At 41.4% G+C, this 61498-nt stretch overlaps 5 protein-coding genes across 13 annotated transcripts in view; 1 reads left to right on the top strand and 4 right to left on the bottom strand.

Moving 5' to 3' along the window:
• Nucleotides 1-839: 839 nt before the first annotated feature.
• Nucleotides 840-41184, bottom strand: LOC122533501 (rab-3-interacting molecule unc-10-like). Of its 5 annotated transcripts, none has more exons than XM_043663302.1 (8): nucleotides 41024-41184; nucleotides 35276-35480; nucleotides 18822-18947; nucleotides 17605-17829; nucleotides 16634-16868; nucleotides 2273-2486; nucleotides 1348-1537; nucleotides 840-1097 (listed from the first exon to the last, which is right to left on the bottom strand). In XM_043663302.1, exons 1-8 carry the CDS (start codon nucleotides 41131-41133, stop codon nucleotides 1026-1028), a joined length of 1377 nt encoding a protein of 458 aa, XP_043519237.1. In that variant the 5' UTR covers nucleotides 41134-41184; the 3' UTR covers nucleotides 840-1025. The 5 variants fall into 5 exon arrangements, 4 of the variants coding, with proteins under 4 accessions (XP_043519237.1, XP_043519235.1, XP_043519238.1 ...); XM_043663300.1 differs by having other exon boundaries at nucleotides 844-1097; nucleotides 18675-18947; XR_006307726.1 differs by lacking the exon at nucleotides 840-1097 and adding an exon at nucleotides 4345-4427 and having other exon boundaries at nucleotides 1401-1537; nucleotides 18675-18947.
• Nucleotides 41185-45372: 4188 nt separating this feature from the next.
• LOC122533497 (exostosin-3) lies at nucleotides 45373-50699 on the bottom strand. 2 transcript variants are annotated; one of them, XM_043663295.1, is made up of 12 exons: nucleotides 50491-50699; nucleotides 50154-50202; nucleotides 49808-50045; nucleotides 49185-49725; nucleotides 48276-49117; nucleotides 47996-48211; nucleotides 47711-47921; nucleotides 47390-47646; nucleotides 46912-47316; nucleotides 46738-46842; nucleotides 46491-46615; nucleotides 45373-46406 (listed from the first exon to the last, which is right to left on the bottom strand). In XM_043663295.1, the coding sequence occupies exons 3-11, from the start codon at nucleotides 49985-49987 to the stop codon at nucleotides 46511-46513; spliced, it is 2862 nt and encodes a 953-aa protein (XP_043519230.1). In that variant the 5' UTR covers nucleotides 49988-50045; nucleotides 50154-50202; nucleotides 50491-50699; the 3' UTR covers nucleotides 45373-46406; nucleotides 46491-46510. The 2 variants fall into 2 exon arrangements, with proteins under 2 accessions (XP_043519230.1, XP_043519229.1); XM_043663294.1 differs by having other exon boundaries at nucleotides 50154-50699.
• An 84-nt stretch (nucleotides 50700-50783) lies between these two features.
• LOC122533498 (DCN1-like protein 1) lies at nucleotides 50784-54491 on the top strand. Its single transcript, XM_043663296.1, has 5 exons — nucleotides 50784-50928; nucleotides 51470-51683; nucleotides 51770-51938; nucleotides 52025-52238; nucleotides 52357-54491. The coding sequence occupies exons 1-5, from the start codon at nucleotides 50926-50928 to the stop codon at nucleotides 52519-52521; spliced, it is 765 nt and encodes a 254-aa protein (XP_043519231.1). The 5' UTR covers nucleotides 50784-50925; the 3' UTR covers nucleotides 52522-54491.
• Nucleotides 54239-55797, bottom strand: LOC122533499. 2 transcript variants are annotated; one of them, XM_043663298.1, is made up of 5 exons: nucleotides 55282-55797; nucleotides 54985-55223; nucleotides 54733-54894; nucleotides 54609-54677; nucleotides 54239-54496 (listed from the first exon to the last, which is right to left on the bottom strand). In XM_043663298.1, the coding sequence occupies exons 1-5, from the start codon at nucleotides 55406-55408 to the stop codon at nucleotides 54311-54313; spliced, it is 783 nt and encodes a 260-aa protein (XP_043519233.1). In that variant the 5' UTR covers nucleotides 55409-55797; the 3' UTR covers nucleotides 54239-54310. The 2 variants fall into 2 exon arrangements, 1 of the variants encoding a protein (XP_043519233.1); XR_006307724.1 differs by lacking the exon at nucleotides 55282-55797 and having other exon boundaries at nucleotides 54239-54512; nucleotides 54609-55204.
• Nucleotides 55798-56121: 324 nt separating this feature from the next.
• The window catches only part of LOC122533507 (tripeptidyl-peptidase 2), a 7694-nt gene continuing 2317 nt past the window's right edge, over nucleotides 56122-61498 (bottom strand). The window contains exons 6-20 of one of the 3 annotated variants that reach the window (XM_043663312.1): nucleotides 61474-61498; nucleotides 61131-61400; nucleotides 60747-61058; nucleotides 60511-60667; nucleotides 60247-60434; nucleotides 60012-60166; nucleotides 59720-59937; nucleotides 59410-59644; nucleotides 59099-59349; nucleotides 58719-58730; nucleotides 58001-58251; nucleotides 57875-57886; nucleotides 57055-57512; nucleotides 56739-56954; nucleotides 56122-56663 (exon numbers count right to left, since the gene is read on the bottom strand). The exon at nucleotides 61474-61498 is cut by the window's right edge and continues 308 nt beyond it. In XM_043663312.1, the coding sequence (XP_043519247.1) occupies nucleotides 56745-56954; nucleotides 57055-57512; nucleotides 57875-57886; nucleotides 58001-58251; nucleotides 58719-58730; nucleotides 59099-59349; nucleotides 59410-59644; nucleotides 59720-59937; nucleotides 60012-60166; nucleotides 60247-60434; nucleotides 60511-60667; nucleotides 60747-61058; nucleotides 61131-61400; nucleotides 61474-61498 (2754 nt within the window). In that variant the 3' untranslated portion in view covers nucleotides 56122-56663; nucleotides 56739-56744. The remainder of the gene's footprint in view (nucleotides 56664-56738; nucleotides 56955-57054; nucleotides 57513-57874; nucleotides 57887-58000; nucleotides 58252-58718; nucleotides 58731-59098; nucleotides 59350-59409; nucleotides 59645-59719; nucleotides 59938-60011; nucleotides 60167-60246; nucleotides 60435-60510; nucleotides 60668-60746; nucleotides 61059-61130; nucleotides 61401-61473) is intronic. The other 2 variants (XM_043663315.1, XM_043663313.1) reach the window with 2 other exon arrangements.

The raw sequence follows: 61498 nt of genomic DNA, 5'->3' as shown, positions 1-61498 counted from the left end.
CATGAAATGACGAAGAAAGAAAGTGAGAAACAAAAAAAAAAAAAAAAAAGAAAGAAAGTAAGTAAATAAGTGGACAAAAGAAGCATCTGGAGACTTGGAAGAAAAAAAAGAAAAAACAAAATCGCATACAAATACAAAGAAACGTTTGTTGTACAAATTTTATGTATCTACGTACAAAAATTTGCACGTGATTGTGATGTACGTTTGAAGTAAGACGCGTGAAAACACGGATGGAGACGGGATCTCTCCCTCCCTGAAACTTCGGTTTCGCCCCGGCCCAAGTGATTTAACCCCTTCGTTAACGCACTCGACTTCACGTCGTGGTTCTATTTCACGTTCCACCTTGCGAACGCGAGATCAACGAACGAAAGCTGCAACTAAGGCAAGTTACGTCTACGGTGCTAGATCGTACGCTACTTGATTACTGTCGACGAGAACGAAACGTAAATAAAGAGGTGGTATTCGACCCGTCGAGTTGTTGGACGTGTTGGTTGTAACGACCGCGCGACCGTAAACGAAAGGGTTAAGTCGTTAAACGTTGCCAACAGAAAAAAAGAAAAAGGAGAGAAAAAAAAAAGTAGAAGAAACAGAAGCACTACGACGCTAGTGTTGTTACATGAACCAATCAAATGTAATCAGGCACTAAACAGACCACGGAGATGTAGTATATATAAATTCATCGTTCTCTATGTGTTCTCTCATCACTAAAGCTATATATGAAGAAGCAAGGAACGAGGTAGAGTCAAAAAAAAAAAAAAAAGAACCGTATTCCACTTTGGACGACAGAGACCCGCGACGGTTTCTTTCATTTTTGGCGCGCGATTTGCGCGTCGCGACCGGGGGAACAAAAGCGAAGAAAAAAAAGAAAAAAAAAAGAAGAAGAAGAAACACAGCCTGTGAAATCTGTGATCGTGTGAACCGCGTTTGCTTTCTTTACGCTCTTTTCGCTCTTTCGCGCGTTTGAGGCACGCGCGCGACAGAGACCCCTTTTACTCGATCATCCACCGGCTACTTTCGTTCTCCTATTATATGTGTATCGTAACTTCTAATCGAAAGCGGCTGCCTGGCCATGGTTTTCTTTGCGCTCGAGGAAAGACCTCGAACAAAAGAGAAATCGATGGAACTCTAGCCTGTATATATACATATAAATATATATATATATATATATATATATATATATATATATACATACATACATAAATATAAGTGTATATATATATATATTTATATATATTTATATAACATGTGTGTTGTTCGATCGACAAAAAGCAAAAAGTTTATTTATATATCCCGTGAATGTGAACACACGCGATCGACGCGATCGATTTGGAGTAGACGGGCCCGTACCTTGGGCAGGTCGCCCCTGTTGCTGTCCTCACTGCTCGTGAACGTGCTAGAGGTGTCTATCCCGGAGTCTTTGGTCGCGCTGTCTTGGCTACCCTGCCGATCGGCCTCCCAAGACCAATCCTCCTGAGGGCCGCCGACATTGGTCCCACCGTCAAATCGCACTGTCTTTTTCCCCCTCCTCTCCGTGAACCTAATGGACACGCCACATACACAGGAGATACGAGAACGTGTGTCTGTGTGTGTGTGTATCTCTCTGTGTGTATATGTGAGTATTTGCCTGTCTGTCTGTCTGTCTGTCTGTCTGTCTGTCTGCCTGTCTGTCTATGTTTGTCTGTGGTAACTGTAGTAACTGTGCTGTCTTTAACGTGGATGTTACGTGTACTCTGTGTACTCTGTGTACTCTGACGTCACAGTCTCGCACTCTACCGTGTTTCTACATCTTTCGAACTCAGAGACAGATCTCCTACGCTACGTGACGACCATCGATCCCGAGTTTGCCAGAGACGGTGAGTTCTCACACAGTGACTCGAAATCGCGTTCGTTGCGATCGTCAATCACGATCCATTTTTCGTTCGATCCGCGGTTCGTTTCTCTTTTTTTTTTTTTTTTTTTTTTTTTTTTTTTTTTGTTTCTTTTCTTCAAGCGTTTCGACGCGCGAGAACGAAAAGCAACAGAATTTAGCATCCAGGTATCGCCAGAGACTGGCAATCCCGGGACGACCGACGCGAACAGCGCGAAAAGGAAATGAAAAAAAGAAGAAACGAAAAAATCAGATCAGTAAACACGAAGAAAATACTCGTCGCGAAATACTCGAGGGGAAGAAAAAGAAAGTTTCTGTCAGAGAGGAAAGAAAAAGAAAAGAAAAAAAATGAACGAAAGGAAAAGAAAAGAAAACGAACGCACGATCGCCAATTTTCACACACACCTCCTACTGTCGGAGCGCCACTCGTCGCCACTCCTTCGGAAGCTCCGTCTCACAAGAGTGCTCTCCTCTTTTCGCGGCTCTCGCGGTGGATGATGACCGTTATATTCGATGGTCATCGCAGTCATGTTGTGGTGGCCGTTGTGGGGTCCGTTGTGCCTACGTCCACCGCCGGACATTGATATCGGACCTCCCGTATGGTGGTAGTACCCCTTCCCTACAGTAGATCCAAAAACGTTTTTTCCTCTGCTCTCTTTCTCCGCTATCCGATTAACCGTCACACCTTCGACTCTAGTTTCTCCGTATATCTCTCGTTAAAACTTCTCGCGAAATTCCCATTTGTCTTTCCCTAACTGTCAACCCTTCCGCCTGTTTGATCCTTCAGAGATCAGAGTTTGCCAGACTCACGAGACGAGAATTCCTCATTCCTAATCCCGCACTCCTACCTACAACACCGTCTTACGTCTCACGTCTCACGTCTCACGTTCTCACTCGATCGAGGACCTAACCACGTGTCCATTTCTTTTTCTTTTTTTCTTTTTTCCTATTTCTCCCCTGCTTCTAACATCCTCCTGCTACCGAGATACATTACGTGTGCGTTTCAGCGTACACGCTGAGTCGAATAGAACGAGCCAAGAGATCGGTGCAGGCTTGCCCTTCTATCGGGGGTGGGGGAAGGGATCAAAGTGTGTGCGAGGAACGGTGCTCGTTCGGACCGGAAGTCATCCGGAGCCACGGAAGAACGCCGCTGTACACGCTTCGCTGTGTGTGCAGGGGTGTGTCTGTGTGTTGTATGTGTGTGTACGTATATGTGCGTGCACGATATAGCATAATATATATATATCGACATGGTTTCTCCAAAAAGGCGACCACAGAGATATATTTCCCTGTACGTACGCGGGGAACGAACGTTGTTCGCGTACATACGTTCGTAACGGGAGGAAAGAACATCGAGAAAGAGAAGAGGGAATTCCGCACGCATCGGGCGAATCGGCGATCGTTCGAAAGGTTGAATCGCGCCCGAGTGGGCGAGAAAAGTCGCGAGCGTGCGAGAATTCGCTTTTAGCACAGGGGACTTTGGAACATCTTCGGAACAACAAAGGGCCGAGACGAGATAATAAAAATAAAAAAAAAAAAAAATAGTCTTGGTCGTCGGTGTACACGGTATATCGCTTTTGCGGGTAGAAACGTGTGGATTCTTCGAGACGAACATCGAAGCGGAACACAATGTGAGAATGTCGGGAGTGTGTATCGCTTCTGGTAGGCGACTTCTCGTGTGTATATTCGTGGCGTGAGTGAGGTGTAAACGATAGATACTTTGTATACCTGTGCACGATTCGTAGCCGTCCAAAGTAGAACAAATAAAATCTGTTACAGCTCTGCCGACCGATCGCATAATCCTCCTCTGCCGAGGCGCGAATCATCTTCTCGCTCGCGGCTGCGAATTTCTCTCCGTCGCGAGATCCCGATCTCGATTTCTGTTCTTTCTGTCGGAAGACAGAGAGAGAGAGAGAGAGAGAGAGAGAGAGAACGAACAATCGTTTCGGTTCCGTGAAAAAGAAAAAAAAAAAAAAAGAAGAAAAAATCGACGTCGAGCTGAAACTCAAACCGGCGCACGTGGTGCCCCCTTTGGCCAATCGTTCGCTCGTTTTCACGCGTCGTTAGGCCAGTCGAAAAAGCCCAACGACGAATTGAACTGCAAAGAAATGACCTAATACCCCGTTTGAGGGTAAAAAAAGCAAGAGACAATATCGAGGTCGATCGGTGTAGATTTCCTGAAAATTCCGACCGCAACACGTACGCGACCGGTCGGCAGATGACGTACACACACATGCACACGCATACGCAAAGATATACATATAATATATATATATATTATTTATAAAATATATATATATGTATATAGGTAAATATATATATATGTATGCGTTCGATTCATATATATTATATTATATATATATATATATATATTATATATCCATATATAATATATATATATATATATATACTTATATATATCTATATAGTGGAAAACGAACTGCCTTAGTTTGCATTTGAGAAAATATAGTAGGTACCGCGAGGAACTGACGATTCATTCTGTCCCCGGGCTTCTCCCTCGAGCTCCTGGAAGTCACCACCATGGACGGCGGTTTATCCCCTAAAAGGCGATCTCTCTTTAAGTCACACATGTTGCGTCACGGTGGTTCGCTTATCGCTAAACTTTAAAAGAAACAGAACACGAATAAGAGCGGTCGCGATTTTGTCTTTTTTTCCCCCGAGAAACTCGCGACGACGATTCTAAGAATCTTTCTTTCTTTTTTTTTTCTGCTTTTCTTTTTTCGGTTTCTTCCCCCCCCCCCCCCCTTCCGGAGAATTCGAGTGTGTGTAGATGCATGTTCAAAAAGGAGAGAGCGGGTGACACAATACAAGTAGTCTTTCGTTTTTCTTTTTTCGTTTTTCTCTCTCGAAGAGTATCAACTACGCTTTGGTGGTTCGCAGGGGTGGAATGGTAGTAAATCTCTGAACACAATAATTCTGGGTGTATCTATACGCTAGATATATAATATATATATAGAGAGACTCGGTCTCGATGCAAACACAGAGGGAAAAGAAAAGAAACAAAGATTGGTCACTGGCTATGAGAAACTGCTCTATATGTTTAAACAATCGAAACACTGTATATAAACTAATGGTAATCGTAATACATTGCAGGCAGAGTCTGGTGTTCTCTCGCTACACGCAAGAAGTAAGTCGTCGTTTTCGTTACGATACGGCCCGGCCTAGAGAATTCAATCTGGAATCGTTTCTGAGAAAGGAGGAGGATCCAGCCGGGTGAGGATGAGTATAGGGACATGGTGGGTGTCTCGTTCGTCGTGCACGCTGCGAATAAGGCTAAACTATCACGCTTCATGAAACTGGCAAATTGGCCATAGGATCGCCTCGCGTCCCGTGCTTATCTAATAAAACCAAACTGTCTGTCTGTTAACCCATATATCGCGCGTTCCGCGTCCTGGATTTACGCTGCTCGAAAGTTTCGACCGTGCTGAGAATTTCGGGAGAGAAATGGTAATTCACTCGGGTAAATATAAATATGTTATCATAGTATTTCTCAGATACCGAAACTGTAGTAAATGACCAATTCTTGATATTTCGTTTGGAATTTTGTAAACTTGCAACTTGAGACGTTTGAATGATTCTTAATTGATCAAAATAAAAGCTTTTTCTTTTCTTTTTTTTTTCTTGGTAGTAGATTGAAGAATAGATATTTACCGTTACGATATTTATATTTGCGAGAAGATTCATTTCGTTTGGAAAGACCGATCCAAACTTCTGAGCAACAGTGTGTGTACGCGCTTCAACTTCACGATACAATCGGTTATAAAAATACGAATTTTACGCGATTAGTTACGAGCTGGCAAGCGTACTTGAACTAATTCGACGTCTCGCGGCAACGAAAACGCGTCCCATTTTCCAGCGCCGCGACGTGGGTTGGGGCGGTTCGGGGTTGAAAGAGTGGCGATAATCGGTATTCCGCGCGAAAGACCAGCATCCTTTGCATAATCAGCCTCGGCAGTCGCTACAAAGTATCGCGCGGGAAAAAGGGAACGTTTCACAGGGTGAAACGGGCGAGCACAGCACCAGGGTGTCAAAGGGTGTTTAAAGCGTACTCGAGGTAAGCTGGATCATCGTGCGTCTACAGCTATTGCGTAAAATAGCGATAGTTTCTCGATAGTTGTACACGACGAGTAGAAAACGGCGATAGTGACGACTAGCGTAAGTAGATACGGACAGTCGTTGGTAGTCGGAGTCTACGGATGACGCAAAGTCTTAATTTAAAAGTTAGATGACACCGACTTTGTCCCTACGGATCCACCGGTCCCCGATGGAGTCGCGTTCGTATCTGGTTCGCGATACTCCCACGTTGAAAAATCGCTAAACTTAGTAACGCAGTGTTGTATATACTCCGTTCCAACGACGAGCGAGACCAACGAGGGAGAAAAGTAGCGGCGGTGGTGGATTCCTCGACACAGAAAGCTCAAGATTGACTAATCGCAAACCGAGACGACGATCGCAACCCCGTAGTCGCGAACGTCTTTTCATTTGGCAGACGTCCGCGACGTAACGTCGCCACGTCGTCGTCGCGATCTCCGCGTTTACACATCGTGACCCATAATTTCGCCGAACACAGTGAAAGCTTGTAAAAGACTTTTGCAAAGAAGTTTGTTTAAATCTTTGTCTGTACGAGGATTCTAAATATTCCCCGAAAGAGTACTTGATCATTGATTACATAGCAAAAAAAAGAAAAAAAGAAAAAAGAAATTCAAAATTTATCCTCGTCAAAATTTCCAATTTTCCTATGTACGTAGCTTTAAAATTTTTTACTTCAGGTAATGATTTCACGCGTGGGATTTCATACAATGGGAGAGCGTATGACGTCTACAAGAAATCGCGTCTTTATGCAATATTTCGTAAGTATCCGCGACAATGCATTCCGTTGGAAAGTCTTTTCTCTTTTCACTCTACTAGCACCCTTTTTCAAATTGCTTCGCCGCGTGAACACTGCATTCGCGAAAAAAAAAAAAAAATATATATATATATATATATATATACAGTGAGCAACGAAAGTATTCGAACGGAATGATAGAAAATAATTGATTATACAAAAATTGCATAATAAATTGCAATTTATTCAAACGAATTGTTTTTATACATACATTTGCTAAATGTATTCAAAGTTAGAGAAAAATTAAACCATAAGTAAACAAATTACATAACATTTTTTACGAGCAAAAATTAAATGTGTCAAGAAATTTTTGCTTCCAGCAGGACCGAGACCCTAAACACACGGCTAAAATAGTACAAGAATGGATCTTGGATAATGTGCCCCATACATTACCCAGCCCACCACAGAGCCCTGACTTAAATCCCATCGAACATTTATGGGAAGAACTCGATAGGAGACTTAAAAGAAATAATATAACGAGTAAAGATTCTTTAAAACAAAATATCCTAGCAACGTGGTACTCTGTGGATTCAAGTATTACCAAAAAGTTAGTCAATACTATAGAAAATTGTCTTCGAGAGGTTATTAAAGCCAAAGGTGGCCCAACTAGATATTAAAATGCAATATAATCACATATATTGCATTCTATCATGACTATTAAAATTGCGTTCGAATAGTTTTGTTATATCTTATACGTACTTATCCGTGAAAAATGTTATGTAATTTGTTTACCTGTGGTTTAATTGTTCTCTAACTTTGCATATATTTAGCCAACCGTATATTAGTATAAAAACAATTTGTTTCAATAAATTACAATTTATTACACAATTTTTGTATAATTATTTTCTATTATGCCGTTCGAATAGTTTTGTTATGTCGTATACGTACTTATCCGTGAAAAATGTTACGTAATTTGTTTACCTGTGGTTTAATTTTTCTCTAAATTTGCATATATTTAGCAAACCGTATATACAATAGTATAAAGACAATTTGTTTCAATAAATTGCACTTTATTATACAATTTCTGTATAATCAATTATTTCCTATCAAGCCATATTCGAATACTTTCGTTGCTCACTGTATATATCCCGCGAATTCTTTGTCCACACGGTATATTACAAGCATCGTGTCTCCCTTTCTTCGCGAGAGCCATCTGTGTCGGTGGATGCGTCGATGACGTCAGGATGGAGCACGCGTAGGACGAAGGACAAACGGGCGAATGGGTGGCGAGGTGAGGGATGGAGGAGGAGGAGGAGGAGGTTTTAATCTATGGGAGTTCTCTCCGGGGAAACGCAGGTTCCTCCTGAAAACGAATTAAAATCTGTTTAATAGAATTTTAGCCGTGAACCGAGGGGAAAAACGTGGATGGGTGTCGGGCCGGACGGAAAACTGTCAAAGGAGAGAGGTAATCAAAGGCGGAGCAGGCTCGATGAGAGGCCAAAGCATGGCCGTGACAATTTATCCTTCGCCTCTCCCTTCTCCTCGTCCGCCTGGGATCCGATGGACGTGCAGCAGCTCTCTGCGACCCTCTGCAAATCCTTCGTTAAAGGGAGAACTTGCGAGATGCGAGATGCGCGCGCGCGTAAACGGACTTACCTCTCGTAAACTTTCTACAAACTAATATTCACTAGTCACTAATTGTAATTGTGTGCATCTACGAATGGGAGCAACAACGCCGTCCGACTGACCGCCGATCGGTCACATCGTGTTCTTTTTTTTTTTTTTTCGTTGTTTTTCTTTTTTTTCTCTTTTTCCTTTGTTTTTTTCTCTCTCGCGTGCGTGGCAACCACCATCGCACACACGCGACACGAGCCTACGCGCTCGTCGCTAATTACTCAGCCGATCCCCTTGACACGTCGTAATTCACCCCGACGTTGCGATTCGCCTTCGGCGTTCTCTCGACGATCGCGTTAATTCGCGTCAGCCATCGGCTCGCCATTTGGATCGTGTAATCGACCGTGTAGTCGATGCTCTCTTTCGATTCCGATTCGTTGGGAAACACTGCCCGATCCTTCATTCATCCCCTCGAAAGTTCATCTTTATTACTTTCGCTGGAACGTTACTTTACGAACGCGCGAACGTGTTTTTTTTTTTTTTTTTTTATTGTATAAAACACTGGACTCTTTCATTTCTATTCGCTAGGCGTGATAAAAGTAAACTTTCGATATTTATTCTAGAAACGAATTTTTCTTGACAACATGGAGAATCGCGGTAATTACAAATAACGATCGATTATTAGTATAAAATCGAGGATTTTAAATGGTGTCTCAAGGATTGAGAAACGATTCAGTGAAACAGGTCACCGTGTAGGTCTACACGGTAGTTCTCGCAATCAATGAATCAGATCGTCGCATAAATTTTCGCAGCAACTGGCCAGCGTTTTCACGAGAATTGCAAACACAGTGACAGCGTCTTTAATAAGCACGATCCTCCGCATAGCAGTTAGCTCGGTCATCCGCATCAGCGCGTACGCACCAAGCGCATAGCTGCACTACTGTCGACGTGTCCTGCTCGTGCATACAATCTCGGACTGTTCCGCGCGCCATTCCAAACGACCTCTCCAGACAGGTGTACTACAAGCCTTGTAGCAACCCATGGTTCCTAATTTCTAACTCGACCAATGTGTTCTTTAATCTGGCTTCGTTGAGACCGGGCCACGAATAGAGAAATTATTCGAATCGGTGTGTTAATCGGCGACATCGGCCGAATTTTTAAGTGCAACATCGGTCGTTTACTAGATTAAATTCAATTCCGCGAATTAAAATTCCTCTGTCTTATTTACTTACTTTGTTTAATTACTGAGGGTAATTTGTTGTAGAAAATTCCGCTGAAACGAGGAGCAGCGAATGAACGTAGGTGATTTTTAAGGTGAAAGTGGAATTCTAATGGAACTGAAGTTGCAAAAATTTTCAAAATACGTGAAAATATATAATGCTAGAGGCTTTTGAGATTCACTTAGTTGCATTCATAAAAATGCACAAATCGCAATCTACGAATGAGGAGGATACGTTCAACATTGAGAATTAAAATTTCTCTGTCTTGTTTATCGAGGGTAATATTAATTTAGACTTGCAATTGTTGTAGTTGTTTTAGAGAATTGCGCTGAAAGAAGTTATCTCGAACGAATCTCGAATCTTTAAATTTCAACTGAATTAATTTTTAAGCTGAGAATGGAAGTTTCTGAAGTTCCGAAATTTCTGCAAAACATAAAAAAAAAAAAAAGACGCGACGCAATCTACTAGTGAATCGTCAAAATAGAAAAGAAACATGAACTTTAGAAATGAACTTCAGACTAATGATTCACGAGCCGCTAACATTTATTGCATTCACTGTGTCAATAATATTTACTAAATTGCTAATATCTACTGTCTGCGCTGTTTGAACTCCAATTGACAAGACGTTCGATTTCAAAACGACCAATTGACACCGTGGTGAAACATACCAATTACGCAACGCAGTAATAAGTATAACAGCGCGAAATCCCGAAAGAGGATTAAGAATCGCCAAGCTTCCTTGGCTCGTTCGGTAAACAAAGTAATTTCAATTCCGGATAGTCGTTGCCGGAGGAGGATAATGCCGGGTCAGGAACCCGCGGCCTGTAAAGGGAGCTCGAATCCGAGCTTGCGGGCCAGTCGACCGTCAAATTGCAATGTCTTCGGATTAAATTTCGATGAAACTGCCAGAGGGGGTCGTCTGCGTCCCGGCAGCGCCGTTCCTGTGTCCCGAAGGTCGATGCACAAAGAGTCGTTCGACGTGCTATCGGAAAAGCAATACCGGTAACCTGAACGATCGACTCGTACACCTATAGTTCGCTGCGAATGGACTTGTTTAAAAATTGAAGTTACGAATGGAGCAGTAAAAAGGGGGACGTTAAAAGTTGTAAAGCACGGTCTATTGAAAGAGAAGAAGGGTATTTTCGAGTTATGCGAGCGGCTACTTCGGGCGTAAGGCGAGAGTCACAAGTCGTGAAAGCTCTCGAAGAGCACTGTGCGCGATCGTTCGTATTAATAAACGCGTGTAAAGCTTCACGGCGTGAAGCACGGTGAGTAAAAGCTGGGGTAACTTTGGTACTGTTCGATAAAGTGAGTAGCTCGTTTGTTTAAAATGAACACAGGTATAAATATTCAAACGTTTTCGTTTCGTTTTTTAGTACAAGCTCAACAGAATAAATTCACATTTGCGAAAGAATGCGAGAAGTGCAATGATAATGTGTGATATTTCTAGATTTCTAAAATTTACAATATTTCCAAATGTAATAATTTGTATTTGTAAATTGTTTCTAAATTGAAAGTGTAATATTTCTAAAATTGTCAATTACATTTAGTTTTGAAGATAATATACGTATTTATTCAAAATTTTTCAAATGTTGCTCATTATAACGGATATTACACCTTATGTATAATATCGTTGCAAGATATTATACCTTGCAATAATTATATTTATATATATTATATAATATATAATTGTAATTATATAACTCATATTTTTTTGCTAAATAATTATATTCAGCTAAATAATTACATCTTTAGCTTCCATGAAATGTCATCAGCTTTAAAAAAAAAAAAACTATATTTCTCAAAGATTAAAATCTGTCCAACTGACAAGTTGTGACAACGAGAATTCTTTCCTCTTAATCGTAAAGTTATATCAAAATTCAGAAAGTATATTTATCCTCTTTCGTACAGTTTTAGCCCACTTTTACTCTTATTCTACATATTTCATACGCAGTGACGAGATATTATTCACAAATTGAGGAACATTCGCTTTCGCCAGCAGTGAGTAATGTTCCTTTGATATTAATTGCAGAGCCACGTAATTTCGTGCCAATAAAACCGGTCGTCCAAGATTTCGAAGCGGCCCGCCGTACGATCTTTGAACTCCCGACAGGTTCATCACAATTTCATCGGATCTCCGCGAAATGTCAGGAGAAGAGGGACGCCGCCGGTTTAATACCAGATCTCGCCGGATCTCGCGCCGTTGCGCACGATTCTTTCATGATACCTCCGGCCGAATTAAATATCAAGAGTGATATCCCGGCTGCCAGAAGCGAATCCATCGGAAGGTTAACAAACCCGCGACAAGCACGAGGTGGAAGCAAAAGAAACCGAGAAACGAGAGAAACGAATTGAAAGGACGCAATTATCGTTGGATGCGAGAAGGGCGCTCTCAGCCGTTCTTCTAGGGAAACGTACACGTAACTAGAGGGTCGACTTTCTGTTTCGTGGAGTTAATCGATTGAAGGAGCTCCAGCGAAAACGTTCGCCGGAGGCCCTTTTTCTACCCCAACGATACAGTCTTTTAACGTCTTTGCGTTTAACGTTTCACGTTGAAAATACAAGCTCCATCGTCACAAAGTCGGGGGCAAGTGCTTCTAACGAATTTCGCTGGATTTTTCAAGAGACTACCGGAGGCACACCGGGCTCATATTCATCCACTGGAGAACCCAGTTGCTCGCTGCTCGAATTTTCCACCCCTAGCCTCGGGGATAAATTATCGATCGAGGCGAATAGCTGGCGACGAGAAGCGTAAACACGAGCCTGGCGAAGGATCTATCGAAGCAAGCATTCGACCGTGTGTGTGTACACGACGTAGGTAGCATTGACGGGGATTGTGGAGCGTCCTGTCGAAACTGCTCGTCGTGAAACGATTCGCGCGTGCGATCAGCTGAAAAGGAGCCACGGCAAAGCCTGAATGGAGGCTGCAAAGAGGTACGTACGCCGCGTACTCGGCTAGCACTTCCTGCCTCCACCTTACTGCCAAGACTGGTCCAGAAATAGCGGAAGGGGGCAGAATTGTTTGAATTCGCCCACGTGTTGGCCGCGTGACGTCACTACGCCAGGCACGTAGGCGTAGCGAGCGAGAGGAACGACGAGAGAGGGCGGCGGCGAACCGAAGGTGAGGGTGAATGCGGAAAAAAGGGAAGCGGGAGGATGCGCGCGCGAGAGTCGGAAAAGTGGATGGGAAAGAATGGTCGAGGCGTGCTGGAAAAGATACTGCGAGAAAGACGCCTCGAACGTCGTGTAATTAAGTATTTTATGTTCGAGAGTGGTCGAGTTGATAGTCCGGGGATTGTGGCACGAACTTTGAACTTAATCTTCTTTCGCTGAAGTATCGATTCGGGATGGGGTGACAGGTTCGGATAGGAGTACCTTGGAGTCGGACACGGAAGGAACACTGTATTTTGCTGGTTGATAACTGAAAATACAGAGAGAAGTTGTTGAACGAAAAGTAGCGGTATGTGAATTCGAAAGAAACGAGAACTTTCGAACGTGTGAGTGATGCAAGTGAAGAGAAAAAGTGACGGGAGAAGAGGGACAAACAGTGAGAAAATAAAAAAGAGAAAATGAAAGCACGAAATACGGTGTAAAAGACTGTGAAAATGGGTGAGTGTAAGGGGAGAGACAGGCGAGAGGTGGAAAGGTACAACGAAAGGGAAGAGAGAGAGAGAGGGGAAAGCTGGGAGGGGTGTAAGATAGCCAAGAATCAATGCAACGACGAGACCGAGAGGGCAGAACCCGAGAATTCCCGCAGGATACCGTACGATATGCCGCGATACACGATCGTGGAGATCCGATCAAGGATTTAACGACTAGGAGGATAGCTGGGATGCCGATCGCGCGTCCACACGTATCCCACGGTCAACTCGATACTCGGCTAGAGAATTGGAAAAACTGGAGGAAAATTCGCCGGCAAGGATTTTTTCGCTTGATACGCTCGCCGATGGCAGGAAAAAGAAACGAGCTTAACCCTGGCATTTCCTCCTTCTTCCTACAGGAGCACAGACGTTGACCATCGCAACGACGGAGAATTGAGTGTATCAGGACTATCCGATCAAATTTCCAAACGAACTAGAAAATTCCTTTGCTAGAACAGCGATATGTTATTTAAATTGCAATGGAAATGATGTAGATTATGTTAAAAGAAAAGAATCATTCGTCGAAATAAACTGGGTTTGCGACAGACCTTTTTCTCGTTTAGTATCAAGTAGCGTGATATCGAGGAACAATGTCACGACAAGAGAGAACGAAAGAAAGGACACAAAAAAAAAAGAAAAAAAAAGAATAGAAAAGATTCGAGTCATAATGATCGAGAACATTTCATTGGCGCTGTCGTGATCGTGTGTGTTGGAAGCATACTCTGACGAGTTCTATCTTTCGAATTTTCAAAAGGGCTGGAAAATTCATTTCCATCGGCTGGTCGCGCTGTGAAGAATAAATATCAGGCAGCGTAGCGTTGAAGAACAGTATCGAAAGGAGAGAACGAGAGAGAGAGAGAGAGAGAGAGAGAGAAGGAAAGAAAGACAGACGGATACCCGGGAAGCTCGAGTGCACGTGTGTGTATGCTCGAGTGTGTGTGTGTGTGTGTGTGTGTGTGTGTGTGTGTGTGTGTGTGTGTTACTAGCCCACGCGAGGCTTTTCCCTCCTCCGACCGATGCGCACCTCGATGAATCGGTTCACAGTTCACCGATCCCCGTCACTAATCAACTGTGAGCCACATATACGCGTATTCTCTTTCCCTCTGGCTGGGCGCTTGTCCGCTCTTGGAAACCAGCTCGAATGCGTCGCATAAAAGCGAGCGCGCCGGTGTCGAGTGTTCTCTCCGTGAACACGACGAGGGAACGCGTGCACTAGAACGCGGGCCGAGCCCAGGGGGGGGGGAGATCTCCACAGAGCATCGGTAACCTAAATTTACTCATTAGCCAAGGAGGAACCCGGTTACGCTCCCCGCTGCGCGCGGGCGCGCGCACCTACCGGCTTCACAATAATGCGGTATCGCTTTTCATCTGCCACTCCATTCGTGCCGATTCGCCTGCCACCGGAGCAGACCTACTTTCCTATTTCAAATATTTCATTTGCCCCGATATTCTTCTTCTCCCCCCCCCCCTCCTCCTCTCTCCCCCTGTTCATCACGCTCACCAACGGGATGGACCAACGGAGAACCACTGCCGCTCTGTGCACATCGTGTTCCCTCTGCTATCGATTCTCTTTTTTTTTCTTTTTTCCTTTTTCTTTTTTTTTTCTTCTTTCTTTTTTTTTTTCTTCTACCCTCGCGTCTGAGAGACTTTACACACAGAGGAATTACATCAAGGATTTTCGGCGGAACGTTTCTCGTGTTCTTTTCTAGATTTCTAGCTTCCCCTAGCTCGTTCCAGTTTTCCAGTTTTCGACTGACCCGCGAGAAGAACCGCTGCTCTATATTCGTTCACACCCTCGATCCATCTCTCGCTTTGCTTTTGACCGTTTCAACCCTCGAGTGGTACGGCAGTTCCCCGTCGTAACTAACTACAGCGATTCGCACTAGGTTAATAAAACTTGGCGTATCCGCGAAGTTTCAAAATTAAATAATCGAACCCTCGAGGACGGAGTTATCACTCGTCCCTTCCCCCGTGTTCCTCCAAATGAATCGACGGAGAACCCCTGCCTGACGCCATCATTCTCACTCCTATCAATAATTCTTTTCTTTCTCCTCTTTCGATTCGCGTTCAAGAGGCAGAATTATCTCAAGGATTTCGTAAATCCTCCTTTCGCGAATCGGTGAACGCGCGCGTGTATAGAAAACTGATTGATTCCGGCCTCGTACGACCGAGCGGGCGGAACGTGCCGCTTCTTTCTCAAGCTGAGGCTGCGGCTCTGGAGCGTTTTAATCGCTTTGTAAACAGACGCGTACGCGTACGTTACGGGGAGGGGCTTTTTAGACTGCATGAGCATCGTGGATCGGTCGATTACACTTTCCTTCGGTCGGCTCGCCTGTAAATATCGCGCCGATGATACAGGTGCACACATCCTCCGTAAACCAATTATCCACTGACACGGAAAGAGAGCCTGTGGCTCTCTCTCCTCCGTGCGCCGTGTTTCAAGGGCAAAGCTGACCCTCCCGACCAGCTCTCACCCTTCTCGAAATCGTCTCTCCCCGTCGCACAGCCGCGGACGGGTCATCAATTTCGATGGTGGATTCGACGTTTAGCAACGTGTCGCTGTTGAATTGTACGATCCGGCATCACCCGCGGGGGACGTGACATCTCCGAAAGAGTAACGCGAAAACGAACATTCGATTGAAAACTCGAAGAAGCAACAGAGAATGACGATGAATAATCTCAGGATAAACAAAGAGCTGAGATCTAAAATCTACAGTTCAGAATTCTCGATCAATTCTGGCAATCGTATTAGTCGAGCGATTCGAATGAGGTAAACGTTTGTTCAGTAACACGTGGTCGCGAAAGGAAGTTCAAAAGGAATCCCTTCGTAGCATTTTACTTGGTTACGGTTCATGAAAAACTCGAGCAACTGATAAACTGTTACCTTTCCTGAACCAGGAAGTGTCCCGCCGCTCATCCCACCAGTCGGATTTAACGTAAGCTCTGTCAACCTTTATGCACGCTCGTTTGAATCATCGAAGCTTGATCCGTTTCCGTTTTAACCGGATCATTACCGTTATTTATACAGAGGAGACGAGCGGGATCCATTGATTTTATTGGAAATTCGTTAGGAAAATGTCACCTCCTCCGCGCGCGCCGTCGTGCTCGATCTTTGTCCAAAGCTGTTTTCCTTGAAATCCGCGACGCGATTTCGCGTCGATTTCTTTTTTTTTTTTTCTTAAAAAGGAAAACTGTGCCCGATGCGAATTAATTAAACTCGAACTCGAACTCGCTGAAGTCGATTTCTTCTTTTTTTTTTTGCGAGATTCGCTCGATACGAAAAATCATAGTAACGTGTCGGAGAAGAAGGTAGTAATCGATATAGTAATCGATCGGTCGTTACGACCGCTCGTGAACCGTACGCGAAATGAAAGCACGAAAATCTCGTTCTCGATTGTCGGCGGAAAGAAGAAACAAGAGCGAAAGATATCGAGGATCGACTCACCCTTCTCGGACTCGTCAGGCTCGTCGCTAGCACACTCGGGTGTGCTCCGTTCTTCCTCGCTGCTGCTGAAGCTCCTCTGTGGCTGAAGACCACCCTGACCACCTACCGGTTGCTGTGGGTGCGCGCTCTGCGTTTGATGCACCGAGTGTTGCTGCGGGGGATGCACCGCGCTTCGTGGTGGGCCGGCTTCTACCGTTGGTTGACCATATGTCATCGCGAGGTCCGTGTTTTGATCCTGGAAAACGCGACGAGAGAGACTCGCTCAGACACGGGGGGAACTCGAACGCAGGGGGAAAGTCCATCGAACACCAAGTATGTCGCAAGGCCAAGTTGTACAAGTAACAATTATACGTAGTAACAGAACGACAGTAAAGTGATAGTAAAAGTAAGGGTAAAGACAGCGCAGAAGCAATAGAATGACAGTATGAGATGAAGTATGAAGCGAAGAGAGGAAGGTGAAAGTGAAAATAGAACAGTCGGTCCTGAACGGGGGTGGGGGGGGAGGGCAGGGAGAGAAATAGACGCGCGTTTCTCAATCGGCTGATAGTAAAACACGGGGTGACGAAGCACGAGGAGGAAGTAGCATAGATAGACGAGGATAAAAGCACAGACATCGAAACTTTTTTTTTCTCCCGGTTCCCCTTCGATAACTCTGTTCCACTGGATCTGTTCGTGTGGCTGGGTTCACGTTTTCGAGAGCTACGTAAGAATATCGTTAGCGGTCCTCTCCTACGCGCTCGCAGCTCGTACACGGTGTGCATAACTTGTTGAATGTTTAATTTCCCAAGTCCCTCTTTCTCTCTCTCTCTCTCTCTCTCTCTCTCTCTGTCTCTCTCTATCTCTTTTTCTTTCTCTATCACGCTCGTTCTCTTTCCGTCTCATTCGAGCACATCGAGAGAGAAACCCGTTCGTCATCGTCACGTTCGATCCAGGCTGAACCAATCGAGAGAACACGATCCTCACTGACTCACCGGGTAGATCGGTCGTTGTCTCTGGTAGTTCTGTTGTTTCATGAGACCGTCGATCTCGCCTGTGTACAGATTCGGGTCATCCTCCGCGTACGCGTCCGGATGCCTGGGCGGTTGCTGCTGCGTCTGATGCGACGGTGCTACGTGGGGCGTCGGCAGGCTTCTCGAGTGAGGCGAAACGGACATGTCCACTCCGCTATCGCTCGTCGGCAGTCGACGCCCTGGGCCCTGCAATCGCCAGCAGAAAATCCGCCATTTTTTCGTGCCGCAATCGGCGCACCCGCGATTTCGATTCGTCAAACGTATAGGTGGTTGCAGTGGTGGATGCAAACAGTGCGGTTTTTTGTTGCGTTCTTGTTTGATCATGTCAGCATGTGGTGGCGGTTATGCAGCCCTCGGCTGTGTCTTTGGACAATTTATCGTTAATAGTGTCTTTAAAGATTCAGGCTCGGGTCAGTTATTTCCGGACAATTTGCCGATTACTATCACGCCACGATATCCATCACGTCCGATACATCAATTTTATCAATATCAACTGTTAACTGGTATTGGATAACGTGACAATTTAGCCTGTCACCGAATCATTTAAATTCGTTTAATCCAATTCTTACCGCCGAAATGAATCGCCCAACGTTAATTTTTCATCGTTTCAATTTTTAATTTCGATCCTTCCCTCCCCTAATGTTTAGCTCTAGTTAATTTCTACAATCGTCTGAGATTTCGAATAAACTGTACAAAGACGCAGCAGCAATGGTCAGTGACAATGAGCACAGTGAGACATACGGTGAGATATACCAAAATGGCATTGCCTTGCTTCGACCGCGAGTTCGCTTAGCTAAAAGTGTATTATTATTTATTTTTATTTTTTTTTTTTTTTTTACAATTGTTCTTGTCGCTGTTGTTGTTGCAGCAGCAGCAGGTTGTTATTGCAGCTATTGAAATATTTGTTGTTATTGTTATTGTTGTACATCCAGAGGCAACAGTGCGTGCACGAGCGGTATTTAATGACCGCGCGGGGAAAAAGCTGATTTCCCCCGCGATCGAACGAGTTAAATGAATGTAGTAAATCGTACTTGCTCTTGCTGAGAGTACTGTCTTCTGAGCAAGCTTCCGCCCCTTAGTAACAATGGTAAATTCTCCTTTTCAGCCGCGCTGTGCGCTCTCTCCAGTTTCGGTCTTTTATCCTGAGTTTGGTCCACGAGTCCCGGAGGACCACCCACCTGCATTTCCTGCATCCGTCGCAGCATCGCGTTGTCCCCGGCGCTCAGGCCACCCTTCGTTATCCATTGTCCGGTCTTCGACAGCAGTTCTTGCTTCTTGCGACAGAGGATGCACACCCATATTACCTGCAATCAGACCAAATCGCATGCACATCGATCTCGTTCTTCAATCTCGCGGTCGCGCTTGTTTCTTTATTTCCTTGTTTACAAGGGATGAAAATCGCTTGGCGACGAAAACGACGACGTGTAGCAAAGACAGATGGCGCAACCGGAAAGTGAAGCGAGCTGAAGCGAACTGAAAGTCGAGTTAACCGAAAGGTGAGAAATAGAGAGCAAAATCTATTTGTAGAATGTATCAAACGATGGAATTCAAGCGTGTCACGTTGAAAGATTTAATTCTTTCTAAAGCTTAATTTAATTTCATTCAAATTACCCTGAATGCGGCGTGTCCGGTAACGTTTAAGAATTTATATAAAAATGATCGAAACGGTTCGAATCGAAAAAAGTTCAGCGTTCAACTACAGTGGAAGGGGACGGTATATTTTTGCAAATAAATCATTAAGAATTTAATCTGCTTCCCGTGCAAGAGTCGCCGTGCAAGAAAACCACGACAGAAGATAGAAACCACTGTAACTCGAGGATTCTCAGCCGTGTTCCCTCGACGATTCAAGTCGAGCCGAGCCTCGACTGTAAATAATTTCGATAATAACGTCTCTCCTCCTCCTTCCTCTCGCCATTCGAAGAACCATCGATTCTTTAAATCCCTGAAAGCATCGGGGGTCTTCAAGGATCGTCTTCGTCGATCGTCTCCAAACGTTTCTTTCTCGTTTGATCTCATCGAACGCGTTCGATCGCCGGAGAGAGAGGAGGAGGGGGGTTGTAACTAAAATAATCCGTGACAGCGCGACACACAGAGATTGAAGCGAGAGAAGAAGTGGCCGAGGAGAGGGAAAGAGTCCTGGAACTGATCGATCCAGGTCACCGCTTGTAGCGAGGATATTAATAGGAAATTATCTATAGGAAGTCGACCAGTTACGATGCTAATTGAAACGTGTAAAGCGGCTGGCGCGAGCTTTCGATTTTGCAATCCGTGAAAGAGAAAAGAAACGAAACGGAAAGGAAAAAAAGAACGGAAAAAGAACGCGAGAGTGGCGCTGGGTTAAGTTTGCTCGAAACGATGAAACAACGGATTCGCAGCGGGGAACACACCCTCTCGCGCGCTCGCCTGCTCGCTCGAGAGTATTTGTCGAGCGAGGCTGGCGAAGTGTGGACGGGGGATGGGAGTGAAAGAATAGCGTTAAAAATACACGATGTGCCCGGAGGGGAGAGTGGCAAGATGCTCGTGTCCAAAGGCGTTGTATATTCGCTGGCAGTTTTCGCGACAAACTGGGAAACTCGGCGACGCTCGCCGCGGCCACAGCAGAAATTATTGTAAAATCCCCTTTAACGAAGTCTGCGACTTCTTCGCCTCGGGCGAAATTCTTATGCAAATCCGACGGAGCTCCGAGTAACGTTAAATTAAATCAAGCGGATCCGGCGCCGATGGGGGACAGCGCTCGTAAGAGCGAACAATCTGAAAATATCCACGCTTCTACTATAGGCTATGCTACAGAGCTGATATAGCGTTTCAGAGACGTTTATATCGGGTTACATCGGGTATAATTTGGATTGCGTATGATTAGTCTCACGATAGTTCGAATTGACTCAAAATGATGTCACGATGCAATTTGGTTTCATAGTACGGATGTGATATACCGCGGATTTTCATAGTTTTATCTTGGAGCTACTTAATGATTTTGTCTAATTTTGAAATTAAAACTTTCGCTACATAGTGACGTCTCTGTTTGAAGATTTATGTCTATGATTCAGAGATGATAGACCGCGAATTTTCATATTTTTATCTTGTTGCTACTTAATGATTCTGTCTAATTTTAAACTGAAATTTCCGCTACATATTGACATCTCCACTTTCAATTTATAATTTCTAATACTACAGATGAAGATTTCTCATTTCGACGTAAATTAAAACTAGAATTGAACGTCCAGTCAAAGGTTTAAAAACCTGGACCGTTCTCATTGAAACGATAACAGGAATAAAAAGATGAAAAATGTCGGGCAACGAAATCAAGGGGTCAGATTTCCTACAAGACTCGCAGCGGAACGAAAACATTTCCAACGACAACCACATACGCTGTTCTTCGTTTTCTTCTTCGCTTCTTCGCGAAATAATCGGAGCAATCCTCGGGAACGCACAACGCGAATGTGCGTGAAGGAGTTACGTAATGGCGAAAAATAAGGAAAACGTAGAATCGAGGAACGTTCGTCGAGACGAAAAGCGCATTCTTCGGCCGGCGACCATTCACCGCCTGGTACAATGAACGAAAGGCTAATAATTAGCGGGCTAGCGCGACGTTGGCGGCGCGGTGGAACGTTTTGAAGGATGAATAGGCGGGCGGAATACTCCATCAAGATAAAGCGTGATGGATGGACCATTTAGAAGCAAACCATAAAACAATGCCCATGCCGGCTCCCATCGATAACACTTTCCATGCCCATTCACGCATATTATTGTACGAACTATAATGGCGGCGAGCAACGTCCCGCAAGGACACCGGGCCGAGCTCTCTCTTGAATTACGATCGTCCCGACGCCGGGATGAAAATACGCGCGCGAGTTTTTACTCGATCGAACAATTTAACGTCTACGGTATGATTTATGCTTTAACACGACTGGTAAAGATAAAAATTCCTGAGAACTTGGAACTGCGAGTATTTCAAAGTCTTTTGCCACCTCTCTGCAGAATTCACCCAGAATTTCGTTTGATTGACAGAAGAAGAGGACGGTTATGATATCGTGCTTCTTCTTACAAATTCTCAAATCTAAAATGATATTTATGTTAGTAAATTGTTAGAAGTAAGTCGATCGATATTTTTTTATAATGGTGTATTTTGGTGTACTGCAATGGCGAAGCGATAGATATACTTTCAAAATGTGAGTGTGTAAAAATTAGAGAAGAGACAAGATCGTGAGAATTTGGAAGTGCGAGCGTTTCAGAGTCTTTTAGCCTCTGCAGCCAGAATTTTGTTTGGTTACAGAAGAGAGAGATATTAATATCGTGGCTTTTCTGCGGTTTCTAAAATCCAATATCTGGCTGATAGTAAATTGTTAGAAATAAGACATTCGATATCTACGTAATAGCGTGTTGATGAAACTACAATTTTCAAAATGTGAATCTACGGATAACTTTCACGTCGCGTGAATAAGTGACAATATAATTTCAGAATTTGAGGAGATATAATTGTATAGGTTAAATAAAAAATTGGTTTATTAGTTGGATAAAAAATTGCGAGTCTTGAGAACTTGAAATTGCGAGTGTTTCACAGTCTTTTAACCCTCTACAGCCAGAATTTCATTTGTTTACGCAAAAGAAGAAAATTATTAGTCACAGCGGTTCTCAAATCTAAAATATGGCTGCTAATAAATCGTTAGGATAGAAGTCACGTTGCTGCAATAGCGAAGCTATAACATTATTTTCAAAATATGAATGCATGGATGTACGAATAACTTTCACGTTATTACAATGCTACAACGAACAGATGTCTCTTTTGTTATTCGCGACTATACAGCAACAATACAGTAAATAGAATTTCAGAATTTGAGGAAACGTAGTTGTTATTCTTCGTGACGACAAGCCACGGGGCACCGTTTTATTGAAAATAATAGTGGGCTTACGCTATTATGACTCCCACCCTTGCAATTCGTACAGTTCCCAGGAACTTGTCATCGTTAATTATCATCCTACTCGCGAGATAATCATACTCGATGAGAATGAGGCCAAGGCGGGAGATTACGCTTCGTGTAATCTTTCCTAGTCGTTCGTTTGCACAACCAGCCTCTTTGCAAATTTGTATATCGTTAACCGTGTTCAGCTTTGCTTCGATCAGAGCAGAGACCTCGATGGAAACGAATTTGCCTGAAGAACGAGGCGAATCGATCCCGAAGAATTATGACAGACGCGATCTCGTGCATATTCTTCTCGTTCATTTCACTCTTGAAAATTTGTACATCATTAAATATACGATCGAGATGAAATTTCATGGAGACGAGTTCCTCCAAGATAAAGAAAAGTGACGGCAGGAATTATTACGGTACGGGTGATTCTTGTATTATCTTTTTGTTCGTTTTCTTCTTCTTTCGATCCACGCTCGAAAATTTGCGCGTCGTTAACGGTACAATTCTGCTTGGTGGAAATAAAATTTGATGAGAGAACGAGGTCGCTTGAAACGAAAGGAAAACGATCGCGGGAATTTTTCTCTAAGAGATTAGTTTCGCCAAAAGGAAGGAGAGGAAGATAGACAGAGAGAGAGAGAGAGAGAGAGAGAGAGAGAGAGAGAGAGAGAGAGAATGGTCCAGGGACGCCACAATTCAGAAGTGAATATCGCGATGAATCGATACACGGTCGGCCACGCAGAGCGTTTGCACAATTATTGTTGTCCATTATCGTTATTCGATGAATCCAATCCCGACTCCGCGAGCCCATATTCCGCTAATCCGCGAGCCGAGGACGCTGCTGGAAATGAAAACGTGTTTGCCCCTGTTAGGCGACGCGATTGCGCCTCGTTCGGGGGAGACGTTCTGCCTGTTTTCCTCGTCGAGAGGCAATCAAGCCACTGGAGAGCTTTGGCACCGAGAGTTTGAACAATTTTCTCGAAAAGGAAGTTTCGATTATATTTCTTCATTTTTCTCTCTCTCAATATCTACGAGCGAGGGTGAGAAACATTTAAGGAAAGTTGATGGCGAGACGTCTGCGAATTAATTTCACAAAGTATCGGCACGTTAGATTGTCTTGTCTCGATTTTTCCAAGCATCGAGCATTTAACGATGAGAACTGAAAAATCCAAAAGTATCGACGAAACCTTTCATCGCACATGTTGCAACAAGTGTTTCAAACACTTACTTGATCGTAAAAAATTTGCGAATATTAATATTGAATCATAACAAAATATTAGAAATATTATTAATATTATAAATATAACAAATTACAATAATTTTCTTAAATTTCTAAGAGTATCCAAGTGTAACGAACGTGTTTGTTTCGTTCAGTTAAACGTTTCGAAGGGAGAAATTGAAAATTTCGGCCAGTTACGTTTACGAATTAATTTGCAGAAGTATCGACAAGTCGGTAAAGAACTTGTTCTTCGTTTTTTTCTCAATTTTCGACAGGAACGTAACGACGGGACATCTGGCAATTAATTTCTGAAGGTATCGACACGTCGATAAAAAGCGATTTCTTGAAGCGACGCGGCAACTGACACCCCTCCCGAAGTTGCATCACCGAAAACTTCAATCACCGTTTGATCGATTTTTGTTTCACAAACTGGGGAGAGGGACTTACATCGACGTTCTCTACGTCAGTGTCGTATCGAATTCCTTTGCGTAACGGGGCGACGCGTATTGCATAAATAGCCAGTATGGCTGAGAGCGTGGCGATTTTCGCGAGTTCCGCGCGATATAATGTAATTATGCGCATCGTGGTCGTGGCGTCGCCGATTACGTAAAAGTACCAGCAATGACGATCTTAACCGGGGACCGTTACATAAATAATACTTTAATGTACTCTTTATCCGGCTGCAGGGGTTGACGCTCGAAAATTCTTCGCCGCGTGCCACGCAGAATATGGAGTGGAGATAAATTCTGGCGAATCCAGGAGAAGGGCCCGAGCTGCGTAGGAGTTTCATTTTTCGAAACTAAGAGGCAAATTAATGTTAGGGCAACAAACGAACTGAAGTGCACAATTTGCACCGAAGAGACAAAAGAGAGGAGAATAGGACAAATTTCATATAACGTAATCATTCTATTGACGCAATATTATAAGTTTCTGTATATATATATATATATTTCAGATATTTTAATCTCTCGAGGTGGGTTGAAAAAATATTCCGTCACGAATATATATCACGATGTTTGACCCACTGCTCGCCGAAGAATTAAGGAAAAACGAAAAAAGAAAATGAAGAGAGGAGAAAGAAAAGATCGAATAGCGCCGTTCAGCGCTACTCGACGAAATAGAAAAGACGAGAACGGGCTTTTTACGAATAGATGACACGTCGCCGACGCAACGGAACACAATTTACCCGATCTCTTTAGGCGACGAACCTCGCCGCGTTCTGGGCCCAGCGTCCCAGTTTTTAAAAGCGGCGAGGTAAACGTGAATTTATTTTTACCTTCTTGCTGGCGCCGCTTAATAAGTGAACAGTTTCCGATGAAAGGACCGTCCCCCTTTGTTGGAAACGCTTTCGACGGGGCTTGTCGAGCGGCGAACGTAATTATTTCATCATTGCGACGCGATTTTCGGTGCACAGAGTAACGTCAGGCGATATAAACGACTGCTAGAAATACTTGTCCGCACGTATTTACAGACGACCACTCGACGCGTCGACGACGTCCGACACGGCGGAACACAACTGAGAAACGAAGCCTTGGAGCACGCGTTTCCACGAGAATTCGCGATTCGACGTGATCATCGCGCTTAGCCATTTGGCATGCTAGAGATTGGTGGTGCTTGGCAATGGATCGAGACGCGCGTGCATCGTACCGAGGCTACCACCGATGGGTTCGATGTTTTTTGTTTGTTCGTAGGCGGTTGCAACGCCGACCGAATCTCGCTGCAGACTGGCGGCCCGGCCCGTGGAACAGAGGGTGCACCGAACAAGAAAGCAAAAGAGAAAGGGTGCACGAGCGAAAAAAAAGAAGAAAGAAAAAAGGGTGGCAAGGGAGGCGCCGAGGGGGTGTGCAGAGAGATGTGCACGGAGAGTGAGAAACGCGAAAGATAGGCGTCGGCGAGGAGGGGGAGGAGGGGGGAGTTTGAGAAAGGGTGGAGGGGGTGAAGGGGATAGGTGAAGAGCACTTCGTCGAGTTGCCTAGGTAGCAATATGTCAAGAGCTCAACCCCCTTTCCACCACCCCCTCGCTCATCCCTGTGTGCGCTAGCGGCGTCCTTTTCGCCCGACCACCGAACATTCCGTACGTACGTACGTACGTGTGCGCTACTTTTTCGCAGCTTAAAAAGAGAAAAACACTGCTTAGAGGTAGCGGGGAAAGAGAGAGAGAGAGAGAGAGAGAGAAAGTCGACGTGGAAGGGAATCGGGGTGGCCCTCGAGTCGTCTCACCCCTCTCTGCCTGCTGGTTGTTACGCCGGGCCAAGGGTGGCCGGGTGGCCGGAGTTCGGTGGTGGTGGACCAAGGGAACGAGAACACGACGTTGCGTGTTCGCCCGTAACGTAAATGATCATTAGTTCGCCGGCTCGAGGCGAGTTGCCGGTGATTTGCATTAATTAATTAGAGGCCAATTAATTCAGATTACTTTATCACGGTGGCCCTGTGTACGTAGCTGGTGTGTGTGTGTGTGTGTGTGTGTGTGTGTCAACCACGAGCGCACGGGCGACGCCGGCCGAGACCAGACAATGACGACGACGACGACGACGACGTCGACGTCGACACAGAGAGACATCGACGTGGACGTTGACGTCCCGTTGCCTCTCTCGATACAGAGCAACCCGACGATCGATACACTCGTTCAAGCCAATACGCCGACAATAACGCTCGACGTCGCGGTCCGTTACGCTCGCGACGAATTATCCTTTCAGTTGGTCGATTGAACCAGTTCGAACAGTCGATCGCGGTAGTGACTTTGAAGGTGGAATCTCTTATAAACGTCAAACGTATTTACACCGACCACAGTGGCGAAGCACGGTGTATTTTCTACACACGGTAGAAAAGTTACGCACGCCACATGGTTTGCGTCCACCGCGACAGCGATTGGTAATAAAATTCAACTAAATGACAAATTTCTACTAAGTACGAACTCGTGAAATAACTATAAACAGACCATAAATCTCGTAATTAAATCAAGCTTGCCTCAACTGTAGCGAAACGTCACCCTCGATTATTCCGTTTCGTTCTACGACGAGAATTCAGCGAAATTATTATCCGCAAGACGCGAACAAGTATTATGCCGGAGCATGATCTCAGAAGCTAGACTTCAAAGGGATCGCGTCGATGCGACGCGTCCGTGGAAACAGCATGGTCCGACAGCGTTGGAGCCACGGGTTGAAGGGTCGTCTGAGCACTGATGCCACTCGGCCAGCAGACTTTATTATCTGAAAACTGAAACTCTCGTTCACACCGTCTCACTTCAACCTCCTCCTCTTCTCTCCCCTTTCTTCGAAATGTTCTCGCTCTTCCGCCATTCAACGATCGGTTTCAGACGCGCGCGCGCGCATTCTTTTCCCCGTTTGCGACGAAAGTCCTTTCACTCGCTCGGGACGGTTCGCAGGTACGAATCTCGTTAGAAACTGTAAGGAGCTAAGGACAGCCACTTGGCGCCGCGCGACACTTTCGATCGTCGTTCGCGAGACTTTCGATTCCTGCACTAGTAGTTCCTTTTCACTCCCCTTTTCGTCTGTTGTCTTCATGGAAGATTTTCAGCAATAACCGATTCACGAAAATTTGGCGAAGAATTGACAGAAATGAAGACTCTATGAAATGTGGACGACACCCCGGATGCGTTAACATTCACACTGGAAGAATTTACGGAAGATTCGCAATCAGTGGATCGCGGATATTTACGCAAATTCACAATCGCAATTAGAGAGAATTCCAAATGTTGGTTATTTCCATATTAAAAGAATTCAAATGATTCGCGATCGGTGGATTACAAATTAAATTTTGCGCAATTGAAGGAAATGTTGCAGAAACCACTAGTTTTTTTATATTTTCCTGTGCAAACTTCCGTTTCAAAGTTCCTCGTGAATGCATAAAAATCCGCATTTCGGTAACCATTGGTCGCAAAGTTTCATCTTCCGTACTTTCGTTTCGATTTACGAGCAGATTGCACACCCCTAATTACCACGCGGAGATTCTACCTAGGGCACAGTTTTTACGTGTCTCTGAGCAAGTTCAGGCCTTGCCCAGCTTTCCAATTCTTTTGGTTAAACTCGGAGTCCGCGTGCATTAACGTCACGAGCTGGAGAAACTTCTCTCTCGGCTGTCCTACATACACGCGACGCGAGACTTCCGATTGCTGCCTGATTCGACCAGAAGGAAGAAGCTCCGTCGAGGAACGACAGATGCCTCGACCGCGAACCCGCCCCAAGTACGAGGAACTTGCGAGGAACTTTCAATTACCAACGGCTCGTTTTACCGTGAAACGGTAGCCGAGCCACTCGGCAACGAGTATCACGCGAGCACGCGTTTAATCATACCCGGAGAAGAGCAGTCAATTTTTTCCTCGGCGAACTCCAGATATTATACTCGCGCGAGAACATACATATATGTGTGTAAGCTCGTCGAAGAAACTTGCACGACAGTCGCAAGTATCATTTCGACTGGTAAGAACGAGCCAGCAATTAGAGAAATCGTGCGGCAACGAGTTAATTGTTGAATTTACAAGCGGGCTCGAGTCACGAGAGAATTGAACTCGTAGTTATATTAATGCTGGAGGAGTTGAATAATGGCCGCGAGCAGAGATTGTATCGATGTGAAATTCAACGAAAGAAAAAAAAAAAAAAAAAAANAGAACGAAATATAAAAGGTTACTGTAGTTAATCAATATTGATGATCAGTAGAATGAAATAGATTTGAGAGTATCGATCTCGCATGTGAAATTCAAACGAAAAGAACCAAAGCACCCAGTAGAATTAAATTCAAAAGTTTGAATAACAACTAGTGATATAAGTCATCGATGGCCAGGCGTTGTACCAATTTAAAACCACAGAGAACGAAATATAAAAGGTTACTGTAGTTAATCAATATTGATGATCAGTAGAATGAAATAGATTTGAGAGTATCGATCTCGCATGTGAAATTCAAACGAAAAGAACCAAAGCACCCAGTAGAATTAAATTCAAAAGTTTGAATAACAACTAGTGATATAAGTCATCGATGGCCAGGCGTTGTACCAATTTAAAACCACAGAGAACGAAATATAAAAGGTTACTGTAGTTAATCAATATTGATGATCAGTAGAATGAAATAGATTTGAGAGTATCGAACTCGTATGTGAAATTCAAACGAAAAGAACCAAAGCACCCAGTAGAATTAAATTCAGAAGTTTGAGTAACAACCAGTGATATAAGTCAACGATGGCCAGGCATTGTACCAATTTAAAACCACAGAGAACGAAATATAAAAGGTTACTGTAGTTAATCAATATTGATGATCAGTAGAATGAAATAGATTTGAGAGTATCGATCTCGTATGTAAAATTCAAACGAAAAGAACATCCAGAAGAATTAAATTCAGAAGTCTGAGGAACAGCTAGTAACACAAGACAGTGTAACAATTCAAAGAACTACAAAGAATGAAATATAAAAGCTGTAATTGATCGATATTGATTGAATAACAGCTAGTGATATAAAACGATTATGGTCAGACATGGGATAGAGAGTGCAGAAAAATTGAACGTAACCAATCATTGACGGGACTGATAGAGTGAATTTAATTCGCAGGGACAGCTAGCGATATGAAATAAGCATGGCCAGACAGTGTGTCAATCGTTGAATTTACAAGCAGGCATAAGAGAGAATTGAAATCGCAGGGACGATCGTCGTAGAAGAGGATCGATTCTGGAAAACACAGGCGCTGTGGAATTCCGTATTGGGACGAAGGATACTTCCTCGGGCGGCGTTCGATTAGAATTACCGTCAGTCCCTGCCGCTCTGACATAAATACCAGAGATACACGCGTGTATTCGGCCGAACACAGGCGCACAATGGATCGGACACACAGAGCCTTGGAACCGGCCACCTCCCACGGTCCTTTCCAGCTATTCACCTCCGCGTGCCTGCTCGCTTTCTGGACCTTTAGTAATTTCGAAATGGCCCCGGTCATTAATCGAAAATCGCCATAATTCGCCGAGCCCTGCGAACTATGTAACTTGTAACGATGGATGACACGATGTCCAAGGGTTTCGGGGATACTGCCTCATTTCGCGAAGTGGATAACAGTTGGAATTCGAAGCATTTGGCTGATCCTATAAAAAAGGAGATTATTTTGAATTTCTTTCGAGGCGATCGATCGTAAGTTGCCGATAGAAACTGAAACTGACTTCTAAAGAGGTATCAGGTGTGATAATTCCCTAAATAAATATTGATAATAGTATTGCTATTTCCAGTTGGTAATATTCAGCAGACACGACTTCTGGCAATAATACAACAAAATTGTAATTTTTGTAAAGAAACGATCGATAATCGTGAATCTATACGTAAAGGATCAAAAATATATACCAGCACTTTACGAAAGTCGAACGTGATAACTCGTACAACATTTCTCCAACAAACGCGTACACGTGCTCTGAAAGATCGGAAACATATCAGCTTTGATGACCGAAACAAACAAGGTCTCGAACGATCACCAGTCATCGAAGAAGCACCATTTCCTCTCTGAACTGTTGTATCATACTCTATATCCTTCCAATTAACGACACGCCTTTCATCGAAAAGAACGGTTAATTTCATAAACGGCGACCGGACAGCAGCAACTCGGTTCGCAGCCGAGCTACACGCATCAGCCGGTTTTCCACCGCCGTTTGTCGCCCACGCGTGGCGGTCTAGCTTCAAAGTCGCACTCCGCTCCTTGTTCTCTCTCATGAACGGTGAACGGTGAGGCCACGCCAAGTGCACACCGGCGCGGCACGACCGCCGCCGTCGAAACGAAGAACAACGGTAAATTTACCGGGCCACCTTGTATCCCGTTCACCCCTCGCGTCCCGCCCGTTCCAGCCAGCGTCGGTGCGCGTCGGTCGGCGTGTCCCCACCGGCCCATCATGGACTCTGTAACCCTCCCTACGAAACTTAGATCAATATGTTGCGTCACGTTTCGCCCGCCTGCACGCCGCCCGACCATCCATCCGACCGCCACCCACACCTTCGTCCACCCCGCGCTTCATTCCTGACCCCGGCACCCTACCTCTGGAACGTGACGTCACGCAGGGACGCGCCCCATTCATAGGCTCTCCCACGCAGGGAGGCGAAAACCACGGCCGGACCAGCGAGAAACGAACGAGGAACGATCGAGAGACGTAAGTATATATCCGGTTTGATTGTACGGTAAGGGTGTAGCAGAAAACCCGGGGCGAGGAGGAAAAGAAGAGGAGAAGAGGGATTTTCCCGTTCAGACCCTGAGAAACGAACCGAAGGACCGGCCGCTTAGTGAAAAAAGCCCGGGGCTCGTGTAATTGAACGAACCTCGCGTATCGTGGTTCTGTTTCTAGCTTTCTCTCTCTCACACACACACGCGCGCGCGCGCATACACGTTCTCTCTTTAGAGCAAGGAAGAAACGTACGAGCGGATCGATGATGTCGTAACGCGCACCGTGACGTTTATCATCGTAGCTGCGTGTGGCCCTGATGCTCGTGTGGGAGTACGAAGCGCCGGCACGCGCGTATATACACGCCAGAGTTGTCCCTCTCGCGCGTCTTGCCGTCTGTCTTGTATATTTTCGGCTGTATCAAGCGAGAATTCGAGATGGATGACTCTCCGAGCGAGCAAGCGAGAGAGAAGTTCACCGAGCGAGAACGATCGATGAATCTGCAAGTCTCGAGCGGGAACTGCCTGACTGAGGAACCGACTGGCAGCCGCCGATAGTTTCGCGCAAGTTTCAGAAAGAGAGAGAGAGGGAGACAAAGGCGTTGAGAATCGAAGATGAAATATTTTCGAAAGTATCGCGAATTGTTGCTCCGCCTGGTTGGTTTGAAGTAGGCGGCCGGGGCAGGCAGCCTGGGCTCTTCGCTTCAACCGACTGCATAGCGAACTCGCCTCCTCTCCCCCCCCCCCCCCCCCCCCCCCGTCCCCGCGTTTCTTAAGCTGCGCGAAAGTACGACGGAAACCAATAAACTTACAGGAAGTTGCAGGCCGAAGTTCCGCGCGTCTGCCTCTATTATTACACCACGCCGGATGAAACGCGCGCGCGAGCACCAGCCTCGATTGTCGCTCTTATTTCGCCAAAGCTTGCGGATGCTTTCAAAAACCAAGTTAAATTAACCCCTTCGCTCCTCTGCGGCTCTGCTCAATACGCGGCGAATAACTGTGGCAGCCACGAACAACCCGTTCGCCTCGCTACCTCGTTCGTGTTATCGGTAATCGTGTTACTCGATCTATTCGAGGATTTCCTTTCGAGTAATTCGTCGCTGCTTCTTTGGATTTCGAATGATCATTGAATCAGTGGGATATCTGGGTCATGCCACGTGCCGACTGATCTTTTTCGAAGGTTTTTCTCGATAAATGCTTCGAATGCTCTCCTAAAGCACCGACCAGATACACACCGACGCGGGAAAGTAAAATTCTCGTTTGAATAAAAAAAACATGGAGGACGAGAAGGGTGGGCAAATGGAGTACCGGAGGGAGATGGAGTTTGAGAAATTAGATCGACGTTAAGGAAAATGGCACCGCAGTGAGAGGCGGTTAATGGCGGAAGAAGATCTCGTGTTCGCGCGTTATCGAAGATTCCAGCGATTTCACGCAACTTTTCCAGTTCCACCCCGGCGTTCGCGGAAAATTGGATCCGCGCCGCGCTGTGATTTATCGCGGTCTTCGAGGCGGTCCATTTATTTCCCAAAGTGAGAGGAGATTTCGAAACACGAGCGTTTCTTCTGGCCGCCGATTTCGCTCGGTGTTGAAAGTGAGGCGCCGGCCAGAAATGTCAATTTCCTGGAAAAACAATCAAGTGCGGCCGTATCGCGGGAAAGACGATAACCGGGACCCTCGCATATAGTCGCGCACGGTTGAAATACGTGGAAATAATTGACCTATAGTGTGGCTTTCGCCCCTCTTCGTCGCCGCTCTCCTCCACGGCACACCAATTAACCGTTATCGTGGACGCGCGCGCGTGTCTGCCGTGCGTGGGCGTAATGCTGTCGCTAAATAGCCAGCTAGCTATACGAATACGTTTCTCCGTCTATGCACGCTGGTATTCACCCCTGGTCAGATCGCACGCAATTTCGATAGGATTTTCATCGATGACAACAAACGAACAGTACCACAGTACCCTCCCTTTCCCTCTTATTTGGCTTTTCATCCTTCGCGTCCCTCGACTTTGAACGCGGTGACACGCCCTTGCCTCTCGCGAGGCAATATCGATGATTCATCGATTATCGAAAGTTCACCGTGGAGAGAAAAATAGAAACAGAAAAAAAATCTGTATCTCGTAATCGATTCGATTTCGAATAATCTATCTCCGCTTCTGCTACCAGAGAAACAGAATTTTATTCCATTCCATGAAACATCTCTGGAAACATCGACGCTAAGTCTGACTATATCGATCGAATTCAAGAACGATCTGAAAATGTACGGTCTATTTATATAAAATGCAGAATTCAGCCTTTGGAAGAGTATCAAGAATTACACAGTTGCGTTCTTGTCAAGCAAACATTTCGTATCCTCGATCGCAAAAACAGTGCTTCGAAAAGTGTGTAGTAAAAGAAAGTGTGTTAAAAGAAAGCCTTAAAAGAAAGTGTTGAAGAAAGAAAAAAACCAGAATACTTGGAAGGAAATGTTGGAGACACACGAACGGAGAACGCTTAAAAATCTGCAGACTCGAAATGGAAAGGGGGATGTATCAGAAATTACGGTGGCATTTTTCTCTCGAGAGGACCAGAGATTTCGTTCTCGCCGTTCTATTTAGGATAGCGAGATTGTGCAATGGGCGAATATAGTCCGGCGAAACATACAGCGACAGACTCGAGATAATAGTTCGAAGGAGTCGGCAATCGTACCCTCGTTTCCGTTCCCCCGAGTGCACAGATTCGCGCCCGAGAACCCATTGATCAGTGTTATCAGCGAGGGTCGAGCCGGTGACTCTGGTTTTCGGACCAATCTTGACCTTACCGATTCGCTGGCTTGACCTCTCGGAATGGTCAACTCCAATTTTTTAATCTAATTGAATGAATAAATTGTCAGTAAGCGAACGACGTAATTTCTAATTACTAAATATAAATTAGCGACTCGAGCCAACAATTCGCGAGCCTTTGCAGAAATTTTATATCGACGAAGAGGTGCTTTACTTTTTTCTTAACAAATTTCAACGAACAAAACGAAAGATTGTTCATATTCTCTATTGCTACACTGTAAATTCTGTCTTATTTCTACACCGTCCGCGACTCACTTGTCACTTTCTTTTTTTAACTTCTCATTTCGTAGAGTCGATCGATACCAAACGACTCGTTTATCGATCAGTGACGTTTCTCGCCGAACTCTCAAATACAATAATCCGCCCGTTGGACTCGGACGAGTCCATCGTTCCCTTTAAACGTTCCGCGCGCAACAGTAGAATCCGATCTACACTTCACTTGATAAGGTTAAACGAACATTTGCGGCAATTAAGAGGATAGAAATTCAAATATTTCCGCGTGGGGGCGAAATTTATTTGAATTTCGCGAGCGGCGTGAAAAGAGCGAGCCTTGAAATGTCACGAGAGCGGCAAGGCGTTTCCGGTGCTCGCGTACCGAATGCACCGTCACAGAGGATTTTTCTTTGATCCCTTCATTTAGGTAATGAATCTTTTTTGGTCGCGAGCCTGACCGGTCTGACGACAAATAAAACTCGTGATCCCTCAAAGCGTGAACGTTCGCTAAATTTAAGTGGCTTTCGTAATTAAAAGAAAAATAGCGGATTATCCAGCCCCACCTTTGCCCGATCTCTCGCCAGAATCATTTTGAAACACGCCGAGAACAACCGACGAAACTCACAGCTCGAAAGTAGCATTTTCAACGCCTTCCGAGAACGTGAAACGCAGCGAGAGGCAACGATTTTCCCGTGATTGCACAACATTGGCACCAAAGTTGCAATCATTGAAACAAAGAGGATTCTAAGAAGATTCTAGCGATACAAGACAACCGTAGTCTTGTAACTTAACGTTATATCAATGTAAACTGTAATAATGGACAGAGTGTAAAAAGAAACATTGATACTGATAGCTAGTGCAGCGGAATAAATTTCAAGGCATGGTCCGACCATCTTGAATCAGTGTAAATATCAAAAAACAGCAGAACAATGTTGGTGAACCAAGAGCAAGTAGAATGAAATAAATGTGAGAGCTAGTGATACGAGTCGACAATGATCAGACACGCCGGCATGAAACGAGCCAAGTGGACGAAATAGGAAAAAGAAGAGAAAGCTTAACGTAGCGAATCGAGAACTGAATCGGAACAAAGACTCGAAATTGTAAAATAATCACGATCAGATACTGTGTCAGCGTAAGTAGCAAGTTCAACGACAGCGGACGGAATGGCGGAGTTAAGTTAACGTAGCCAATCAGTCAGACCGGATCTTCCAGCGTGTCGCGGCGCGAGAACGCGAACGAGCAAGAAAAACAATGGGAATTAGTGTCGGCGCTGAGGACTCGATTTTCCTCCCGGACGATATATCTCCGCTGTTTCTTTCTCCCGATCTCGCCCCCTACCTTGTTCGACCGTAGAGTGACCTTTCCGCCGCAGCGTGCGCAGCACCGGATGCTGCAGTAGTTGCAGATGTGGCCGACGCCGTCGGCGAACTTGGTTTTCAAGCATATGTGACACGTGGCGTGCAGCTCCACTCCCGCCTTCTTGTGTTTCTCCGAGCAGGCCCGTATCCTCTCCTCCAGGATCTTCACTTCGTCTTGCTTCCGTCTGCGAACGAACACAACACAAGGAAAGTATTATTTCTCTTCTCTGGCGGAGTAAGTGCGCGGGGGAAGGGGGCGGGGAAGGGTCTACTTCGCGATAACGTTAAAAATGTTAGGACAGAGAGCGGAGGGAAATTTCCTGGGAACGTCACGGAACGTGCGGGATTGCGATGAAAGCGCAAGATCGATAAAAGTCGGATCGATCTTTGAAAGAGACGCGACTTGGTCGCGACGTCGCGATAGTGGATAAGATGGAGAAGAAGGAATCGCGTTTAGAGGCAGTCGTTGACATCGTATGGAAATTACAGGCTGAACCATCAAACGAACGAGGGACGGCTACCTCGTTGGAAACGAACGGACGTAGAGTATGTAGACGCACGTACGTGCTTAGCTGCGTTCTAACAACCCTTTCTATCGAGAACAGATAGCAAAGTGTCCCATTGCCAGCGGTACGCTCGCCTCGAGGAGGAAAACTGAGAAGAAAAGCGTGCTTGTTCGAGCGCGGAACGACTTCAGAAGACTCGTCTCGAGCCACCGGCTTAGATTCTCTGGTAATTGTGGATCCACGATTTCGAGTGTTTCGGTCGAACAAAACTAAGAAATAGACCTCCAGATCTCTCTCTCTCTCTCTCTCTCTCGAGTCTGCCATTAAAATTCAGTCTATAGTCGGTCGCCCTTCGTCGAGCTGAGATTTTTCTGCAAATTGCACTACTACCGTCGTCGTCATCGTCGTCGTTCCACTTTTATCTGCCCTCGCTATGATTTCGTTTAGGGGAGAGCTATTTAATTCCAGCCGCGTAACTAATTCGCAGCGCGACGTTTTTAACCCCCGCTCATTTAGCTTTCAGCGAGGTTTTCCAGACTCAAGAGACCGTAACAGCCATCAGACGTCCGAGAGAATTCATCGAGGCTGAATTCAACGAAACACCCACCGCGTTCGTATCGAGCTGAGTTCGCTCGCAGAGATATCAGAATTGACGGGAAACTCTGCCTGCAAAGGGGGAGAGGAAGAAGCGTATGGGAGACACGATATAGTGATACAACGTTGGACGTAGCGTTCAACCGCGCGAAATCGCCAATCCTCCCTCTGTGAACGCGCTCAAACGTCTTATTATCGAGCCTCGGAAACTAGATGTCGACTATAGTCCTCCGTGTTTATGCACCGTACGAACGACGTTTGAAGTTCTGACTGTCGATAGAAGCGGAGGAGATAACAGGTGGCAGGGAAACTTGCCTAGCTGTCGCGTCGTGAACTACGTACGGTATCGCGTAGACTATGGAAGGGAAAATTTATCGATGAAAAATCTACTTTCCCACGAGTTTTATACGTCTAAAGTTCTCGTGTAGTATAGATTGAACAAGTCCGCTGAAAGACGTTGAAAAATAAGATTTGTATTAATTACCATTAGCCCTCGATTTGTCACGTGGTGAAATAAAATAAAAAAGTAATTTGATTACGAAAGATTCTTCGAAGGATATAGGAAATTTGTGTGTCAAGAAAAAACCAAAGTGCAACGAAACGGAGAAAAAGTGCTCTACGAAATTAAATTTTCGAAAACCTGTAAATTGTGAATCTATAAAATTTATATCAAAAATCGAAATTATTTGGCCGATTCTGATCATTGTTAATATCTCGCAACCCCTCGCCATCGTGGCGTAGTTTTTCCCCGAGCCGCGCAGCCTCGTTCGATTGTGCGAACAAATCTCAGTTAGGAATGGAACTTTGTCGAGGCACTCGATTTCAGGATCGTGCGCGAGAGCCTCGAAAGGAACCGAAAGAAACGAAAGGACACGCCGTTCGATTAACGGGCAGAAAGATAGGATTGTGAGCGGTTCGCAGCGAAGGGAAGCGGCCGAAACTTTGATATCGGCGGAGAGTCAATTTATCGCGCGAGGTAATTGAACTGGAACGGAATGTGACCGATGTCATCGATTATGTTCCAGTCCACCGCCGGCTTACGACGTTTCCGTGTCTTTTGTCACCGCACGATGAAACTTCGTGGAAGCGTGTGCACACGAATTTGTACCCTCGCGCGCAAAAAAAGAGAGTTTCTCTCGTTGGAAGATGGTGGCTAGTAAACAATGTGAACCACCCTAATCACAAGGGACGTAGATGACGAGCCAGTGCACAGCCAGAACGGACTCGCAAGCCAAGTAGGTTAGCGCGAATGCACGAGGGAGCGAGGAATACTTGGCACGAGGCTGGCACGAGGCACCGGAAGCCCTCAGTCTCTCTGAGGTCGCGTGTACCATGGACGGAAAGGAAAGTTGAGGATCACGAGGGTTGTTGGCACCGGAACGGTAGGCTCGAACTTGCATCTCGCGAAACAGACTCGGCACAGTGTCGTTTATCTAGCTTATCAAGATCGGAATTCCACTCGGCTCAGACTCGATGGTCGCGAAGAATTTATTCTTGTTTATGCTTGTTACTTTTGCTGCAAAAATCGAGACGATGGATGCGTGGTTAGGTGGATCCTCTCCCGCAAAGCGTACGCGATTATTCCTCTCGCAGCTATAGCCGCGAGGCACAAAGGAGGGAAGAGTCGCCTGCATTAAATGCAGCCGGTAGTCGATGGAGTTTCGAACGGAAATTTGCATGAAACAGTCGCGAGCGGCGGTAACCTAAATCTTGAGTTTGCCGATCGAGTCAAAGGTCGTAGTGGCTGCATGTCACAAAGTACATATACACCGCGGTACACGCTTATATAGACAGAGAAAGACAGAGAAAGAGAGGAAGAGAGAGAGAGAGAGAGAGAGAGAGAGAGACGTGTACGTGTGTCCGCCCACGTTGCTCTAATTGCTTTACCAATAATCGCGCGCGACTCGCGAACACGCGACGACGATCGGCCGAGTTGAAACTCGTGGTTCGTCGTGTTACGGCCGTGTTTTTTTTTTTTTTCTTTTTTTCCCCAAGACACGGTGTATCCGTCACGCGAGAAAAAAAAAAAATATTCTTCCGTGACAAAAGAAGAGGGGAGAGGAGGTAAAGAAGCAGATCAAAGCCAGAGCACAGAAATGTAGGTTACTTAACGAACATCTCCCGTGATTTACGCGCGACTTTTCCGTCCCACAAAATCCGTGCTACGCGACTTTTCACACGAGCAGCCACCGTGTCTACGTGTGCCTCGTTCCAACAAAGAATCCCCTCTCACGCGGCCATTCGAGGCTCCATTTTTTTTCTTTTTCTTTTTGTGCTTTTCGTTTTCGTTCGCGCCTCAAACTTTATCCTGTCCCGTTACACGCTCGAGCTTCGCAACGTCCACGAGAAGAGGGATGAAGAGGAGAAAGAGATATCGGAGAATGTTACTCGTTAAGGTGAAAGGTAGACGTTGGAATTAGCGACGTTGAAAGTACAGTCCGACGTCAATTACATCGGAAAATTACGTCGGTCCGCACGCAGTTGCCCAGCCTAAAAAACGAGGGACGAGAAAGGTTACGTCTATTTTTACGCGAGTCGCCTTGTGATGCGACACGACGTGAGAAACTCCCATACGTACCGGGACTAAAATTATCATCGCGATATCAAAGGGGTTCCGTCCTTCTCTCTATATCGCCATCGACCACCAACGTGGTCGAGCAACAGAAAGCCAACTCGCGCTGTAACCGAGCTTTGGAGCCGCGTGTATAAAACGTCGTCACAATTCCGCGGCCGGGCCACCCGTGTGTCTATATTTCAGGATCTAAGAATTTACCGTGCCAATCCAGCCTCTTTCACACTCCATCTACGGTCTGCAGCTACATACCCTATGCATACCCTGTGCAACTACAGCAGCTCGTTACCGAGCCACGTCAAGGCTTGCTGCCTTGCATTTTACATGCGTCCCTACACGTACTTGTCGTTCACATTACATGATCTCGCATCGGTATGGCGAAGCACGCTTTCCTCATTACTCTCTCTCTCTCTCTCTCTCTCTTTCTGCCTCTGTGTTCATCCCCTCTATTTTGCTGCTCACTCACTCTCTCGATTCACCCCTCTTTCACCCTGTTCTTTGTCTCCTCTCTCTCTCTCTCTCTCTCTCTCTCTCTCTCTCTCTCTCTCTGCTCTGCTTTGGGTCTTCGTCTATCTTTCTTTCTCTTTCTCTATCTCCCTTACACACACACACACACTCGCCGGGTCTCTGTTGCACGCTCGACTGCTTTCTCACGTTCCCGTTTTCCATCAGCGACAACCTATCAATAAAACGCCTTCCTCGAAGAACGCCGTCCATTTTCCTCGGCGTCGCCTCGCTGCGACTCTGGCACCGTAATTACATGCGAATGAGGCTGCTGGCGCATCCGTCACCCGCTGCCTCTTGCAACGGTCTAGCTACCCCGGTTTTCCCGGTCAAAAGGATCAGTTTTCGCCGATTCGTTTCGCTGTTCGACGAAAAGTTTAAGGGAGAATCCCGTTCCGCGGATCAATCTTAGGGAAGATTCGTTTCGGATATTTGCTATAATTGTACGTCGAGAGAAAGAGGGAGAAAGAGAGAGTTTCTAAACTTTTAAAAAAATAAGAAATTACTTCTCTGAGAAAATGAGAGGAAAATCTTGAAGTTGGAGGGAGAGAAAAAGTTATAAAAATAGTTTTAGACGAGTTTTAAAAAGTCAGAAATTTGAGTTAAATTATGCTTCTCCGGCAGAAGGAGCAATTTTTAAAAGATCGAAATTTGCGCGATTATATTTCTCCGGGAGGGAGGGAAAGTTTTAGAAAAAAAAAAAAAAGAAAAAATATTTAGAAGAGAACCGCGCAAGGGTGATTTAATCAAGTTAAACGAAGTTCAAGGGAATGAATTTTTATAGATAGAATAAACGTGGGAATCGACAGGATAATCATCCGAGGTAACGATGAATACCTAAATAGGGAAGATACGATAGGTATAAAACGGTCAAGGACTAACGAACAGGTAAGCGAAGAAAATAGGCGGAAAGCGTCGGAGGGGACAATTTGCTGGTCAAGAAATACACGTACTCGATCGATCAGACATCGTTTCGTTCGTTCAGTAATTCTGATCAACGACGCGTGACCGTCCGCGGTCACATTTTGTAGTTCTGCCCAACCTGTCTGACCATTCAGACGCTATACCACTAGCTCGACGCGCTTCGCTCTTCACCTCCCATTTCGTTTGTTTATTTATTCGTTTCAAACGACGCGTAAAGGTGTCTGATTCTCATCGGTTCAACAAGAGCCGGCTTGTCAAAGGAGATGTACAAATGAAAGGAAAAAAAGCATAGTACTAACGTCGTGAACGTTCTTTAGAAATCATTTTACGTTTCTTCATTATTCTAAGCAACTTAAAGAAAAAAACTCCTCTACCTTAAATAGCGTGGTTCGTTAAGTCAAGTGTCTGATGCTTTGTTTTTGTATTGTCAAGTTATCCTCAATAGCTGGAGAAGATCGATATCGTCACCCTTCTTTCGTTTTACACTTTCATCTCCCGTACGTGTATCGATCGTAAAAAATTAATAAAAAGGAAAAAAGTAAATGAATGAATAAATAAATAAATAAATAAATGATTAGTGAGACGAGTGAGTAAAAGTATCAGCAGAGAGTGGAAAAAACCGACGTACCTCATAATCTCATTCTCCTTCTCTTCCTCCTGCTTTTGCCTTATTATAACCTCCTCGATGGTGCTCCTCTCCTCAGGGGTGAGGTGCGACATATCAGGTACAGCCGCCATCACGGACGTAAGATAGGAACGTGCACGGGAAGGTCTAATCGCGAGGAGTTTAGCGCGACGCGCGGGCCGGCGCAGCACCGACGACGCCGCCGATGAGGTACCGCGACGAGGATCGCTCGCCGCGCGACAACGCTCGTTCCTACGGGATATCGCGTCCTTTCTACGACTACGGGAAGGCTGTAGCGTACGGGGGGAGTCATCCGACACCTGGTAATCGGCGCAGCTGGCCACGACAACACGGGTACGCCTTCGACGAGCGTAGATTATGCCGTGCTCGCGTTTTCGTATCTGCCGCTGGTTGTTGCTGTTGTTGTTGTTGTTGTTGTTTCCCTTGGTGTTGCCGCTGTGGCTGCTGTCTACGTCGTTCGTCACGATCCGTGGCGATCGGTGAGCAGGTTGGAAGCCCGTCGACGACGACCAGCACGTTCGCTCGGCGTTCGACTGAACAAAAGGAAGCCACTCGACACAGGACTGCTGGCTCGTTGTTCGTGCGCGCCTTATCGTCCGCCCCGAGGTTGGCTCTCATGCGAGCGTCATCGAGACTCCTCGTCGACGCATCGACGCGACGCTGGATAGACCGGTGATCCTCGTCTCCGTCGGCGTCCTCGTCGTCGTTGTCTCTCGTCGTACGATTACCAGCGACCGCATCTGTATGACAAATCATGTTTCACAGGCTGTGTGGAGGTTCTCGCATTCTCTCTTCCGTGCCCGGTCCTAGTTCACCGCTCGAAGCCAGCATGGAACGATACGGTTGGGGCTGTACTCAGGTGTACCCTCGACGAGCGACCTTCGACGAGCTTCCTTCCTCCTCGCGTCCTCGATATGGCGGCTGCGAGGTTAGAATGTGCGCACTGCTCTTCCCCGCTACACCTCGCTTTCCCAACGTGCTCCGATTCTTCCTCCTCGCTCTTTCTTCCTCCTTCTCGTCTTCTATCTCTTTCGTTCACACAATTACGATTACTATTATCATGACGTGTCGTACGATCCACGATATTCCAGATTTGTTTACGACGTTTTCCTCTGTTTTGATTGTCGAACAGCTCGCGAGGTATCGAGGTTTCAAGCGGACGAGCAGCCCAGTTCACGAGTACATCGATTGAAAATGAAAACGGGTCACGGGTGCCGTTGGTGCACTCGTTTCTACCGTACACACGAAGCCCAGGTTCTTGAACTTTGCAGGTGGAATACGCGATTCTATAATCGCGGACGGGCGCAGGTGGAACCAGACCACCTTGGCTTAAAACCAAGACCAGTCCGCGTTTTCAGCACTGGACGAAGTGTCGCGTTGACGGCCGAGCGGCCACCAATCGGGAAAGATACGATAATAATGGCTACGTGGTCATGTTTCTCGCCTCCTGCGAAACGTTTTTTGGAATATTCATCGATCTCGGAACGGAAACGGGTCACTGGGTGATTTCTGTCAAGGCTCGTCGTTGTATTATATCTCTCTTCGTCACCTTCGAATCGTGCACCGAGAGCAAAAATCACTCTCTTCACCTTCTCTGTCTTTTCTCCTCTCCTCTTTTATCGGCAGTAAAGCAACGTAACGGCGCGTCGAATCTCAGCGAGATTGATCGTGAAATCCTTCGGAGATTCTTCGGGAACGTCGGCCGATCAACCAAGTTTCACAAGCATAGTCGAGAGTAGACGAATCCGTAGATAAGAAGATCGGCACGAGAGAGACAAATTACGGTGATACGATACACGCGTGTCCTCGATTAAATCCTCGAGGAAATCCGTGTGCCACGTATGCGATATACCTCGGCTGTAGACGATATTCGACGCTACAAGTATTCCTCTGAATGTTTGCGATTCACGTGGCAGCCGAGACGACGATGGCGCTCTTCGACGTCTCTGCAGCGACCGCGACACCCACACAATCAATCGCCCTAGACCGGATTGTTCCACACCCACGAGAGCCGTTTCCTCAGCTGACCGGCTGTTCGCGACAGCTTTTCGAGTCGTCGTGCCCGAACGATTAACTGGCTCGAGTCGTGGCTCAGCTGTTCGCTGGTTCGCGTAACCCTTGCGGCAATATTACGATGTTACGCGGAAATTATGGATTCGCTCGTTCTATCCTTTCCTTGGTCGCTGGGTCGGTGAGTAACACTCGCGGTGTTATCGCGGCTGGACTCGAATGCGCCTAGAACTCTGAGTTTACCGTTTTGGGCTCGCACTGATTGCACACGCGAGTAACACGCTAGTAACAACTACTCGAGAGAATAGCGACGGCGAAACGTTAGTCTCTCACTACCGTCTCTCAGCGTTTTCCTTTCTCGCTAACGCTCGACGCTAGAACAACACACGAATGAGCTTATTCCACACCCCTAGCGCGCTTATGTCCGCCAACGCTCCGCGATTGGTACTACTCTCACTGACGGCTCGGTCTCTCCTTCTCGCTCTTTCACCACCACCTCCTTCGCTCTCANCTCTCTCTCTCTCTCTCTCTCTCTCTCTCTCTCTCTCTCTCTCTCTCTCTCTCTCTCTCTCTCTCTCTCTCTCTCTCTATCCCCTTCTGTCTGTCTCTCCCTTTCGCCCCCTTCTCACGCCGATCGCCTACATCTTTCTCCCTCTACCTATGCCATCTGCCTCTATCTTGCTTCCCCCTTTCCCTCGTGTCTATCTTCCTCTCTGCCCCTTTCTTTCTCTCCTTCCGTCACTGCTTGGTTCGCGCACGGCACCGCCTGCACCTCTCACCGCCGCGCCGACCCTCACCGCAACGGGCTGAAATGAGAAAACCGGTCTCCGCGAAGGGGGCTAATTTCCGGCCGCGAATCGACTTCCTGTTAGGATTCTGGCGTGGAAATCGCCGCGACCCAACGATCGACGAACCGAACGGCCCACGGTTCTAATCGCTATCGTTCATGCGAGGGTGGAGGAGAAATGAAAGAAAACGGGAGAACCGAGTCACAAAACCACCGAGACGTTTCACCGCGGTGGAGGACACCCTCCTCCTTCGTGCTTGTGCTTGTGTACGACCGCAGTTGCGCGAAACACTCACACAACCCCTTCTTCTTCGTGTTTATCCATTCGGGACCACCACCCGGCCTGCACGAATTCCGCTTCTCTTGCCGTGCATGTGCCAGACCGACAAGGTGGGGGAGAAGGCAGAAACGCGTCCCGAAAGGACGACCGTCGCTCGCGAGCCACTTGCACACTCTTTGGATCGTTTGCAAAGCGGTATCAGCCAGCTGATACTCTCGTATTCCTTGAAAATCGACGAATTCCTCGAGCTTGGATTTTCATCCAAAGAGTCTTGATCGGTTGAAAAAATCCATCCATTCATGCGGTCTTAATAAATAATGGAATGCGGCGTACGTCCGAGCCAATAAGGACCAAAGGCCGCACTTACGTCATGGAAAACCTGGTATTGATCGCACCCTAGGCCAATGGGGTTCACCGCCGCAACGGTGTTACCTTTATCGTTCTGGCGGTGAATTCGAACGCCATCGAACAGGTCACGTATACCGTTGTGACCCGGGAAAGTATGAATTTCCTCGCTCAACATCGTCATTGTCGGATACATCAGTCGTCGATGACGAATATCTTGAATACAATATGTTATGTACAATATTGAATATAAATGTATTTTAAAGTTGAATTCAATGAATTTCTTAATTAAACAATAACGATGTAGAAAATAAAATCATAAACAAGATGAGAAGTTTTGTTGTAACGTTAAAGACACGTCTTGTCTGATGTGTACATCAGTAATACTATACTGGCGCGCGTCTGACCTTCGCTGAGAGTATCTACTGTTTTAAGTAATGCCTTATATCTTAATTTATTGTCAAGTTTAATCTCTGTTATCGCTAGGCATTAAAAAGCTGCGAAAATTTAGGTTTTATATTACTTAATTTTTCATCCGACTTAATTTTATTTATTATTTTATTATCAATCTCTAATAGAAAGAATAAATTTTACTTAGAAAAATTTTTAGTAATATAACATAAATTTCTACATGCATTTATATCGGTTTTTTATTTATTTGTATTTATAAAAAAGTATTCTTTGCAAACAAAGAAGAAACATTGCTTTGACTGATTGTGCCTTAAATGCCGATCAGTCAAGAGCAACATTAAAGTCAGCCTAAAATAGTAGGCCCCCTGTCGATCTGTTTTTGTGGTACGCAATACACGGTATCTAAAAGAAAACCAACAATATGGAATCATATTTTTTGTACGTGAGAATCAAATTTAAAATAATGTGTGTCATAAAATCGATTCCACTATACAATCATAAATAATATATATTTTTATTTTCTTGCACGAACATCTGAATTCAGGTCGTGTTTTACAATTAATCGCGTACGATTCTTCGACATAAAATCGAATTTACAAAATCGTTTTTACATTTATCATATTTCATAATAATTGCAACGGCTTGCATAACATGAAATTGAAACAATGTGCGGTACATATATTTACATATAATTTCTTAAGATACTACGCGAATAGAAATTAATACGTAGAGAGACTAACTTAAATTGTTAGAAATTTGGCACATAAAAATTATATACGATAATTATGGCGTCATCGAAGAGCAACGTGAAAAGAAGCAACAAACGAAACTAGAGATAGAAAAGAATAGTTATATTGATATAAATACTTTTTAATCGATTTTCTAGTAGAAGGAACACTTTTTCAATTTCGTGTAGAATTTTCGTAGTAGTTTAGTTAATTATTTCCATTTAATGATAGTTATTTACATTATTTCGATAAGCATAATTTATAAACAGCGTAATTTATATTGTTATGTACAAATGAGATTATTGTGCAAATTGTGCATAACAATAATCATTATAGAGTAACGATCGTATTCGCATTAATTGTACCCTTAAATAAAGTGATGTAATAAAAGACTGATGTATTTTGTTTCGATCTTATTTAGAACTTTTAATATATACATATCCGTATCATATACCTTTTAATCATCAATACCTCTTTTCATATTTCTCATTCTGTTTCGTGCGTCATCAAGATGAATTGGGTTTTGTAAATAAATTTATTACGCTTCGACGTAAATTGTTAAAATCGGTATGATATAAGTTATGCGCACAAGGACACTATATTCGCTATAATACAGTCGATGATCTTTCATTATTAAATTTCTTCAAATGTGCATTTCACTCAATCAACATGTATATTAATAAAAAAAGGTACAATAAAAAATCCTACAATATTTATTTTATATGCTCATATACTTTATAGGAAATTCAGTCAAAATGTTATCAAAACCATGTAAATTCTATCAAGTGATATTTACTGAATGTACATATATATATATATATATATATATATATATATATATATATATATATATATATATATATATATATATATATATATATATATATATATATATTTCTATTCTCTTTTTATATAAATTTAAAACATTTTTGCTTATCATGTGGAATTCTCGTTTTAAATAATATAGAGTCAGCTCGATATTGAGTATTTAAGAGAGGCATGTATCCAAAAACCTGAAATTATTGAAATTTCGATATTTACGATTGTTGAACCATTGCAATTGTGTCCCATTTCATCGAAATGTATTTAAAAACCAATGAGTAACTTGGTACCAAAAATAATAAAACTTATTTACCTGAGAGAAGAAATTGATGCATTTGTGCCTTTCTTGAAAATGAGTGTCGTCTTCCGAAAGAGAAACCGGACATCCAGGACATCGGAAAGTCCACCGTGATGTAACCTGAACAAAGAGAAAGAAATTAAGATAGTTGGGCACAGTAATAAAATATCCGATGCTTATTGTATTCACCTTAACAGGTGGTTTCCTTGTGAGATGAGATATCAGAAAATTCATGGCAATATCTTCGCAATTCATGTATTCGTCAACCTTGTCTCGTATTGCTTGCGGTAGCCAATGCGTATACAGATATGTGTAATGTTTATGAATAAACGCAGCACCAGTTAAAACCATTGATAATTCGCAGGAATAATTAGAATTATAATTCCAAGCATTATGATAATTCTGGTCCCATGCATGAAAGCGTCCAGGAAATCCAACCACACGATCTCTGTGCTCTCTCCACACTCTGAATCCAAACATAATTTCATCGTGTCGTAAATGTGCATCATCGTCTACTGAAAGAACAGCTTCTGTTTCGATAGCATCAAATGGAAGAAACCTGTTATTCAAACTATTCCGCGGAGCCTTGATTACCTATATAAAAAGAAATCACTATTTTCGTTTAAAGTTACTAAATATTTTTATGCAATTTTTTCAAAAAACTTACATGAATTGGAACTCCAATATCAGGCCATTTTAAATCTTCCATGGGTGGCTTTGGACTGTTCCATACTACTATAACTTTATTTAAATACGGTAATCCATACAATCGAGCCAAAGAATTTATAAGAACTTGCTCTCGTTCATACGTTAACATCACAATTGTAAACTGTTCTCTTGGATAATTTCCACCTAAAGCTTCGCTAAATTCTTTACCCGCACCTCCAGCACCTTTGCCAATTGGTCTGAATCCCATTTCCGAACCTACGGTTTATAATGTATCGAGTAAAGTCGCTGTAATTAAATGATGAATATTAAGTTTATTTACCAAGAAATTTCGCGTCACTAGGAAGGACGGTATCAAATGGTAATTGCGGGTACAAATAAAACGGATCCACCCAATCGTTCCAGATTTCATGTCCCTGAAGTAACATTGTGGTGTAATTTCTTTTAAAAGCAGGAGATGGATAAGGTGGCTCTAACGGACCCAAACTTTCTTCCGCTTCTGGCTCAGCAATAATAGTATCAGATTTTAAAGGCTAAAGAAATTATTATTAGTGTAATTATTATTATGTGCCAATATAGAACATACCAAATATATTATAACATTTACCACAAAGCTTTCATTAAAGACACTTGGACTGGCAGTCTGAGGTGCTGGCAAGGGTGGTATACCGAGTCGATCTCTAATTACAGCTACAATAGTATCTACTGCACCTTGAGCAGTACTTAAATAACGTTCCCATATTAATCTGCCTTGTCTACGCATACTTAAAAGATCAGTGTCGAGAACGGCACGTAATAAGAAATGCATTTCTGTTACCCTGGCCTAAAATTTCAAATACCTCCAATGGTCAAAAGTAATATCAACATAAAGACACTGCAATTTTTACCTTTGGCAAAAATATGGCAGCTCGACGCCAGCTAATAACTTCACTGTAACTTAATAAAATTTGATCGCCACCTAAAAAAACTGGAATGGATCCTGATCGCAACGCTTCGTATAATCTAGCTTGCATAGATGAAGTAGTTACAAGTGAGGCATTGCTAGGAGCTAAAATTAAAGTAAACGTGGATTCCTTCAGTATAGCTTTCCTCGATGAATCGGTTCCACACAAAGACCAGTCAAATATTTCTATTAAATTTTTCTCCTCAGAAGCTGGTATACATTCAAATTGAATAAAGAATTTATCTAATGTTAATCCTGTACTCATATCTTTAAGATGTTGAATAATGAAGTTATCCAAATTATTCTCGTCGACTGTTAGTCTTTCCATATCTATATCGGTATCATCAATATGATGTGTCACGATAGTCGATCTCGAAGATCGCATCTCTCCTTGGAAAGATAATAAATATTTTCTTCTTGCTGGCAACATTTGCGCACATTCTTGCCACACATCGCCACCAGGAGGTCCCAAAATTGGCGGGACAACCAAATCAAAACCTTCGCGAAATTGATTTCTAAAAAACGTTGATTGCACTATTATAGCTCTTCCTGTGTCTACTCCACTAAAAATATCGCCCGATTCTACAGACAAATCTCTACGCGCTAAGTTTAGCAAAATATGATTTCTGCCATCTCCGCCCCAATAGGGTAGTGTATGTAATTTTTTTACATCTATAGGTTTATGAAATTTTTTATCTACTTTTTGTTGAGTAGAGAGAGCTTCCCCTATGAGTACTATGTATATACAGGCTTCAACTGCATTTGTAGTAAGATGTGGATTGTATCCTGTAAAATAAAAATATGAATTTTTGCAAGAAAAAGGTAGTAAACGATTACTCAACCAAATACATACCTAATGTTTGTTTTATCGTAGTTTTTAAAAATCCATCAACATCCCAACCAGAATTTACCACAGAATACTGATCAGGATCATACAAATATACTGGAAAACCGCTAGTTAATGCACACCGACTGTGATCAAAACAATTATACATTCTACATGACAGTGGAACTGTGCTAGGTAATACTATAGGAACAGAATCCACTAATATACGCTTAGGTGGTGCTAATTCTGGTGTATTTCTTTCTACTGCTTCTCTCTGAGCTACTTGTGCTTGTTCAACACTGATTTTTAATCTGTCAAGATCTGTCTGCTGATGTAATAATTCCTGCTTTAATTCATCAATTTTTTGAGTTAAACTACTAACTTCAACTTGAAGTCTTTGTCTCTTTGCACTCAAGTCTCTTAGTTCATTATTTACAGAAACTTTAATACGTAACATCTCCTCTATTCTCATCTTCAATTGAGAAGCTTTCATTGGAGTAAAATCTTCAAAAGCTTCCAATGTGGAAAATGTACGATAAATATCTTTGTCTGGAGAATCAGACTCCACCTAAATATATAATGTTTCAGATTTTAAATTAATCAAAGACATAATATGCGCAAGACATAATATATACAATCAAGAACAATACCTTTGATAAATAATAATGAGTAAATAATGGTACAATGAACAAAACAGCTGATGTTAATATTATAATTCTAGATAATTTGATATGTGTTATCCAATGACAAATTTCTCTACCATTTCCATTTTGCTGGTACAATGGAAGTACTTCAAATATACTTCCTCCCATTGTGTTATAGATTATCATTCATGTTTATTTCAAATTTCAAATCAATAAACTTACTTTGTAATTGTTTGACAAACTCCTGTCAACACAATCAAAAGACATTATTATACTTTTAATTTCATACAAAGTATCAACATCTCTGCAAAGCAAATAGCAGAATTATGATGCTAATAAACAGGTTCCTTACCATGCACATGATAACTGTAGAATTTTGATTAACATTACTGATTAATAACCTAAAAAGAAAGTGTTCTCTATTCACATTTTTCGAGAAACTCGTCCGATTACTGTATTATAAACGTATCATTAATATCATTACAAAAAGTTTAAGAAATATATCTTATTTTATGTACATCCTCGTTGAAAAATACTCAACCACATACAAGTGCGCAAAAAGAAAATTGTCAAAATCACAACAAGATCTTCGATTAATGGATCACTTTGATTTAACAATTGTTAGAAAACAATATCAATACTACTATCGCTGTTTTTTCATTGTTTATTCATTTGCTCTTTTGACATACGTCTTTGTAACTTGATGTGTGTATTCATTTGCGTGGGCCAATATTTACGATAGCGTTTTGTTGTTATTTCATGAGGACTTTCATCGCCGTAGCTTTTACAAAAGGCAAAGAAAAAAAAAAAAAGAAGAAAAAAGAAATTTCTCACTGATGCCACCCGACGTGACGGTTAATCACGTGACGTTTTCGGCAATTTTTTTTATTTGATCGTGTCATAAAATGCGATGTTTAACAAATTAAACGTATGTAAATCATTTAAATAACCCGCTACATTGTTCTCAAAGTTGCTTTCCTTCTGTAACGTCTGGTGGCATTGCTTTGTAACCTTGTTGGTATATTTGCATTTCTCAGGACCTTCACAGAACATGCGCATGTTCATGTCAAGTGTAGTGCGAAGGAAATAATATTTTGGCTTTCGGGGGCCTAAAATTAGCTAAAATGGTGAGTGCTTAATAAATTTACGGATCATGTTAATTTGGCGATTCTCGTAATCTGATTTTACTGGAAAATTTGCAGTTTCCTTTGTATGTTCGTGACAGTGTGTAAAAAAAAAATGTTAAAATAACCTATCGTGATCGTCGATGTTAACGGTTGTCTTGTGCAGTAAATATAAATCAATTTTGTGACATACCTGTTGGTTAACGACAGTGCCCGAATAGTGCGTGATATTTCTGAGCCGAGAAACTTCATTGTCACCAAAGTGTTTCCAAATTTTCAAAAAATCATTTGACGAAGTGCTACTTGAAGCAGTAACAATAGCCACTGTCATATGCAACAAAATCTTAATTTATACGTTCTCTTCCATGTTGATTTCGGCATTGCAAAAAATCAAAATGCATTGCAATGTATATATATGATTCACTATTGAATTTCTCCGTTAATTAATCGCAGATGCTCAGTGTTGTATAATGGAAAAGCTTACAGCTTTGATATTAGTATTTAGAATGTGTGATAACAATAATGTAATTGATTTCTGTTACAGCATAAGTTAAAGTTCTCACAAAGAGACAAGGTAAAGAAATTTATAACATTTACACATACTGGAGAACAAACTGCAATATATTGTTTAGCACAAAATGATTGGAAGCTAGACTTGGCAAGTGATAATTATTTCCAAAATCCGGAAGCATATTGCAAGGAACCAAAAAATACAGTAGATAAAAAGAAATTAGAAATACTGTTTAGTCGATATCAAGGTAATTCTGTGGAATGTACTTGATATATATTAGCCATACATGATGTATAATTGTTTACATAATGTTTCTACTAATAATTGAAATAGATCCAAATGAACCTGACAAGATTACAGCAGATGGAATAATGAAATTTTTGGATGATTTGGATTTGAGCCCTGAAAGCAAATTAGTGTTAATCATTGCCTGGAAATTTAGAGCAGAAACACAATGTGAATTTACTAAAGATGAATTTATGAATGGGATGACAGACTTGGGGTAAAGCAAATTTTTTAGTCTTTTTCTTTTTGTTTTGAGTGAAAGAACTTAATGTTATTTAGATATTTATTAAACATTTTTTTTAGTGTGGACAGTATAGATAAATTAAAAGCCTGTTTAAATAGTTTAGAAAATGAATTAAGGGATTCTCAAAAATTTAAAGACTTTTATCAATTTACATTTAATTATGCAAAAAATCCAGGACAGAAAGGTTTGGATCTTGATATGGCAATTGCGTATTGGAATATTGTATTAGATGATAAATTTAAGTTCCTGCCCTTATGGTGCCAGTTTTTACAGGTAAGATATCTAATGTATATATGCGAACTTTTATATAATGCAAATATTGATTAGACCTAAAATGGAAGCTTACACGGTTAGGTAAATTATGATACAAATAGTTAACGCATTTTTTTAGGAACACCATAAGAGGTCAATTCCAAAAGATACATGGAATTTATTATTAGACTTTGCACTTATGATTAATCCTGATATGAGTAATTATGATGAAGAGGGAGCCTGGCCTGTACTGATAGACGATTTTGTAGAATGGGCACAGCCCCGCATTCGTCAGTCCCTCTAACATCTTTTTGTTACATTTTTAACTTCATATAAAAAAAAGCTTTATTTATTCAATTATAAAATCGTATATTCTTCAAGTGATATTTGATCATATTTTTCTGATAGAGCATCATTTTACTTTGTGTACAGAATACATGGTAATGAAGCAGGAGTATTACAATTATTAGGATCAATTTAATGTATAATAACTCTGTAATGTAAACAGATAGATATATATATATATATATATATATATACATACATATATATATGTATATATATATAAAATTATTACTTGTAAGTGAAAACATAATTTCACATAAAACTAGAAGATCTATATCATTTAGATCAATCTTTATCTATCTATATCATTTATTCTCAAATTAAATTACAATTAAAGTTTTACATAAGAATTGCATTATTATACATCTGTACAAAGTAATATGATGTATAATCAGTTTATTCGGAAAAACAATGCTAGTAAAAAATATTGCTCAACTACCGACGATATTTGAAAACAATTGAAAAAAATCGCTGATTGTGTTCTTTGCACGAATTTGGCTTTAAAAAAGAGAAATCATAAAAATAATTCATTTATAATTTTTTGTAGATAGTAATTTCTAGAAATTACGTTGTTACAAATTGTTATTAAATAAATTTTACGACACTCTACAGAAAACTTGTAATATATATATACAAAAAAAAAAAGGAAAGAAAAAAACACAGAGAGAAAAATCTGTATTTTAAACATAATGCTATTCCGGCACTGGTATACTTATCTTTTTTACAATCACCAATTTATATGGTGACAAAAAAGATTTGTTTCTGTTTTAGTGAAGATTAATATTTATATTGTAACTCTGACATATAAATGTTAGGGAAAATAAATTAAGAATTTTTTACAAGTTTAAATTATGGGTTTCATTTATAATTAATGCAGATTAAATATATTTTTTTATAATGTTAAAAGATCGTGATTACAAATATTTATTGATTTTAAAACATACACGAGTCAAATACATTTATAAAAACAGAATAATTCTCATGACAAATTTTCTGTTTTTACAAAGTGTTGAAGTTATAAATAACATTTTAAGTTTCATATTTTTTTCCCTACTTCACTAAGCAGTATGTAATTAATGCTTTTGTAGTTTAGTACACAAATTTTTAAGATTACTAATCGCTGTAATTTATATATAATACAAAGAGATTAAAGAAACATGATGTAAAGAAATATATCTCTGCAACTTTATGGTTAACAGTTAAGGAATCAGAACATTATATCAGTTTAGATATATTGACATTGAAAGGTGCAAAGTAGAGATTTAGCAATATAAAAAATACGTCGTCCAGAAATTTTGGATTATATTTTATAAAAATGTTGAAATAGATAAAATGAAGAAAGTTCTGACATACGCATTCATTACAAAACGAAAAGTCCAGTAAAATATTGTCAGAAATATGTTGGCGCAATGCAAAAGACAAGTTCATGGAAAATATGTATATTATATTTCATTTAAGTGATACGAAAAAAAATACGATCTTTAGAGGTAAACTACGTTATTTTTTTAATAGTTTATGCATTGCGTGGACACACTAAAAATTGTAATAGTTTTAGGAAGAAATTGTACATAATGTAAATAAATCTGTCAGTCTTAATCGATATATGTCTGATTGAACAAAATATTCCATAATCATTACACACAACACCCAAATCATAATAAAATTACATATATAAATTTTACATTTTTTTTTTTATATATTTGTATAACTTTTAAAAAATTTACATATTGATACTTGAAAAACTAGGATTATGTATAATTATTATTATGTTTTCTGCAACAATTACCACAGTTGCATATAGGATTACAGCCACATGATGAATTGGATGGATATAAAAAAGCTAGTTCGTATTGATTTGCTTTTGTATTGTAGCATTTATTTAATACGTCCTTTGTGTACCAATTGCATAAATGTTCCAATTTGTCTATAGTTGTCTGTATTATTTTTTTACTGTTAATATGACATGCATTACTATCACTTAAAAATATAAAATATTGCAGTATTTATCAAATATCAGCCTTATTACTTATAATTATAAATCCTTACCTGGGCAATAACTAATCCCCGATTTGGATTTGTAATTGTGCTATGACTATGAGAGTCAAAAAATGTTACCTACAGATAAAAGTTTCATGTAATAGAAGTTTTTACAGATTTTCTGTAATCTTACCATATTAGTCTTTTCTTGAAATATAAACAATACTGTTTGTCCACAGGTAATAAGAAGCATAAATAAATTCTTAGACTTTGGCATCAAGTACCATTTGTGTAAGAAATTACGTATATGTTGATATAAACTGTTTTGAATCCTTTCATAAAATATTCGAAATGTCTGTGATATAATTAATATTGTTTTATTCCCTGTGTTCATGCATGTTTTATTACAAAAAAGGAAATGATAAAATGTAAATTTCTTTTGTACCCATTCTCTTAATAGACTTAAACTTCTGCGTCCAAGTTTTAATGCCTCTTCTGTACTGAGATAGGGATGAGAAACTAAACCTTTCTTAACAATCCATGCATGCATAGTATTACCCTCTATCATAGCTTCAGCTACGATAGTAATAAATTTGTGGGATCTTTCTATATCGTATATTAACAATCTCGTTTGAGATATTCTTTGAGCAACAAGAAGACAGATAAGAGTACATGCTTCGCTAACTAAAATGGAAAGATTGTATATCATATTTGGAACGTTAAAGATAAAATAAAATTTTACTCGTTTGTCCTGGAGGGAATCGACTTTGCGAAAATTCTTGATTGTACCAAAGTACTGTCACGCTATTTCCAAAATAGTTTTTCGTATAAGAAGACAAATAAAAATTGAGCAACGGTGATAAGGACATAATTCTTTATACAATGTTCAGCTGACGTGTCATTTATTACTTGTAAATTTTTGCATATGAAAGCATTTTTTTCTTATCTTGACTTAGTATATTCTTACAAAAAATTTGATGTTCTAACTATTAAGAGCCGTGAAGCTAGTTGAATAATGAATTTGTTTTTAAGTTCACCCAAATTAAATTACAAAAGTACACACGTTCATACTGAGCGTACAATTAAAATTGTAGTGTAATTCTCTCCCAAAAATGAGGTATTTTATTCTCTTTTAAAATATCAGTATTTAGTGTATTTATTATTTTTAGCTTGACTTCGACGAATGGTAAACACAATCAATATTATTCAATTATTTTCCAATTATTTCCAATATTGAATTTATAACATTTTTGTTCCATTATTATGTAAAAAAATATGAATTTCCTTTTATGTTCATTATAAAATTGAAATAGTATTTTAATTATTTTTTTCTTTTCTTATTATATATACATCATCGCACTTAATAATACAATGACAACAAAAACTGAATATATTGCATGTATATGGTTATAAATAACAGAATTCAATTCAAAAGTTATACTGCGAATATAAAGAAAATACCTGTATATATATATAATATATATAATATGTATATATATTTACATTTAATATATAGTGAAAATGGAAAAATCTGAATGATTTTAAATGATATTTGTTGAAATAAATATTTTTAAACAACACATCATCGTTCAAAAATTTTAATTTCTAAATTAACAGTTTCCATGATATTCTAGCGCTTCTTTCTCTTTTGAAGTGTTAAACCCCATGAAAATGAACTATTAAAACAATGATACTTTTAATGATATAATGTCTTTTGTGTGTAAACACACATACACATATTGTCATACTTTTTTAACATTGTCGTTAATGCATAAAAATCAGCAATGTATTCAAATTTTTTTTAGTACATATGTCATATTACTATTGCTATATCATGTTTCGTGATTTGTTAAAATTAATTAAGCGAGATACGATTTCCATAAAATAAATTATACATCGTAAAAATTAATATTACTTAATTTGTTATAATCAAAAATTAAAATATTTTTCTAGAATCATTTTTCAATACTTTTTTTTTTATAAATGTGAATAAAATTATATTTTTCTAAGCGTATAATACATCTGAATAACTTTGGTAGAGATACTTCTACCATAAAGATGCATTGGAAACTGTTTGCCATGATTAGTTTCCATTGTCAAAATATCAAATTGATCTTATTATATCTAAAAAAAAAGGATGTGTACTTCATTATATGTCACAACTAATTTTAAAAATAAAATCAAATGAATATCAGTTACCGTTAATCAAAACGATCTGTATGTAGAAGGATAACGCGATGGTATACTTGTGTTAATGTGACGTGACAAGTGTTCCCATCCTAAGATATTTGCAAGTTCTATACATTTTTCATCAACTTCTTTTAATGGATGTTCTTCATAATAACGTAATAATAATTTCAAATAGCGGCCATAATGATTATTAATATGGGCATGCCATAATGAGAGAGTAATGATCTGCAAGTAAAGAAAATATTTTATTTTTACATACTTTTTCCATAAATATATAATAATAATTTTTAAATAATAATTGCAACCATATTTCAAAACTTCTTGCCTTAATGTCAGTTGGTTCAGCGAATTTTTGTACTTCTTGCCAATGATGTGTCACACTCTCTAATAAATGTTCGTATGATTGACGATCTCCCTCTCCTTTTTTCATACTGTGTACGTACAATCGCGCTAATGCACATCCTTTCTTTACTAATGCTTTTATCAAGCTAAATTTCTGTTTTTCCATAGTTGTTCTAATCTTTGCTGCATCGTCGCGTTGATCACTCTTTAATCCATAATAGGCCAAGAGTTTGTCTTGATCAATATTTGTAATCACAGCATCTGCGACAGTTATTATTTGATTTGCCAGAGAAATAGATTCTTCTGAGATATCATCATGTGGTACATGACGTCGAGCTTCAGGTGATTCCAAAGAAATTAGCATGGCAGTGTGGACGGGCAAATGATCAGAGAAGAGAGTCTTTAACTCTCCATAGAGTAGATTTGCATATTCTCCAGGTTCTATTAATAATAATATTAAGTTAATTATATTTTCAATATAATATACTTCTGCGGATATACACTTGTATTAAAAACAATAGGATTGTATAAATCTGTTTGAAATAAATTGTTATAATGTGTGTAATTATATTTGTATGTATCGAAATAATATTGATATGTAATAAATATTACTACTAATAATTTTTTTCGAACATCGCAGGGGGAAAGATAAATTATAGTAAATTATTGTATACATGTTACATAATCGTGCACTGGAATAAAACAAATGACAACAAGAATGTTCGATAATCGTTTAAACACAACTGTATAAGGTTTCAAGACAAATTTTGAAATAGCGTTTTATTGCACTCTAATAAACTTACTCGTAGAAGGAGCTATTTGTTGAATTGAAACCGGAAAAGAAAACAAAAATATTTTTATGACAATATATCCTATACAATATATAATTATATATAACTAAATATTAGATGAGTGAAAAATCTGATTACCTAGCTTCGTAAGCCAACTGCATTTGAAATCCCTAAGTGCTTCATTGTAGTCATCCCATTTGGTACTCTTCTCCTTTGATGAAGAATTGTGAGAACTATTGCTACTACTGCTACTACTAGATTTTTTGGTTGGTTCAGATAAAATATATTTAAATGAATGATAATCCACTTTTTTTCCATTATCATCTTTGCAGAAGGTTAATAAACCCTGTAAGTAACTACCACTTCCTAAGGCAGTATTTTTGGAAACTCTTTAAAATAAAATTAAAATTAGTATTTTTTAAACAAATTAATAATAGATATTGCTTCTCTACTATTAAAAAATGTTATGGGCGAAATAACACGCGAAGTTAATAGGCAAAATTAAGATAAGAAGGAAGTGTATAGCATTCCTATGAAAGCATACATAAAGCGTACAAATTTAAGCTCCTATGCAAAAATAATTAGAAAAAGCCTCTAACATGTAAATATAATTACATCTATCAATCTAAATATTGAAATCTAAAATTTAAGCAATAAATAAATCAAATATTTTTAAATAATGAAGCATATAAGAATTAAAATCAAATTTGTAAAATTAAATTAAAATGCAGATGTAATGAAATAATGCATAAAATAGAAGTATCTAATAAAGGAAAATACCTGTTTTTATTGATATTTTTGGTTAAAAGCATGTAAATGTTTAAAAATGTTTATAAAAAGAATGCTATAGACTTACTTGTTTTCAGCGCTGCAATGCGAGAAGAAAATTTTCTTAGTAATATTTTCGAAACATTTGATTTATAAAAAAAATATAAAATAATTTTTCATAAATTATTTTATATTTTTGTAGACAAATATACGAAAAAATAGAGAATAATCAATAGTAAATTCTAATAATTTTCTGATCTAACATCTTTTGAACATTTACATTTCTGAATAATAATAAACGTATCCATGCACCAAGTTTTATTTGCATAAGAAAATAATATATATACCGCTACATACGCAAAATGAATGTAGAATTTTAAAATAGAACAAAATTATGTTTTTCTTAGTATCACAATAAATGACATTTTTTAATTCTTATCATGTACAGCATGTGGAAAAAACACTTACTTGTTTTCATTAATCAGAGGGGCAACATATAAAGGAAGAATATGACCGGGTGGAATTGAAGCTGCTATCATTTTCTTGCCACCGATAATAGCTTGTGACTGACTGGCAAATACATCCAGATTAATTGGATTATTTAGCTTGTGACTTAAAAGGAACGGCATTTCCGTTAATCTATCGAGTAAATCTTTCTTTTCATGACGTACATGCATTTTTAAAGTATAATCGCCTTTCTCTAATTTTTGATTAGCATACTGCAATAAAAGATGGTATTATTTCTTTATTATGTAATGTTAATTTATACTTATACTTACTTTTAATGGATATGCGTCTCCACAACAAATAAGTTGTTTATTAGTATCATAAATCATCCACATTTGACTTTCGTATTCGCTTTCATACAATAAATCGCTAAGTAATGCAGCATTTGGAGTTACTTCAGTTGCTTTTGCGCAGTGGAAAGTATATGTTAATTGCAATTCATAAATTTGTCGTGAAGGAGGAATAATATCTCGTTCTCGTAAAGGAATAATTTTTGCATCAGTGGGTCTGTAATGTCAGAAAAGAAAATATGTCAATTCATTTTCATTAATAATTTGTTTATAACATTTTTAATTAACATACTTCAATACTTGTACGGATGATTTAAGACAAATATTGGGTACTACTTCTTCATTCCTGAGAGAACTTCGTATTTCTAAGCGATTTATTCCATCGCCAGATTGCATTGTAAGATTTCCATTTATCATATGGATACCATGAAATTCTATGTAATAATCGACTAACATGTCACCAATGTTTGCCCAATATTTTCCAATAACCACTTCTACGATCAATCCTCCCTATGAATAAAATATGTATGTATATTTAAATTATTATTTGAGAATACTGAACGTAAAATGTATGACAATAATACCTGAACAGCAAATGGATGGACAATTTCTGATTGAGAAGTAACAGTCAACAATTTATCAACTTCTAGAGTTTTACAAGACAAACGTGGTTTCAGTTGAACGCTATGAATCACAAATCTTCCAGTTTTATCTCTTTCTGTGCTCTTCAATCTAACCACTGAATTTAATTATGTTAAAACATTCATTTTATGTGTCCAATGCTGTACATATGAAATAAATATTGCAGAAAATGCATACCCGCCCATGTTGCATCTTCAGGAACGAGAATAAAATGTCGACGAATTGTATTCGGTTTAAATAAAATATTTGTATACGCTAAGTCTGGAAGGATCGCAGTTTTTGGCAGTGTTTGTGGTTGCACTACAGTTATTGGTATTTGGAACACTGGTCCTTTTGCAATATCTGTTACATCATATGCTCGCACGCTATAAATGACAATTAGCACTGATATTACACGTCACTGATACGAAAAGCAAAATATATCAATCCGAATGTATTTACCTCGTTGTATGAACACCTTCGGGTAAATTAAAACCATCAATTTTGATAGCAAATGCACGAACCATATTCATTAAATCAAAATGCGTTGGAAAATGTACCCAAGATGCATCGCATACCAAAGTCAATTTCAAATTGAAAGCAATTTTAAGTGCTGGGTCTATAAAGCATCCAAATATTATAATAAATCACATCCAACTAAAACATATAGTATTACTGTAACAGACGTAAAATTATACCAGTATTTTCGCTATTAAGGAATATAGGTTCAACAGTAATGGCATAATCTTTTGATCGATTAATGACACCGTTTCTCATGTGAATTCCTTTGGCGTTATTTGGCCCACAGCTAATGGCAAATCTTACATCCCTTTCAGGTACATCATTGTAAGTAAGAAGATTATCGAACGCACGTTCAACTTGTAACAATCCTGAACCTTGTGCAAAAGGATCTAGGTTTTGTATGTATAAAGCTGTGTTTTCAAGCGCTCTTTTTATGCTATATGGAGAAAAAGGACAACCTTTCGCAAGAAGTCCTGATATAAGTATTGCTATAAAATAAACACTATATTAAAATGCTTCTCATTCATATAACATATATTTTATAAAAAAAATCGATATACCAATAGCTCCAGTAACGTGAGGGGCAGCCATGCTCGTGCCGTTCATGAGTTGACTTTTTCTTAATGTGAAATTAGGGACACTAGTGATAGCTCCTCCTGGAGCGCATACAGTAATTCCAGCTCCACCATCGATCATTGGCCCTCGAGATGACCACGTATATGACATGCCCGGCATTTTTTCTCTTAAAGAATATTCAGCTACCATCATATCAGGAGACACATAGGCACCAACACTAATCACACTATTAGTACTGATATCTGGTGGTGTCCCTGTATGATTTTAAAATGGATGGGATGTACTAGAATACATACTAAAAATTTTCAGACATTCTTATTAACTAACCAATAGTGCACAAAGCAGGTCCGAG

Source organism: Frieseomelitta varia, unplaced genomic scaffold (assembly GCF_011392965.1).
Source record: "Frieseomelitta varia isolate USP_RPSP 00005682 unplaced genomic scaffold, Fvar_1.2 scaffold_533, whole genome shotgun sequence".
In the NCBI taxonomy this organism is placed as follows: Eukaryota; Metazoa; Arthropoda; class Insecta; order Hymenoptera; family Apidae; genus Frieseomelitta; species Frieseomelitta varia.
Note: the sequence above shows the minus strand (reverse complement) of the source record. Positions and strands in the feature narration are given on the sequence as shown.

Coding starts and splice junctions, on each gene's coding strand:
- LOC122533497 (XM_043663294.1), bottom strand. CDS start 49,987: ATGATAATCTATAACACAATGGGAGGAAGTATATTTGAAGTACTTCCA. Junction 49,726..49,807: donor CTCATTATTATTTATCAAAG/GTATTGTTCTTG, acceptor TTATATATTTAG/GTGGAGTCTGATTCTCCAGA. Junction 49,118..49,184: donor TACGATAAAACAAACATTAG/GTATGTATTTGG, acceptor TTTATTTTACAG/GATACAATCCACATCTTACT.
- LOC122533501 (XM_043663300.1), bottom strand. CDS start 41,133: ATGGCGGCTGTACCTGATATGTCGCACCTCACCCCTGAGGAGAGGAGC. Junction 35,481..41,023: donor AAGGAGAATGAGATTATGAG/GTACGTCGGTTT, acceptor GTTCGTTCGCAG/ACGGAAGCAAGACGAAGTGA. Junction 17,830..18,674: donor AGTACTCTCAGCAAGAGCAA/GTACGATTTACT, acceptor TGGCGATTGCAG/GGCCCAGGGCGTCGACTGCC.
- LOC122533498 (XM_043663296.1), top strand. Junction 51,939..52,024: donor AATGGGATGACAGACTTGGG/GTAAAGCAAATT, acceptor CATTTTTTTTAG/TGTGGACAGTATAGATAAAT. Junction 52,239..52,356: donor TATGGTGCCAGTTTTTACAG/GTAAGATATCTA, acceptor GCATTTTTTTAG/GAACACCATAAGAGGTCAAT.
- LOC122533499 (XM_043663298.1), bottom strand. CDS start 55,408: ATGTCCTTATCACCGTTGCTCAATTTTTATTTGTCTTCTTATACGAAA. Junction 55,224..55,281: donor ATTCCCTCCAGGACAAACGA/GTAAAATTTTAT, acceptor TTTCCATTTTAG/TTAGCGAAGCATGTACTCTT. Junction 54,497..54,608: donor GGGGATTAGTTATTGCCCAG/GTAAGGATTTAT, acceptor AAAATAATACAG/ACAACTATAGACAAATTGGA.